The following is a 72089-nucleotide window of genomic DNA, read 5'->3' as shown; positions in this document are numbered from 1 at the left end:
GCTACAGGGAAGTATGCCAGTGGTACAACTCAACGTAGAACATATTTTTCAGTTACTTGTGTCCATATCGTAAAACATAAAATACATGTATTCTCATCCCGAAATATTTAGAGTTTAAAAGTGGGACTATATACTCACTCTTGTCTTGATGATATATATATTTTGACTCGGTCTTCCGGTTGATATCACGAACCTATCCATATATAATATATCAATATGTTTTCATTTTAAAACAAACGTTACATATATATATACTTGTTATACTTTTAATACTTTGAATATTTCCTTAGTCCGAAGTTAGCAGTTCGTTGTTAGTAATTCAATTTTAATGGTTCATTTTTAGATGTTTAATATACCCGCAATGAAATAAATAAAACCCCCAACAAAATAAATAAAACCCCATCGTATATGTATTGGTCGAGATTAATCTTGACCCATGGTACCGGTGTTGTCAAATGACGTGTTGCGTACATAAAGTACCGGTGTTGTCAAATGACCTGTTGCGTACAATCATGGGATCTTATGATTAATCTTCTCGTGTTGTTTACGGGTGATCCTGAACCATATAAAATTGAATTATAAGTACATATATATAAAATATCATGTTATCTTAGAAATATGTGATTTATATCATTTTTTTCCAATTGATCCCGTAGTTGAAATGATCTAGGATAACCAATTTTGTTTCGGTCATAGTTTCTTCGTTACAAATCCGTTTTCGTTGATTCAAATTGCCATCTTCTTGGATCGAGTTCTTCTTTAAGACTATGAACTGTAAATACCTTGGTTTGTATTCAAAATCATACGGCATAAGTAAAACATTAGTGAAACATATGAAATTAAACATTTTTGTTACAACAAAATCATTTAATGACCATTTTTCCAAAAATACTTATACTTTGAAAAACCAAGTTTTACCTTGTTAAATTAACATATAAATAAGTTATGTTACATGTCTTGAAGTATTTTAAAAGTTAAGTTAGAAGGATCTATTTAGTTTGCAAACAAGTTTGAAAACATTCAAACTATGTTCTTGTTGTTAAACTTTTGTACCACAAAATAAGATAGCTATATATATATGAATTGAATAAGGTTATGAACATAAATTCTACCTCAAGTTCCTTGGATAAGTTTGCTGTAAAAGAGGAGTAAGAAGCTAGAATCAAAAGGGTGATAGAAGTGGATGAAAGATTGGAAGTAAGTTGGTGTTCTTGGAGGGTTTTCTTGAAGTGTTTTTGTATGGTTTTCTTATGGTGTTTTAGTATGGTTTTTGAAGCTAGATCTTCAAGGTTTCTTGCTGAATGATTATGGAGGTTAAGAGTGAAGAGAGAGTGTGTGTTTATCTTAAGAAATTTGGAGTTAAAATGGATGAGAATGAGGATACATATATAGCCATCAAAAACGTGGCCTATAGGTGTTTAAGGACAAAATTTCAAGTGATAATTTTATGTATCTAGTCCTAATTGCTTCCAAGTTCAATTACCTAGCCCTCATGGCATGAATAATGGCTGGTTAGGTGGTGATTTTGATGTGTATTTACTATTAGTAAATACGTATAGAAGCTAGGTATGATACGAGTATAAATACTCTAGGTATACGTATAGAAATTTTGTGAAAAATGGAATGAGAATTCAAATATAGCTATCTTTTGTGAATACACTTATATGGTTTTATGTATTTAAGTCTTTAAAAGTGATTAAATACATTACTTATACAATATATGTATAAACATTATATGTCTTAAGTATTTATGTCAAATAACGTTACGTATAGTTATCGTTTTGAAAACTTAAGTTAGTAGTTTCAAAATACACATATAACTTGTTGTTATTAATATAAAATGAGGTATTAAAACATTCTTTAATCATGTTAAATATGTATATATACATATATATACACAAACGTATAATTATCACATATTGTATGGTTCGTGATATCATCGGTCAAACTAGACGGTCAAACGTTGTGTAAAACTCTTTTCGGAAATATAAGTCTCGACAATTTGGATTGCTTATCATGTTGGCAAGGTTTAATTTATGTAAATATTAATCTTATAAGTATAGTATGATCGAAAAAGTGCGGGTCGTTACATTACCTCCCCGTTAAATAAATTTCGTCCCGAAATTTTAAAATTGTACCTATTTTGCGTTATCGAGAAACAAGTGTGGATACTTTCGTTTCATCTGATCCTCGCGTTCCCAAGTAAACTCGGGACCTCTTCTAGCATTCCAACGAACCTTAACAATCGGTATATTACTCTGTTTGAGCTGTTTAACTTCACGGTCCATGATTTCGATTGGTTCTTCGACGAATTGTAGTTTCTCGTCGACATGGATTTCTTCAAGAGGAATGGTGAGGTCTTCCTTTGCAAGACACTTCTTAAGGTTTGAGACGTGAAAGGTATTATGTACTCCGGCGAGTTGTTGCGGTAACTCGAGTCGATAAGCTACCGGTCCAATGCGTTCGATGATCTTGAACGGGCCTACGTACCTTGGGTTCAGTTTACCCCTTTTGCCGAAACGTATTACACCTTTCCAAGGTGACACCTTTAGCATAACCATGTCCCCGACCTGAAACTCTAATGGTTTCCTTCGAACATCGGCGTAGCTCTTTTGGCGACTACGGGCTGTTTTCAATCTCTCCTTGATTTGTACTATCTTCTCGGTCGTTTCATGTATGATCTCGGGACCAGTTAAATGTCGATCTCCTACTTCATTCCAACAGATAGGAGATCTACACTTCCTTCCGTACAATGCTTCGAATGGCGCAGCTCCAATGCTCGCATGATAACTATTATTATACGAGAATTCTGCTAACGGTAGATATTTATCCCATCCGTTTCCAAAATCGATCACACATGCCCTGAGCATGTCTTCGAGAGTCTGAATCGTTCTTTCACTCTGTCCATCGGTTTGTGGATGATATGCGGTACTCATATCCAACCGAGTTCCTAGTGCCTCCTGTAGTGATTGCCAGAATTTTGAGGTAAATCTACTATCACGATCGGATATAATGGAAATAGGTATTCCATGCCTTGAAACAACTTCCTTTATATACAATCGTAATAGTTTCTCCATTCTATCCGTTTCCTTTATAGGTAAGAAATGTGCAGACTTGGTGAGACGATCAACAATCACCCAAATGGTGTCGTATCCCCAGGCAGTCTTTGGTAACTTCGTGATGAAATCCATGGTAATACCGTCCCATTTCCATTCTGGAATTTCTGGTTGTTGAAGTAACCCTGACGGCTTCTGGTGTTCTGCTTTGACTTTGGAACAAGTTAAACATTCCCCAACATATGTTGCAACGTCTGTCTTCAAATTAGGCCACCAATAATGCGTCTTAAGATCTTGGTACATCTTTCCAACTCCAGGATGTATCGAATATCTTGTCTTATGTGCCTCGTTCAATATCAACTTCCTTAATCCACCCAACTTCGGTACCCAAATACGATTTGCAAAATATCGAATTCCATCTTCCCGCATAACGAGTTGCTTCGCATACTTCTTCATTATTTCATTTCCTATATTTTCTTTAGTAAGTGCTTCTCGTTGAACTTCTTTGATTTGTGAGTTGAGATTCATGCGAATTTTTATGTTCATCGCTCGTACTCGAATTGGTTCTCGTTCCTTTCTGCTTAGTGCGTCAGCCACCACATTCGCTTTCCCGGGATGATAACGAATTTCACAATCATAGTCGTTTATTAACTCGACCCACCTACGTTGCCTCATGTTCAATTGTTTCTGATCAAAAATATGTTGAAGGCTTTTATGATCAGTAAACACAGTGAATTTAACCCCATACAAGTAGTGTCTCCACATCTTCAATGCAAACACGACTGCTCCCAATTCTAGATCATGCGTCGTATAATTCCGCTCGTGAATCTTCAATTGTCGGGATGCAAATGCAATTACTTTCTTTCGTTGCATAAGAACACAACCAAAACCTTGTCGCGAAGCGTCACAATATATTTCAAAATCATCGTTCCCTTCAGGTAACGATAAAATAGGCGCCGTAGTTAACTTCTTCTTCAGTAATTGAAATGCGTTCTCCTGCTCCGAGGTCCATTCGTATTTCTTCCCTTTTTGTGTTAACGCTGTCAACGGCTTAGCTATTCGGGAAAAATCTTGAATAAACCTTCTATAATAACCGGCTAAACCCAAAAATTGACGTATCTGCGTTGGTGTCTTAGGAGTCTCCCATTTTTCAATAGCTTCAGTTTTTGCTGGATCAACCTGAATTCCTTCGCTATTAACAACGTGACCAAGAAATTGCACTTCTTTCAACCAGAAAGCACACTTAGAAAATTTAGCATAAAGTTGTTCTTTTCTCAACAACTCCAGTATCAACCTTAAATGCTCTTCATGCTCTTGCTCACTCTTGGAATAGATAAGAATATCATCAATGAAAACGATAACAAACTTATCTAAATACGGACTACAAACTCGATTCATGAGGTCCATGAATACAGCTGGCGCATTCGTCAATCCAAACGGCATAACCAAAAATTCATAATGACCATAACGTGTCCGAAAAGCAGTTTTCGGAATGTCCTCTTCTTTAACACGTAGTTGATGATAGCCCGATCTTAAGTCGATTTTCGAATAAACACATGATCCTTGCAATTGATCAAATAAGTCATCAATTCTCGGTAGTGGATATCGATTCTTGATAGTTAACTTATTTAATTCACGATAGTCTATACACATCCTAAAAGATCCATCTTTCTTCTTAACAAACAAAATTGGAGCTCCCCACGGTGAAGTACTAGGTCGTATGAATCCACGGTCTAGTAATTCTTTTAACTGACTTTGAAGTTCTTTTAATTCGGACGGTGCAAGTCTATATGGCGCACGAGCCACTGGTGCAGCTCCTGGTACTAAATCTATTTGAAATTCTACCGATCTAAATGGAGGTAATCCCGGCAATTCTTCCGGAAAAACTTCAGGAAAATCTCTTGCCACAGGCACGTCATTGATGCACTTTTCTTTCTTTTCGACTTTATTAACATGTGCTAAAATCGCGTAACATCCCTTTTCTAAACACTTCTTGGCTTTCAAACAGCTAATGAGTTTTAGCTTTGAATTACCCTTCTCTCCATAAATCATCACCGGTATTTTATCCTTACCAGGAATACGAATTGCCTTCTTGGCACAAACAACTTCCGCTCCTATTTTGGACATCCAGTCCATGCCGACTATTACATCAAAACCTCCTAATTCTACGGGTATTAAGTCGATTTTAAACGTTTCTCCGGCTAGATTTATTTCACAATCACGACAAATTTTATCGGCTTTGATTAGTTTACCATTAGCTAACTCAATCAAGTACTTAGCATCTAGAGGTAATGATGAACAATTCAATTTAGTGTAAAAATTTATACACACGTAACTTCTATCGGCGCCAGTATCAAATAAAATAGATGCTGATAAGTTATTGATGGTAAACGTACCCGTAACAAGCTCCGGGTCTTCACGTGCCTCTCTAGCATTAATAACAAACGCTCTTCCACGTGCAGGTCCGCCATTCTTTTCTGGATTCGGGCACTGACTCTTATAATGACCTTGTTTTCCACACCCAAAACAAGTAACGTTAGCCAAAGCAGTTCTATTTGCGTTGGTGGCAGGAGTCTTGTTACCATTTGCATTTGTAACGAGAGCCTTACAATCTTCAGCAAGATGTCCCTGTCGATTGCATTTGGTGCACAACACACTACAGTAACCAAAGTGATGTTTGTGACAACGGTTGCATAAAGGACTTTGTCCTTTGTAACCAAAGCCTGAACCGCTACCCGCACCTTTCGTGGTTTCTTGTTTCTTATAAGGTTGTTGTTGGTTACCTCGATCATAACCTCCATTCCACTTTTTCTTGTTCCCCAATACCTTCACCTCAGTATTGAATGCTTTCTTGTCCAAAATGACCTGATCCATTAGCTCGTTCGCCATGGTTATAGCTTCATGAATTGTTTTAGGTTTCGATGCTGTAACGTTTGCCTTGACCTTTTTGGGCAAACCACCTTTGTACATTTCTATCTTCCGTGCTTCGGTTGGAACCAATTCAGGACATAGTAAAACCAATTCCATGAATCGCTGATTGTAGTTGGTGATTTCAGTACCAACCACCTTCAAACTTCGTAACTCATCTTCTAACTTAATAACCTCATTCCTTGGACAATACTCGGTGATTATCATTGTTTTGAATTCTTCCCATGGAGTATCATAAGCTACATCTCCTCCTACCGCCTTCACATAATTCTTCCACCATGTGAGTGCACTATCTTGTAAAGTGCACGATGCGTATTTGGTCATGTCCTTTTCAACACAACCACTGATTTTGAACACAGTTTCCATCTTTTCTATCCACCGGGTTAAACCGATCGGTCCTTCCATTCCACTGAATGATGATGGCTTGCAAGCTTGAAACGTCTTGTAGGAGCATCCTACACGAGGATTTGGATTAACTGCAGCAGCTCTTGCAGCCTCAACCCATAACATTCTGTCGTTCACTCGCTGGTTGATGAGTTCCTCGAGTTCTTGTTCCGTCATTCGATTCAATCGCGCCATTTCCTAATGAAAGAAAATAATTATTCACATGGAATATTATAGATGTAGTGTGTATTTATAGTACATTTATAGCTTGTTAATAATATGAACCAGGTATTATTATAAAAGCCTTTTCTTCTTATTAGCGTTTTATAATTATATCTAGGGTAGTACCTACCCGTCAATGTTCATACTTATTAGCTTAGTACAGAACCAATTACTACAATCTAAATAATACTTAACCATGGAAAATTATTGCATTTCATACTTCGCTATTTTACATATGCTTATCTTACATCGAACATTAAACAAACCACACTAATAATATTATACAAAACATTATTTGATTCCATGGTTTAATACGGCAGTGCATCGTTCGGTCTATTTTCTAGGGCGTTTAGTTCCAATGAATGGCCTAACGCTTATCCTAGCTGTCTGCCTACGTTTTGGCTGAGGAGCCGAAGAACTAGACGCCGGGATAGCACTAATAGGAATAGCGGGAATAGGGTTGGTAGTGTTGAGTGGAATTGGTGCCACGTCATTCTCACTAAGTTCGGGATTTGAATTTTCTAATTCATTCGCTTTTCGTTTCTTTCCTTGATCGAATTTTTCTTTCGTAATTTCTAGTATTTCTTCCTCGGGTTCACTTTCTTCTTCGGGTTCACTTTCCTCTTCGGGTTCACTTTCCTCCTCGGGTTCACTTTCCGATATTTCAATAGTTGGTTCATCCGGAAATTGTGAGTCTTCCCCAAAAATACCACTTTCGTCATCGGATATGTTAATGACTGAAACACAATCTGAAGGTTCTGATTCGGAGTCGCTGAATGTGATAATAAGTTTCGAGCCCGACATCTATCACACAACAACTAACCCATTAGTACTTACATAATATTTACACATAAATTTTAACCAACAGTGATAAGCAATGGTTTTTTTTTTTTTAAAATCAGACCCGGTCAAAGTCCAGACTTTACTAATGTATCCTAACGACTTCTCGGTTAGACACACTAATGCAAACCTGGTTCGCTAAGACCAACGCTCTGATACCACATGTCATAACCCGTCCTTAACCATAAGAACGCGTTAGATAACGTATGATTTCATTGCGAGGTATTGACCTCTATATGAGACATTTTTGAAAGAAAACTGCATATATTATACATTACAAACCATAACCATTATTTTTGTTACAAGCTTAAGACAATAAAAAGAAGATTAACGTTTAGCGATAATCTTCGACTTACAAACTTTACAAATGATGACAACAACACGGTTTCTAGCATATTTTACAATACAACATCTCGGATATGCAGTTTTATTTTTGACACAAACATGCGTACGCAAGATCCTGGTTAGATCCAACATGATGCAGCGGAAGCTTTAGAAATCACCTGAGAATAGACATGTTTTAAAAAGGTCAACATAAAGTTGGTGAGATATAGGTTTAATGCCGGCAGCAATATATATATAGACCACAAGATTTCGTATATAAACAGTTTAATAAAAGTATTCTAAGTGGTTGAGCACTTGGTAACCATACTTAACATTTTCACGTCGCATATTCCCTTTAATATGAAATCTTACTACACCGTACCAAGTGTAGTCACAAAACGAAGTACTGTGCAACCGTTGAATACTGGTCGTCCAGTCCGGTTGGGGTTGTCAGGCCCGATAGATCTATCAACAGGATTCGCGTTTACAATACCGCTGTAAATATTAGTTACCAAGCTACAGGGAAGTATGCCAGTGGTACAACTCAACGTAGAACATATTTTTCAGTTACTTGTGTCCATATCGTAAAACATAAAATACATGTATTCTCATCCCGAAATATTTAGAGTTTAAAAGTGGGACTATATACTCACTCTTGTCTTGATGATATATATATTTTGACTCGGTCTTCCGGTTGATATCACGAACCTATCCATATATAATATATCAATATGTTTTCATTTTAAAACAAACGTTACATATATATATACTTGTTATACTTTTAATACTTTGAATATTTCCTTAGTCCGAAGTTAGCAGTTCGTTGTTAGTAATTCAATTTTAATGGTTCATTTTTAGATGTTTAATATACCCGCAATGAAATAAATAAAACCCCCAACAAAATAAATAAAACCCCATCGTATATGTATTGGTCGAGATTAATCTTGACCCATGGTACCGGTGTTGTCAAATGACGTGTTGCGTACATAAAGTACCGGTGTTGTCAAATGACCTGTTGCGTACAATCATGGGATCTTATGATTAATCTTCTCGTGTTGTTTACGGGTGATCCTGAACCATATAAAATTGAATTATAAGTACATATATATAAAATATCATGTTATCTTAGAAATATGTGATTTATATCATTTTTTTCCAATTGATCCCGTAGTTGAAATGATCTAGGATAACCAATTTTGTTTCGGTCATAGTTTCTTCGTTACAAATCCGTTTTCGTTGATTCAAATTGCCATCTTCTTGGATCGAGTTCTTCTTTAAGACTATGAACTGTAAATACCTTGGTTTGTATTCAAAATCATACGGCATAAGTAAAACATTAGTGAAACATATGAAATTAAACATTTTTGTTACAACAAAATCATTTAATGACCATTTTTCCAAAAATACTTATACTTTGAAAAACCAAGTTTTACCTTGTTAAATTAACATATAAATAAGTTATGTTACATGTCTTGAAGTATTTTAAAAGTTAAGTTAGAAGGATCTATTTAGTTTGCAAACAAGTTTGAAAACATTCAAACTATGTTCTTGTTGTTAAACTTTTGTACCACAAAATAAGATAGCTATATATATATGAATTGAATAAGGTTATGAACATAAATTCTACCTCAAGTTCCTTGGATAAGTTTGCTGTAAAAGAGGAGTAAGAAGCTAGAATCAAAAGGGTGATAGAAGTGGATGAAAGATTGGAAGTAAGTTGGTGTTCTTGGAGGGTTTTCTTGAAGTGTTTTTGTATGGTTTTCTTATGGTGTTTTAGTATGGTTTTTGAAGCTAGATCTTCAAGGTTTCTTGCTGAATGATTATGGAGGTTAAGATTGAAGAGAGAGTGTGTGTTTATCTTAAGAAATTTGGAGTTAAAATGGATGAGAATGAGGATACATATATAGCCATCAAAAACGTGGCCTATAGGTGTTTAAGGACAAAATTTCAAGTGATAATTTTATGTATCTAGTCCTAATTGCTTCCAAGTTCAATTACCTAGCCCTCATGGCATGAATAATGGCTGGTTAGGTGGTGATTTTGATGTGTATTTACTATTAGTAAATACGTATAGAAGCTAGGTATGATACGAGTATAAATACTCTAGGTATACGTATAGAAATTTTGTGAAAAATGGAATGAGAATTCAAATATAGCTATCTTTTGTGAATACACTTATATGGTTTTATGTATTTAAGTCTTTAAAAGTGATTAAATACATTACTTATACAATATATGTATAAACATTATATGTCTTAAGTATTTATGTCAAATAACGTTACGTATAGTTATCGTTTTGAAAACTTAAGTTAGTAGTTTCAAAATACACATATAACTTGTTGTTATTAATATAAAATGAGGTATTAAAACATTCTTTAATCATGTTAAATATGTATATATACATATATATACACAAACGTATAATTATCACATATTGTATGGTTCGTGATATCATCGGTCAAACTAGACGGTCAAACGTTGTGTAAAACTCTTTTCGGAAATATAAGTCTCGACAATTTGGATTGCTTATCATGTTGGCAAGGTTTAATTTATGTAAATATTAATCTTATAAGTATAGTATGATTGAAAAAGTGCGGGTCGTTACAGTATTTATATTACATATATTTGTATATATATCTTATAAATAATATTAAATAATGATAACAAAACAATAGTGATAAAAATGACAATAATAATAATAGTGATAATAATTATTACAAGTAATAACTTTTAATCATAAAAAAAATGATGATATTAATAATCATTATGATAATTAATTTGGATGATAGTTAAAATGATAACAATACTAAAATAAATTTTATGTATCAAATTTTATGTCTATATATCCATTATTGATAACAATAACATTGTTAATACCGATATTATCATTAATTTAAAACAAAATGAAAGTGATAGTATTAATATAGCAATTATGTTTTACTTGTAATTTAATATATTCGTATTACCTATCGTTGATTATGTGTCATTTAGTAATTATATTATGTATATTATATTATATAATAATCTATATTGAGTATTAAATTTTTATGTATTTTAATATGTATTACAATATACATAAGATAATATTTAGATATAGAAAATGTATATGTTTATTTTATTTTTATTTTTTTAAGATTTACACAACAACATTTTTATTTGCATATTATTTTTTTTATACATGATTCTAATGTTTCAGTTAAATCTTATTATTTCTAATTATTATATATATATATACATATACATATTTATTTACAAGCAATTGTTCGTAAATCGTCGGGAATAGTCATAGGGTATTTGATTACTTGAACATAGATTTCAAAATTTCTAGACTCAGCATTACAGTTTTTGCTTATCGTGTCGGAACATATAAAGATTAAGGTTTAAATTTCGCCGGAAATTTCCGGGTCGTTACAGTACCCACCCGTTAAAGAAATTTCGTCCCCGAAATTTAGTAGAGGTTGTCATAAATAACAATAGGAATGTTTTCATGACGAATATGAGATGATAATGGAGTTTTTATCATCATTGAGTAATGTAGGTAAAACGATTCGATCTTGTGAAGCGTATGAGGGAAGCTATCACAAAAGAGTGAAATAAGTAAATATGGAATTGTTTTAACTGATGACGTGATTAGAATTGATTTCCGGAATTCGCGAAATTTAAAGAGAATCTTACGTAATAAGATTTCATTCTTCGGCAATCAAAATCTTCTTTGATTTAATGTGGCAATCTGTTTCGATTTCTTTGTCGGATATTTCATTATAAATTCATCCCTTCGTTTTTCTTATGTTCCACAACTCACATCTTTTACTTTTTCCCCCTTAATCCATATTCGTTAGTATGCTCCATCCCGTTCTGATTGTTGTTATACTTCTAATTTTCATATTTTTTATTCTTCTCTTTCATCTGCCGCCAGAAGATTTTATTTACGTATACTATTCTCTTGTGTTTATAGTGTTTCTAATTCTCCCGTGTCTTCACATTGCAATATGTATTGATATACACGGTTTGTAGTTTCTGGGTGGTTGTTGAGTTTTATATCTTCCCGTCCTCGAGTCAAGCGAGCAATGGTCTGGAATTCGTAGGTATGAAATTTGGAATGAACATAGCTAATGCTCTTAGAAAGAAATGGTAATAGCACGATTTTTTATTTGTCAAACTACCAGAATATCCAGGAAGATAGAACTATCAAGATGATATGTTCTTGATATGTTTGGAGATTGGATAGAATGTAAGAGCCGTGTAACATGGCACATGATGACGGTACTGAGAATTATCATGCTTCATTAGAAACTTAACATGACTTACTGTAATATAATGAAGTTGATCAAGTTTTATTATATTATACTAATTCATGCATCAGTTTCCAACACTACTTCAAAACATTCATATTTTAAAGTTGGAGGTTTTTTTTTTTTTAAAAAATTTAGAAACTGACACAGTTTCTTTTATGTTGTAACGTAGATATTACAGAGTGATATATGATTTCAGATAATGATAGTTGTGAAAATATCTCCAAAAATATGGAGAATATGTATAACGGAAAATATGAATATATCTTATAATATCTAAGATAGGATGTTGATGAAGAATATCATATGGAAAGGTTTAGAATAAGGAGTAGGGTTCTTACAGGCACTGGATCATTTGAATCCTTTGAAGTCGGGTTTAGTTTTTATGATTTGTCCACGGTTTCCTTCATACTTCGCTCAATCCGTTTTCCAGTTTCAACCCTTCTCTTTTTCTGAGCTTTTCCAACATTCTTTACTTCATCGTAAGCTTTTGACTGTTAAAGTCGTTTACGGTTTTTGCTGCTCCATCAGCATTTCAAGAACTACTTCATAGTCCAGGGTGTTTTTCAGAAACTTCACATTCGAAATATGTAATTCTTGGGGATAGACGTTTTCGGTATAACTGGGAGAATTTCTACGAGATTTTCAAAATACTGATTGCGGATTTCGTCAAAGAGATAACGAGTTGCTGGTACATTTGCTGATGATGTTGTGAAATATAAAAGGTTCTCCGGAAACAACGGCGAAAGGACAAGGTATAAATATCGAGATTATAATAGAAGTAGTCTTACTGAGAAGTCGAAGTGGAGCTGTGACAAAATTAGCTTCTTGAAAAGAAATTTTAGGGTTGTTTTTGCTAATAAATGGCAAAGGATTCAACACGGATACGTTTTAACTATAACTTCAGTTTCGAAAGTTTTTCAGGTGCATAACTGTATGCATGACTCTTTCTTCCATAGACGAGGTGCGGCTGGTTCAACTTCTTGATCGAGGTGTTTTCAAGAATCATGAAAAGATTGAACGAGGATTATAACTGTCGAAGTACAAATGAGGTTTAAGATGAAATCAAGTGGCAAACTTGAAGAATTGTTTAATTTCATATGTTATAATCAATATTTTAATTCATTTTACTTGTCCATAGTTAGCAGTCTATTAGTCTGGTTGTCCAATGATCCAATAGTTCAACAGTTCAATATATAATTTAATATACATAATTAATACGTATCGTGACCCGTGTACCGGTCTCGGTGTCGATCACAACTTAAAGTATATATATATTTTGGAATCAACTCCAACCCTGTATAGCCAACTCCCACCTTCACATATAGAGTGTCTACGGTTGTTCCGAAATATATATATAGATGGGTCGATATGATAAGTCGAAACCTTGCATACGTGTCCCGTTATTTAAAGTGCGTAAAAGTAAATAACAGAAATTAAATGACGATAAATAAAATTGCGAGAATGTAAATTGCGATAAATTAAATGTTAATTAGTTAGCTGGGAACAGTTAGCCGGAACAGTTAGCGTGAAATCCTATCACAATTCCAATTAATTAATTCGTTTGTTTCTAACACTTTTTATTTTTGTCCAATGTTTTCTTCGTTATGCCACTTGTTGGATTCTGATAGGTCAAAATCCAAATATGAAATTTGAATAGAAATGGTTATTCTGTGGTGAACGGATACGTATATCGGTAGTTGTAAGTAGGATAGTAAATTATCGTTGAATCAGATTCGAAGAATGTACAGTGTAACTTATTAATGTGGATTCTAAATATTCCTCGGGTACTACCCACCCGTTAAAATATTTTCATCATTAACAGTTTGTACAAAAGAATTTTTAATTACAATCTTTATGAAAATATACTTGCATATATATTTTCATCGGATGTAATCATGGATTTAATGAGTCAAAAACTCATCTGATTTACCGTTAATACTAGATTACATAATCTCTAAAACTTTAGAAATTACATATTCACCATGTCGAACGAGGAAAAATGAGGTAGAATGATACGTAAAGCGAAGATAGCCGATGTAGATCGATGTGTAGAACGAAGTTCATACTCGAAGTACAGATGGTGATATTGAGGCGTGTAATGTTGATATTCGAGATACAGTTTGTGATGTTAAGATTTACGGTGTGGTTGTGGTTTGGGGGTGATAAGAGTACTGTCGACGTTGATGATGGTAATACAGATTATGCTGCTGGTGCTGCTGCTGGTGTTCGTATCCTTCACTCCAGGTTCTCCAAAGTCGTCACACGAGCGCGTAGTTTGTTAACTTCTTCTAGTACTACAGGATGATTGACGGTTAAAGCGAGTGAATGAATAAGATTCGAGATATGGAATAGTATGTAATCGTGATGAGATACTCGGAAAAAGGAGAGAGAAAATGGTTTCTCGAACAGGTTCGCCGGTAAGCGCTTCAGGTTCATCGTCAAAAGAGCAATTCGGGGGGTGGAAAGGATCTTCGTCGTGAAATGATTTTCGAATATAGGATGATATTCTAACTTCATAGAATATCTATGTACATAGTACTAAAGATTTTGTAGGCTACGGAGGAATTTACGGCATATGTCAGGCAAATCTACAGATGCGCTAAGATAGGAATTTTTATCTACACACTATCGATGCACTAAATGCAGAAAGACGTGTCTAGACTTAAGAATGATGAGCAGGTAATTCCTAAGGATGATAAGCAGATGGTTTCCGACAAGATATGATAAGCAAAACTTTTTGACATGTAGACACGGTCAAAGTCCAGACTTACTAATGTATTCTAACGACTACCAGTTAGACACACTAATGCAAGGCCTGGTTCGCTAAGACCAACGCTCTGATACCACCTGTAAAGACCTCGACCTTATCCTCCCGGACGAAGTCTTCAACAGTTGGTCCCATCGCGATGATCGAATCCAAGTAAGGTCCTTAACATGAGCTTATGCACAGCGGAAGACTTAATTCGTACCTGAGAATAACATGTTTTAAAAATGTCAACATAAAGTTGGTGAGATATATAGGTTTGATGCTAGCAGCGTTATAACTATGGACCACAAGATTTCAAGTAAACATTTTAATAAAAATATTCTAAGTGGTTGAGCACTTGGTAACCATACTTAACATTTAATCACGTCGCATATTCCCTTTATTATGAAATCTTACTACACTGTACCAAGTGTAGTCACGAAACGAAGTACTGTGCAACCGTTGAATACTGGTCGTCCAGTCCGGTTGGGGTTGTCAGGCCCGATAGATCTATCAACAGGATTCGCGTTTATAATACCGCTGTAAATAGTAGTTACCAAGCTACAGGGAAGTATGCCAGTGGTACAACTCAACGTAGAATATATTTTTCAGTTACTTGTGTCCATAACGTAAAACATAAAATACATGTATTCTCATCCCGAAATACTTAGAGTTTAAAAGTGGGACTATATACTCACCATACTGTATTTTGTAGTAAAATACATATAACATCATTGATCAAGTACAAGGTTGGCCTCGGATTCACGAACCTATATTAAGTGTATATATTAATACCAAATAATAATCGAACAAATTTATATATATTATATCTTCAACTATATATCTATTATATTTAGTTTGTATATTTATTTAAAATAATTAATATTTATATAGTTTTATATATATATATATATATATATATATATATATATATATATATATATATATATATAATTAATATTATATTGAAAAACCAATAATTTATTATATGTAAATATTTATATAAATATTGTTAATATGTTTACTTTATAGTCTTTATGTAATACTAATGTTTTATATATATATATATCAAGTATATTTTATGTATCTAAAATTTATTTGATAATATAATGTTAATAATAATAATAAAAACCATGATAATGATAATAATAATAATATTAATAACAATAATAATAATAATAATAATAATAATAATAATAATAATAATAATAATAATAATAACAACAATGAAACTATAAATAAAAAGGCTACCTTGATTATAATGAGTAAAAAGAAAGTAACTGTCCAAGTCGGGACTCGAACCCGCGACCCCTCGATAACCCATACACCCCCTAGACCACTCCTCCAATTCTTTATATCTGTTTAGATACGGTTTTAATTTCTTTTAGGCCCTAAACTGTCGTCATCTTCATCATTCAATATCTTAAACAGATCCTATGTAAATTAGTAGAGTTTAGTATGTGTCTTTGGGTTTGAGATTAAAACATAAATGCTTATGATTGTTTACAGATTAACAGACAAAAGAGAAAAAAAAGAAAAAAAAAATAAAAAAAATCAAACAGCATCGCTGCTGCTGTACGACTTTAATAAGGAAAAAAAAAATTAAACTTCGATTTGTTGGACGTTTTACACAAAGATTATAACACGAAAAAGGTTTTAAATCTAACATAAAATCTTTATGCGTCTTCAATTTAATCCAAAGCATCCAATATTTTACGAATTTCACTATGAACACGAACCTTGACTTTCTTGAAATTTATCTTTGACTAAAAAATTGGAATTCGATAATACAAATTAGAATTTGAAACTTTACAGGTAGTTTAAATGAAAGCTTTAGAAGAGAATTGCATTTTTACATTTTAAAAATTTGATTAAAATCGATTTATGGTGAGAAGGTGGAGGATACAGAGGGATATATATGTCGTGTTTTATATATATCTTTTTTTTTTTTCAGTTTTCCTTTTAACAACACAAAGTAAGATATATAGAAGTTAAGGTTGCTGTTTTTGATAGTGATTGAGAGGAACACGTAACAGATTGGGGACAGCCAGATTCCTTCCACCAAGAAACAGATAAAAAAAATAATAAAAGAATACAAAGGGAATGGTGACTCATCTGAAATGGAATTCTTAATTTTTTTGATAAAACTAATCTGATAGTGAAAGGAATTACGATATATAACAGTTTCATCTATTTGTATTTATATTACATATATTTGTATATATATCTTATAAATAATATTAAATAATGATAACAAAACAATAGTGATAAAAATGACAATAATAATAATAGTGATAATAATTATTACAAGTAATAACTTTTAATCATAAAAAAAATGATGATATTAATAATCATTATGATAATTAATTTGGATGATAGTTAAAATGATAACAATACTAAAATAAATTTTATGTATCAAATTTTATGTCTATATATCCATTATTGATAACAATAACATTGTTAGTACCGATATTATCATTAATTTAAAACAAAATGAAAGTGATAGTATTAATATAGCAATTATGTTTTACTTGTAATTTAATATATTCGTATTACCTATCGTTGATTATGTGTCATTTAGTAATTATATTATGTATATTATATTATATAATAATCTATATTGAGTATTAAATTTTTATGTATTTTAATATGTATTACAATATACATAAGATAATATTTAGATATAGAAAATGTATATGTTTATTTTATTTTTATTTTTTTAAGATTTACACAACAACATTTTTATTTGCATATTATTTTTTTTATACATGATTCTAATGTTTCAGTTAAATCTTATTATTTCTAATTATTATATATATATATATACATATACATATTTATTTACAAGCAATTGTTCGTGAATCGTCGGGAATAGTCATAGGGTATTTGATTACTTGAACATAGATTTCAAAATTTCTAGACTCAGCATTACAGTTTTTGCTTATCGTGTCGGAACATATAAAGATTAAGGTTTAAATTTCGCCGGAAATTTCCGGGTCGTTACATCGTGTCCCATACAGACTCGTATCCAGCGAAATGAAGGAACTTTAGAACCAATTACAATAACTTTTAGAGCGTGGTTTCATTCGACCAAGTACATCACCATGGGGAGCTCCTGTTTTGTTTGTGAAGAAAAAGGATGGTACATTTAGGTTATGTATCGACTACCGAGAGTTGAATAAACTTACTATCAAGAACTGCTACCCACTACCGAGAATCGACGACTTATTTGATCAACTACAAGGCTCGTCAGTTTATTCGAAGATTGATTTACGTTCTGGGTATCATCAAATGAGGGTAAAGGAGGATGATATTCCAAAGACTGCTTTTAGGACGCGTTACGGTCATTACGAGTTTATGGTTATGCCGTTTGGGTTGACTAACGCACTAGCTGTGTTCATGGACCTCATGAACCGAGTGTGTGGACCATACCTTGACTAGTTTGTCATTGTTTTCATCGATGACATACTTATTTACTCAAAAAATGACCAAGAGCACGAAGAACATTTGAGAAAAGTGCTAGAGTTGTTAAGGAAAGAAAAACTATACGCTAAGTTTTCAAAGTGTGCATTTTGGTTGGAAGAAGTTCAATTCTTCGGACACATAGTGAACAAAGAAGGTATTCAGGTGGACCCAGCAAAGATTGAAACTGTTGAAAAGTGGGAAACCCCGAAAACTCCGAAGCATATACGCCAATTTTTAGGCCTGGCTGGTTACTACAGAAGGTTCATCCAAGATTTTTCCAAAATAGCAAAACCTTTGACTGCATTAACGCATAAAGGGAAGAAATTTGAATGGAAGGATGAGCAGGAGAAAGCGTTTCAATTGTTGAAGAAAAAGTTAACTACAGCACCTACATTGTCATTGAATGAAGGGAATGATGATTTTGTGATATATTGTGATGCCTCAAAGCAAGGTCTCGGTTGTGTATTAATGCAATGAACGAAGGTAATTGCTTATGCGTCTAGATAACTGAAGATTCACGAGCAGAATTATACGACGCATGATTTGAAATTAGGCGCGCTTGTTTTTGCATTAAAGACTTGGAGACACTACTTATATGGGGTCAAAAGTATTATATATACCGACCACAAAAGTCTTCAACACATATTTAATCAGAAACAACTGAACATGAGGCAGCGCAGGTGGATTGAATTGTTGAATGATTACGACTTTGAGATTCCTTACCACCCGGGGAAGGCAAATGTGGTAGCTGATGTGCAGCGGGGTAGTATATAAAATAGTTTATATTTTACTAGGAAAAACTATTAAATACGATACAATTTTACACAAGATATTTATTTATTTATAGAATGGATATACTTAAACCTTGCTACAACACTTATAGGCAGTGTACCTAATCGTACAGTAGTGTAGTTTTTAGTAAGTCCGGTTCGTTCCACAGGGAAATCTTTAAACAAAGCTCAACGCTATATTAGTTTACTTTTATAAAAATACAAATATATATATAAGTAATATTATTATTATAAAGGGGGGTTTTTACCGTTTAATGACCGGTTTGTCGATTTTAAGATTTTAGTCGCAGTTAAAACCTAATGTAAAATATAAAATAAATACAAGACTTAAATTAAAGCGTAAAGTAAATAACGATAATGAAATTGCGAATAATAAAAATGCGATAAAATAAAATTGCGATAATTAAAAAGTACGATAATTAAAAATGCGATTAAATAACAATAAATAAAAGTGCGATAATTAGAAGTGCAATTAAATATAAAATAAAGGAAATTAAATATGAAATAAAAGAATTATGCTTATTTAAACTTCCGTAATCATGATGTTTGACGTGTTGATTTTAGTTTTATGCCCATGGGTTAATTGTCCTTTGTCCTGGATTATTCAATATGTCCGTCTGGTTTTTGTCCATAACAGTCCATCAGTCATAAATATAAAGTGCGAGTGTCCTCGTCAAATTATTATTATACCCGAAGTTAAATATTCCAACTAATTGGGGATTCGAATTGTAACAAGGTTTTAATACTTTGTTTAATGAATACACCAGGTTATCGACTGCGTGTAAACCAAGGTTTTACTACTTTGTTAACAATTACACCAATTACCCTTGAATGTAATTTCACCCATGTTTTAATTATTCTAGTGGCTATTAATCCATTCCCGTGTCCAGTTAAATGAACGATTATTCGTACATATAAATACCCCGCCCATCGTGTCCGATCGAGTGTATATGGTAATTTATAGGGACGCCCAATTGTAAATCTTTATATTAACATTAACAAACTTTCATTTAGTTAAATAAATATAAAGCCCATTAATAGCCCATAGTCTAATTTCCACAAGTGTCGTTATTTTATCCAAACCCCAATTATGGTACAAAGCCCAATTACCCAATTTTAGTAATTAGCCCAACATCATGATTACTTCGTTTTAAACAAGCATAATAATAACTTAGCTACGAGACATTAATATAAAAAGGTTGAACATAACTTACAATGATTAAAAATAGCGTAGCGTTACACGGACAGAATTTCGACTTACACCCTTACAACATTCGCTAACATACCCTTATTATTAGGATTTAAAATTAAAATTAAAATTAAAATATAAATTATATATATATATTACGTATATATTGAAAGAGAGATAGATATTATGTTTAAAACTCGGCAGAAAACTGGCTTTATATAGGACCTGACCAGCATTTTCACACCATGCGACTCGCATGGATTTTGTGCCTCTGGCCATGCGAGTCGCATGGCCACCCTGGATCCAGCCAAATTGGTTTGTTTTCTTCTTGCCGACGTAATATAATAATAATATATAATATAATATATAATTATATATAATTATATATATATATTATATTATATTCTTGTGCATAGTAGACTAGATATTTTTGGTCCGTTGCGTCGGGCGTTTCTTCTTGGCTTAGGTCCCGGTTTCGGATTTTCGGACGTCTTCGCGTATTATTTTATATCGTGTACTTTGCGTCTTGTAACTTGTACTCTTGTCATTTTGAGACGTTCCTCATCAATATTTTGAACCTTTTTAATTGTATCTTGTACTTTTTAGCTCTTTGGACCTTTTTGTCTTCAATTTGTCGAATCTGCCTTTTATCTTCTCTTTTTAAAATTTAAACGAATATCGCTTGTAAATCGAACAATACCAACTAAAATCTTGTCTTTCTTGAGGAATAATGCTATGAAATATATGTTCGTTTTTAGCATTATCAAATATTCCCACACTTGAGCGTTGCTTGTCCTCAAGCAATATCGTCTTGAAATACTTGAATCACTTCTTTATTCTTCACACTTTGTACATCAGTGATTTCTATACGGTGGTATAAACAATGGTAGTAACGATATGGTTTACAGTCCCACATGACTATAAAAATTTAGATCCTTTAGGAAATTGGATCTTTATGAAAACATTTGATCTTTTGAAAATTCAAGCTAGATTTTACCCTAGACAAGTTTTCTGATTTGATCCATCATCGGTGTTGCAAAATATATTTGTGGATCAATATTTTGGCTGAAAACTTTTAGGCTCGTGTAATCCACTGCTATCCCGGCATCGAATAGCACACATCCAGTTTACTTGTTCCGTATATTACCTTTCGGTAAACTACCGTTCGGTTGTAAAGGAAAGCGATGAACAAGAAACTGTTAAGGCAATGTTTTGTGACATGCAGATGATTATGGTCTTTTTAAACGTGTCAGATGCTAGAACTATCCTTGGTAGGAGCGATAGTAAAGATCATCCTATGATTTTTCGGTTTGGCACAAGGTCCTGTCTCTGACCATGCTATGCAACCACTGTTCTTACGGTTGACACCCGATTTGGTTCAGGTGACCTAATGAATTCCAGGTGAATTCCTAGGATTTAACGTTCAATGGTAATGAACGCATTGAAAATGGATTTTCAGAAAACAAATCGGTTTGTATTTTTGATCAAAATATTTTCTCGTTCAAGCTCGAGTTTAGATATCATTGAATTCCATGAGTTTGAATTCTCAATCTTTAAGGTCAATCTCAAGGATTGAGTAATATCAGTCTTAAAAGCTGATTTTTAATCTTTAAGGAGATTATCCTTTCTGGGGATCTGATTCATTAGTCTTATCAAGCTAATTTGCACGGTGTCCCCCCATTGTACGAGATAAATCCTTCTCATGGTTAGGATAAATCTGACCACTTGGCGACCCTGTTTGATGCTGAGGTCCGTGGATTTCCAGCCGATTTTAGTGATGACTTTTCTAGATTTTTCGTCAACCTACAGCTGGTCTGGACGACAACTTCATGACCTAAATCAAGAAGCGCGTGTCTTTTTCGGAAGACTTTACTTCCTTTTAATGATGGAATTGATTCATCGTGTAGATCCATCTCTTCTTTTCTTTCATTGGGTAAAACAGTTTAGTTTAGTCCAAAGCAAAAGTATTTTCAGTTATTTGTTACAGATATATGTTTAAAATAATTTGGTAAATTTTCCCACACTTGGCTTTTATTTTCCTTTTTATCGTCCTCTATTCCATTTTAAATGAATTTTAACATTTTAGTTTGTTTCTCAATTTATGTCCTTTCCGAGGTAACAATAATTTCGGTGTTAAAACCTAGTTTTATCGTTCATAAATATGTATAAACATGATTTTGAATTCATTTAATTGAAAATTTTGAAAAATTTTACTAGAATTGGGTAGTCAGTATATAAGACTAGGGCTGTTCTTTTTTATCAGAGAGCACTAGATTCTAATACAACTACTGCTTTACTAGTATTTTTAATGGTAACCAAGTGTATAAAGTAAAAAATGTTAAAATCCGAAAGAATTTAACCCCTTCCCACACTTAAGATCTTGCAATGCCCTCATTTGCAAGAAATCAGTAACAATTTAAATTATTGAGGGTGATTTGTGTGAAAATGATTAAATTTTTACCAAAGTTTCCAAATATATTGGCGTTTGTTTGCTGAATGATAAATGGTGCACGTCATTTGTTCATTCCGTCTTGTTGTTATTTCACATATATTTTGCATCATTGTCGTCAAAATTACTTGCTTTTGCTGAACTTAATGCCAGTCTTTGAAAACGCGTTGTTTTACCCTGTTTTGTGCATAAAATAGAATACATACAATACAAATATAATCATACATGTAATTTGAAATGGAACTTTGGCATCCCACTTTCAAACTATAAGAAAAATATTAGTACACAATAATAATAGAAATATCAAACATTACATAAATGTAATTAAAATGTTAAGTGTTTAAAATAATAAAAATATAAATTACCAACTTATCTCTACTGATCAGGAGGTGGGTTAGGAGGATAATTAGGATATGGATCCCAATTCATGTTCGCGTCCGGGTTCCATGGCTGATTATAGGTGAACTGGTATGCTGCGTCATAATCATATAAATCATAGGGTGGTCTCATTTCTGGCTGATGTGCGGGATAGTATGCGGGTCGGGTCGGATAATACATCTCGCCAGGCTGCAACTGGCTTATAATTTGGCGCTGATGATAATCCCATCGGCCATGCTCTCGTTGCCGGGAATGCTCGTAGTCATTCCGACGTTGCCATGCCTCGTACTGCATATGCCTATCATAGTTCGTCATGTATTCATCCTCCATACGAACGCCTAAATCAAGAGCAGTCTCCCGAACAACTCCTATAATGTTGTTCGCCTCTTCCATTTCGTCATCCGAACCTCTCTCTGAAATGTCCCGTTCTTATTGATTAAAAACGTTTCATATTAATTGATTTCGTTGCGAGGTTTTGACCTCTATATGAGACGTTTTTCAAAGACTGCATTCATTTTTAAACAAACCATAACCTTTATTTCATCAATAAAGGTTTAAAAAGCTTTACGTAGATTATCAAATAATGATAATCTAAAATATCCTGTTTACACACGACCATTACATAATGGTTTACAATACAAATATGTTACAACAAAATAAGTTTCTTGAATGCAGTTTTTACACAATATCATACAAGCATGGACTCCAAATCTTGTCCTTATTTAAGTATGCGACAGCGGAAGCTCTTAATAATCACCTGAGAATAAACATGCTTAAAACGTCAACAAAAATGTTGGTGAGTTATAGGTTTAACCTATATATATCAAATCGTAACAATAGACCACAAGATTTCATATTTCAATACATATCCCATACATAGAGATAAAAATCATTCATATGGTGAACACCTGGTAACCGACAATAACAAGATGCATATATAAGAATATCCCCATCATTCCGGGACACCCTTCGGATATGATATAAATTTCGAAGTACTAAAGCATCCGGTACTTTGGATGGGGTTTGTTAGGCCCAATAGATCTATCTTTAGGATTCGCGTCAATTAGGGTGTCTGTTCCCTAATTCTTAGATTACCAGACTTAATAAAAAGGGGCATATTCGATTTCGATAATTCAACCATAGAATGTAGTTTCACGTACTTGTGTCTATTTTGTAAATCATTTATAAAACCTACATGTATTCTCATCCCAAAAATATTAGATTTTAAAAGTGGGACTATAACTCACCTTCACAGATTTTTACTTCGTCGGGAAGTAAGACTTGGCCACTGGTTGATTCACGAACCTATAACAATATATACATATATATCAAAGTATGTTCAAAATATATTTACAACACTTTTAATATTTTTTGATGTTTTAAGTTTATTAAGTCAGCTGTCCTCGTTAGTAACCTACAACTAGTTGTCCACAGTTAGATGTACAGAAATAAATCAATAAATATTATCTTGAATCAATCCACGACCCAGTGTATACGTATCTCAGTATTGATCACAACTCAAACTATATATATTTTGGAATCAACCTCAACCCTGTATAGCTAACTCCAACATTCACATATAGAGTGTCTATGGTTGTTCCGAAATATATATAGATGTGTCGACATGATAGGTCGAAACATTGTATACGTGTCTATGGTATCTCAAGATTACATAATATATAATACAAGTTGATTAAGTTATGGTTGGAATAGATTTGTTACCAATTTTCACGTAGCTAAAATGAGAAAAATTATCCAATCTTGTTTTACCCATAACTTCTTCATTTTAAATCCGTTTTGAGTGAATCAAATTGCTATGGTTTCATATTGAACTCTATTTTATGAATCTAAAAAAAAAAACAGTATAGGTTTCTAGTCGGAAAAATAAGTTACAAGTCGTTTTTGTAAAGGTAGTCATTTCAGTCGAAAGAACGACGTCTAGATGACCATTTTAGAAAACATACTTCCACTTTGAGTTTAACCATAATTTTTGGATATAGTTTCATGTTCATAATAAAAATCATTTTCTCAGAATAACAACTTTTAAATCAAAGTTTATCATAGTTTTTAATTAACTAACCCAAAACAGCCCGCGGTGTTACTACGACGGCGTAAATCCGGTTTTACGGTGTTTTTCGTGTTTCCAGGTTTTAAATCATTAAGTTAGCATATCATATAGATATAGAACATGTGTTTAGTTGATTTTAAAATTCAAGTTAGAAGGATTAACTTTTGTTTGCGAACAAGTTTAGAATTAACTAAACTATGTTCTAGTGATTACAAGTTTAAACCTTCGAATAAGATAGCTTTATATGTATGAATCGAATGATGTTATGAACATCATTACTACCTTAATTTCCTTGGATAAACCTACTGGAAAAGAGAAAAATGGATCTAGCTTCAATGGATCCTTGGATGGCTCGAAGTTCTTGAAGCAGAATCATGACACGAAAACAAGTTCAAGTAAGATCATCACTTGAAATAAGATTGTTATAGTTATAGAAATTGAACCAAAGTTTGAATATGATTATTACCTTGTATTAGAATGATAACCTACTGTAAGAAACAAAGATTTCTTGAGGTTGGATGATCACCTTACAAGATTGGAAGTGAGCTAGCAAACTTGAAAGTATTCTTGATTTTATGAAACTAGAACTTTTGGAATTTATGAAGAACACTTAGAACTTGAAGATAGAACTTGAGAGAGATCAATTAGATGAAGAAAATTGAAGAATGAAAGTGTTTGTAGGTGTTTTTGGTCGTTGGTGTATGGATTAGATATAAAGGATATGTAATTTTGTTTTCATGTAAATAAGTCATGAATGATTACTCATATTTTTGTAATCTTATGAGATATTTCATGCTAGTTGCCAAATGATGGTTCCCACATGTGTTAGGTGACTCACATGGGCTGCTAAGAGCTGATCATTGGAGTGTATATACCAATAGTACATACATCTAAAAGCTGTGTATTGTACGATTACGAATACGGGTGCATACGAGTAGAATTGTTGATGAAACTGAACGAGGATGTAATTGTAAGCATTTTTGTTAAGTAGAAGTATTTTGATAAGTGTATTGAAGTCTTTCAAAAGTGTATAAATACATATTAAAACACTACATGTATATACATTTTAACTGAGTCGTTAAGTCATCGTTAGTCGTTACATGTAAATGTTGTTTTGAAACCTTTAGGTTAACGATCTTGTTGAATGTTGTTAATCCATTGTTTATTATAACAAATGAGATGTTAAATTATTATATTATCATGATATTATGATATATAATATATCTTAGTATGATGTATATACAGTTAAATGTCGTTACAACGATAATCGTTACATATATGTCTCGTTTCGAAATCATTAAGTTAGTAGTCTTATTTTTACATATGTATTTCATTGTTAATACACTTAATAATATATTTACTTATCATTTAACATAATTAACCAAGTGTATCAATATCTTAATATGATTCATATGTACCTAGTAAGACGTTGTTATAACGATAATCGTTATATATATGTTTTCGAGTTTCTTAAATTAATAGTCTCATTTTTATGTATATAACTCATTGTTAAAATACCTAATGAGATACATACTTATAATAAAAACATGTTAACTATATATATAACCGTATATATGTCATTGTATAGTTTTTACAAGTTTTAATGTTCGTGAATCACCGGTCAACTTGGGTGGTCAATTGTCTATATGAAACATATTTCAATTAATCAAGTCTTACAAGTTTGATTGCTTAACATGTTGGAAACATTTAATCATGTAAATATCAATCTCAATTAATATATATAAACATGGAAAAGTTCGGGTCACTACACTCTCTACCTGTCGCTGAGGTCCCTCGTATCGATATACCCGACCACGTCTCATCAATAATACCCTTGCACCGTGATAAAGGTTTGAACTTATAGTTTCACCTTCGTCCTCTATTTCGTTCATTGGACCCCCTTGGTGCTTATCCACACCTAAATACTCTCCAATGAGAGTAATGAAAATACCACCACCTATAATACTCCCCGATTTCATCCGCGAAACTACATTAGCGAGATAATAACCAACACAATAGGGAATGTTAACGAAACTCCTCGGGTCTCTAATACACTTGAGGTAGAACAAATCGTTTACGGTCAATTTCTCTTTATTCTTACCCCTTTGTGTAATTGTGTTTGCTAAGAATCTATGAATCACCCGGAGTTCAGCTCTATCTATATCTAAGTATGTATGATTTCCACTGGCGTGAAATTCATTAAAGTGGGACATACGCCTCCAGACGGCGTTAATATCAAATTCCCTATCTATCCTTTCTCCTTGGGCAATCAGGCTATTACAGTCGGGGCTCAAAAGTTCAGCAGGGGTGTAAATCTGTAAGGCCCTGGCTAAATCTATCATGGACATTCTGTACATGCGTCCACCTAACAGAAATCTAATAAAGCTTCTATCATCTATCCTCCTAACATCACTGTTTAACTTAATAGTACTAAGTAATTCTATACACCATTCCCTATATATGGTTCTACGAATTGAAAATAGGCGCATCCAATCGTTAAACTGAGAATTACCATACCTTTGCACCAATAATTCCCGAATCGGTTCGGCAAGGTCAACTGTTTCCAAAGGTACCCAGTCAATTGCCCTTGGCATTTCAACAACCTTAAAGTAGAGAATGTGCATGTTCTTTTGATAATCTGGATACTCTATCCAACATCGATCAAATCTCAGATTTGGGTGTAACTGATCTTCATTAATGTCTAAGCTCAGAATCATTTGATGTGGAGCGAATTGACGAAACTGATTCATGAATAATTGATCTTGATCGTGATAAGGAATATGTTGCTCCTCATGTTCTTCTTCTTCTTGTTGCATATGTTGTTCTTGTTCATAAAACATTTCCGGTTCGGGCTCTGGTTGTCTGGACGATGATGCACCGTCCGTATCTGTATTTCTCTGCAAAACACATTAAACACAAAATTTGTGCATCCAAATATGCATTAGTGTTAGCAAAATAATAACTTGAAACAATTATGATGACATGTTCAATTCATAACACATTTTATACACATTTTCTTAACAATAACAATTCTACACTTTTACATACGAAAATGTGTACAATGTTTTATCACATTTAAACTCTTAACCATGTCAACAATAATCATTATAGCAATTAAACACTTGTTACATGGCATTCAAATCAAACTAGTGCTCATTTTCATATTTTTGTCAAGTCTACACTTTGTCAAATAAGCATATACGAAAAATGTACATCAAGTTCATAAGCTTTTATCTCAAATAACATGCCAAAATAATCACTACTAGCAATGAAACAAGTTTCACATGGCCTTTATATCAAATTATCCAAGTTCATGAATTTTTAGACTTAAAAAGTCCACTTTAATTCTCAAAAACATGTTTAGGCTCAAATTTTGGATCAATTAACTACCTAAACATGTTACACTACTTAATTTAGCAACAATTCATGACAAAAATCGGCCATAACCTGTTTATATCAAAAAGCCCCAAATTGCTCAAGAACACAAACCCTAGATTCTTAAAAATTTGAAGTTTTTAGCTTCAATTCATGTTAAATAGCTTCTATCTAGGATATACATGCATAATATAACAACAATTTAGCTCTAATTACACCTAAATTTAACAAAATCAAAATATAAAATTTCTAGCTCAAGAACACAAAAATTCGAATTTAAAGAGATTAGGGGTGAAATCTTTACCTTTCTCCTGAAGAGGTTGAGACTACTGAATCTAGGCATGATTGTTGTGAAGTCTTGCAAGAAATTTGGTGAAAAATGGCGGATTTTTGAGAGTATTTGGGTGCAAGTTCGTGTATATGTGTGTGTATTGTGAGAAAGAAACAGATCGACTGAGATTTTGATCCTGGCCAGTTTTTATTAACCATGCGAGTCGCATGGTTTCCTGCCCATCCCCATGCGAGTCGCATGGGGGTATTTTCCAGGTATTTTTATTTTATTTTTATTTTATTTTTTTTTTTATTAAAACCTTAAACTTTTAAAACATAAAATTTAATAAAATTTTAAAAATTTTGTTTCTTTTTAAGACGAGGTCATTTCGGGTGGTAACGAATCTCAAAGTCGTAATCATTCAACAATTCAATCCACCTACGCTGCCTCATATTCAGTTGTTTCTGATTAAATATGTGTTGAAGACTTTTGTGGTCGGTATATATAATACTTTTGACCCCGTATAAGTAGTGCCTCCAAGTCTTTAATGCAAAAACAACCGCACCTAATTCCAAATCATGCGTCGTATAATTTTGTTCGTGAATCTTCAATTGTCTAGACGCATAAGCAATCACCTTCATTCGTTGCATTAATACACAACCGAGACCTTGCTTTGATGCGTCACAATAAATCACAAAATCATCATTCCCTTCAGGCAATGACAATATAGGTGTCGTAGTTAGCTTTTTCTTCAATAACTGAAACGCTTTCTCTTGTTCATCATTCCATTCAAATTTCTTCCCTTTATGCGTTAATGCAGTCAAGGGTTTTGCTATTCTGGAAAAGTCTTGGATGAACCTTCTGTAGTAACCAGCTAGTCCTAAAAACTGGCGTATGTGTTTCGGAGTTTTCGGGGTTTCCCACTTTTCAACAGTTTCTATCTTTGCCGGATCCACCTTAATACCTTCTTTGTTCACTATGTGACCGAGGAATTGAACTTCTTCCAACCAAAATGCACACTTTGAAAACTTAGCGTACAATTCTTCCTTCCTCAATACTTCTAACACCTTTCTCAAATGTTCACCGTGTTCTTGGTCATTCTTTGAGTAAATAAGTATGTCATCAATGAAAACAATGACAAACTTATCAAGGTATGGTCCACACACTCGGTTCATAAGGTCCATGAACACAGCTGGTGCATTAGTTAAACCAAACGGCATGACCATAAACTCGTAATGACCGTAACGTGTTCTGAAAGCAGTCTTTGGAATATCATCTTCTTTCACCCGCATTTGATGATACCCGGAACGTAAGTCAATCTTTGAATAAACAGACGAGCCTTGTAGTTGATCAAATAAGTCGTCGATTCTCGGTAGTGGGTAGCGGTTCTTGATGGTAAGTTTGTTCAACTCTCGGTAGTCGATACACAACCTGAATGTACCATCTTTCTTCTTGACAAACAAAACAGGAGCTCCCCACGGTGATGTGCTTGGTCGAATGAAACCACGCTCTAAAAGTTCTTGTAATTGGCTTTGCAGTTCTTTCATCTCGCTGGGTGCGAGTCTGTAAGGAGCACGAGCTATTGGTGCAGCTCCTGGTACAAGATCTATTTGAAATTCAACGGATCGATGTGGGGGTAATCCCGGTAATTCTTTCGAAAATACATCGGGAAATTCTTTTGCAATGGGAACATCATTGATGCTCTTTTCTTCAGTTTGTACTTTCTCGACGTGTGCTAGAACAGCATAGCAACCTTTTCTTATTAGTTTTTGTGCCTTCAAATTACTAATAAGATGTAGCTTCGTGTTGCCCTTTTCTCCGTACACCATTAAGGGTTTTCCTTTTTCTCGTATAATGCGAATTGCATTTTTGTAACAAACGATCTCCGCTTTCACTTCTTTCAACCAGTCCATACCGATTATCACATCAAAACTCCCTAACTCTACTGGTATCAAATCAATCTTAAATGTTTCGCTAACCAGTTTAATTTCTCGATTCCGACATATATTATCTGCTGAAATTAATTTACCATTTGCTAATTCGAGTAAAAATTTACTATCCAAAGGCGTCAATGGACAACTTAATTTAGCACAAAAATCTCTACTCATATAGCTTCTATCCGCACCCGAATCAAATAAAACGTAAGCAGATTTATTGTCAATAAGAAACGTACCCGTAACAAGCTCCGGGTCTTCCTGTGCCTCTACCGCATTAATATTGAAAACTCTTCCACGGCCTTGTCCATTCGTGTTCTCCTGGTTCGGGCAATTTCTAATAATGTGGCCTGGTTTTCCACATTTATAACAAACTACATTGGCATAACTTGCTCCGACACTACTTGCTCCGCCATTACTCGTTCCGACACCATTTGTTCCTTTCGTTCTATTAACCCCTGGTCCGTAGACCTCACACTTCGCCGCGCTATGACCATTTCTTTTACACTTGTTGCAAAATTTGGTGCAGAACCCCGAGTGATTCTTTTCACACCTTTGGCATAGTTGCTTCTGATTGTTGTTGTTGTTGCGGTTATTATTGTTGTTGGGATGATTGTTGTAGTTGCTGTTGTTGTTGTTGTTGTTGTTGTTGTTGTTGTTAGGCCGTTTGTTGTAGTTGCGATTGATGTTGCGATTGTTGGGATAATTGTTGCGATTATTGTTGTAATTGCTGTTGTTGTTGTATTGGTGATTCTTATCACCGTTTTCCTCCCACTTTCTTTTGACTTGCTTCACATTGGCCTCTTCAGCAGTCTGTTCTTTAATTCTTTCTTCAATCTGGTTCACTAGTTTGTGAGCCATTCTACATGCCTGTTGTATGGAGGCGGGCTCGTGTGAACTTATATCTTCTTGGATTCTTTCCGGTAATCCTTTCACAAACGCGTCGATCTTCTCTTCCTCATCTTCGAATGCTCCCGGACACAATAGGCACAAATCTGTGAATCGTCTTTCGTACGTGGTAATATCAAATCCTTGGGTTCGTAACCCTCTAAGTTCTGTCTTGAGCTTATTGACCTCGGTTCTGGGACGGTACTTCTCGTTCATCAAGTGCTTGAATGCTGACCACGGTAGTGCGTACGCATCATCTTGTCCCACTTGCTCTAGATAGGTATTCCACCATGTTAACGCAGAACCTGTGAAGGTATGCGTAGCGTACTTCACTTTGTCCTCTTCAGTACACTTACTTATGGCAAACACCGATTCAACCTTCTCGGTCCACCGTTTCAATCCGATCGGTCCTTCGGTTCCATCAAATTCCAAAGGTTTGCAGGCAGTGAATTCTTTGTAGGTGCATCCTACACGATTTCCTGTACTGCTAGATCCAAGGTTATTGTTGGTATGTAGCGCAGCCTGTACTGCGGCTATGTTTGAAGCTAGAAAAGTACGGAATTCCTCTTCATTCATATTCACGGTGTGTCGAGTAGTCGGTGCCATTTCCTTCAAAATAGTTAAATGGAACAAGTTAATCATACAGAATATTAAGAGTAGTTAATAGTATTTCGTAGCATAATATGAACTCATTTATAAAAGCTTTTTCTTCATATTAGCGTTTTATAAGTTTAAATTCGGGTAGTACCTACCCGTTAAGTTCATACTTAGTAGCTAATATACAATTCAACTACTACAATTCTATATGAAAAACTGATTATAATAATATTTCGCGTTCAAACTTTTATACAATATTTTACAAACTTAAAATACCGCTTATTTTACATAAAGCATGAAATATAGCACACAATAACTTTGATACAAGATAGTTGTGAAGACAATTCTAGCTAGTACACAAGTTGTTCAGCAAAGGCAATAAAGACACGTAATTCATACGTCCAGAAACAAGTCATGCATTCTGGTTTTACTAGGACTACTTCCCATCCTTGGTCTTGTGCAACATAACCGTTATGGCCGTTGATAAGACAGCATGTTGTAACGTCATCAAAGGGACGAGGGTTACGTAATGTCCAACAGTCCCGTAATAATCTAAAAACCTCATTTCTTACCCCAATTACAGACTCCGTCACTTGTGGAAACGTTTTGTTTAATAGTTGTAGCCCGATGTTCTTGTTCTCACTTTGGTGAGAAGCGAACATTACTAATCCGTAAGCATAACATGCTTCTTTATGTTGCATGTTAGCCGCTTTTTCTAAATCACGAAGTCCAATATTAGGATATATTGAGTCAAAATAATTTCTTAACCCGTTGCGTAAAATAGCATTTGGGTTCCCCGCAATATATGCGTCAAAGTAAACACATCGTAACTTATGGGTTTCCCAATGTGATATCCCCCATCTTTCAAACGAAAGTCTTTTATAAACCAAGACATTCTTGGAACGTTCTTCGAATGTCTTACAAACTGATCTCGCCTTAAATAGTTGTGCCGAAGAATTCTGGCCGACTCTAGACAAGATTTCATCAATCATGTCTCCGGGTAGGTCTCTTAAAATATTGGGTTGTCTATCTATTTTGTGTTTTTAAACTGTAAAATAGACAAAAGTTAGATTCATAAAAAAAAAATACTTATTAATACAAGCAATTTTTACATATATCATAAAGCATAAGAACACTATATTCCATATATTACACCACACGAATACAACTATCTTATTCCGACTCGCTCGTTTCTTCTTCTTCGGTTTTGGTTCGTTTTGCCAAGTTTCTAGGGATATATGATGTTCCCCTAATACGAGCCGTCGTTGTCCACATTGGTTTAGAAAAACCTGGTGGTTTAGAGGTTCCCGGGTCATTGTTACAACTTAAGGACTTCGGGGGTTGACGATACATATAAAGTTCATCAGGGTTGGAATTAGATTTCTCTATTTTTATGCCCTTTCCCTTATTATTTTCTTTTGCCTTTTTAAATTCAGTTGGGGTAATTTCTATAACATCATCGGAATTCTCGTCGGAATCCGATTCATCGGAGAATTGGTAATCCTCCCAATATTTTGCTTCCTTGGCGGAAACACCATTGACCATAATTAACCTTGGTCGGTTGGTTGAGGATTTTCTTTTACTTAACCGTTTTATTATTTCCCCCACCGGTTCTATTTCTTCATCCGGTTCCGATTCTTCTTCCGGTTCCGATTCTTCTTCCGGTTCCGACTCTTCTTCCGGTTCCTCTTCGGGAACTTGTGAATCAGTCCACAAATCATTCCAATTTACATTTGACACTTCATTATTATTAGGTGAGTCAATGGGACTTGTTCTAGAGGTAGACATCTATCACATAATATCAAACACGTTAAGAGATTAATATATCACATAATATTCATATGTTAAAAATATATAGTTTCCAACAAAAATGTTAAGCAATCATTTTTAAAGAAAACACGGTCGAAGTCCAGACTCACTAATGCATCCTAACAAACTCGATAAGACACACTAATGCAAATTTTCTGGTTCTCTAAGACCAACGCTCGGATACCAACTGAAATGTCCCGTTCTTATTGATTAAAAACGTTTCATATTAATTGATTTCGTTGCGAGGTTTTGACCTCTATATGAGACGTTTTTCAAAGACTGCATTCATTTTTAAACAAACCATAACCTTTATTTCATCAATAAAGGTTTAAAAAGCTTTACGTAGATTATCAAATAATGATAATCTAAAATATCCTGTTTACACACGACCATTACATAATGGTTTACAATACAAATATGTTACAACAAAATAAGTTTCTTGAATGCAGTTTTTACACAATATCATACAAGCATGGACTCCAAATCTTGTCCTTATTTAAGTATGCGACAGCGGAAGCTCTTAATAATCACCTGAGAATAAACATGCTTAAAACGTCAACAAAAATGTTGGTGAGTTATAGGTTTAACCTATATATATCAAATCGTAACAATAGACCACAAGATTTCATATTTCAATACATATCCCATACATAGAGATAAAAATCATTCATATGGTGAACACCTGGTAACCGACAATAACAAGATGCATATATAAGAATATCCCCATCATTCCGGGACACCCTTCGGATATGATATAAATTTCGAAGTACTAAAGCATCCGGTACTTTGGATGGGGTTTGTTAGGCCCAATAGATCTATCTTTAGGATTCGCGTCAATTAGGGTGTCTGTTCCCTAATTCTTAGATTACCAGACTTAATAAAAAGGGGCATATTCGATTTCGATAATTCAACCATAGAATGTAGTTTCACGTACTTGTGTCTATTTTGTAAATCATTTATAAAACCTACATGTATTCTCATCCCAAAAATATTAGATTTTAAAAGTGGGACTATAACTCACCTTCACAGATTTTTACTTCGTCGGGAAGTAAGACTTGGCCACTGGTTGATTCACGAACCTATAACAATATATACATATATATCAAAGTATGTTCAAAATATATTTACAACACTTTTAATATTTTTTGATGTTTTAAGTTTATTAAGTCAGCTGTCCTCGTTAGTAACCTACAACTAGTTGTCCACAGTTAGATGTACAGAAATAAATCAATAAATATTATCTTGAATCAATCCACGACCCAGTGTATACGTATCTCAGTATTGATCACAACTCAAACTATATATATTTTGGAATCAACCTCAACCCTGTATAGCTAACTCCAACATTCACATATAGAGTGTCTATGGTTGTTCCGAAATATATATAGATGTGTCGACATGATAGGTCGAAACATTGTATACGTGTCTATGGTATCTCAAGATTACATAATATATAATACAAGTTGATTAAGTTATGGTTGGAATAGATTTGTTACCAATTTTCACGTAGCTAAAATGAGAAAAATTATCCAATCTTGTTTTACCCATAACTTCTTCATTTTAAATCCGTTTTGAGTGAATCAAATTGCTATGGTTTCATATTGAACTCTATTTTATGAATCTAAACAAAAAACAGTATAGGTTTCTAGTCGGAAAAATAAGTTACAAGTCGTTTTTGTAAAGGTAGTCATTTCAGTCGAAAGAACGACGTCTAGATGACCATTTTAGAAAACATACTTCCACTTTGAGTTTAACCATAATTTTTGGATATAGTTTCATGTTCATAATAAAAATCATTTTCTCAGAATAACAACTTTTAAATCAAAGTTTATCATAGTTTTTAATTAACTAACCCAAAACAGCCCGCGGTGTTACTACGACGGCGTAAATCCGGTTTTACGGTGTTTTTCGTGTTTCCAGGTTTTAAATCATTAAGTTAGCATATCATATAGATATAGAACATGTGTTTAGTTGATTTTAAAAGTCAAGTTAGAAGGATTAACTTTTGTTTGCGAACAAGTTTAGAATTAACTAAACTATGTTCTAGTGATTACAAGTTTAAACCTTCGAATAAGATAGCTTTATATGTATGAATCGAATGATGTTATGAACATCATTACTACCTTAAGTTCCTTGGATGAACCTACTGGAAAAGAGAAAAATGGATCTAGCTTCAATGGATCCTTGGATGGCTCAAAGTTCTTGAAGCAAAATCATGACACGAAAACAAGTTCAAGTAAGATCATCACTTGAAATAAGATTGTTATAGTTATAGAAATTGAACCAAAGTTTGAATATGATTATTACCTTGTATTAGAATGATAACCTACTGTAAGAAACAAAGATTTCTTGAGGTTGGATGATCACCTTACAAGATTGGAAGTGAGCTAGCAAACTTGAAAGTATTCTTGATTTTATGAAACTAGAACTTTTGGAATTTATGAAGAACACTTAGAACTTGAAGATAGAACTTGAGAGAGTTCAATTAGATGAAGAAAATTGAAGAATGAAAGTGTTTGTAGGTGTTTTTGGTCGTTGGTGTATGGATTAGATATAAAGGATATGTAATTTTGTTTTCATGTAAATAAGTCATGAATGATTACTCATATTTTTGTAATCTTATGAGATATTTCATGCTAGTTGCCAAATGATGGTTCCCACATGTGTTAGGTGACTCACATGGGCTGCTAAGAGCTGATCATTGGAGTGTATATACCAATAGTACATACATCTAAAAGCTGTGTATTGTACGATTACGAATACGGGTGCATACGAGTAGAATTGTTGATGAAACTGAACGAGGATGTAATTGTAAGCATTTTTGTTAAGTAGAAGTATTTTGATAAGTGTATTGAAGTCTTTCAAAAGTGTATAAATACATATTAAAACACTACATGTATATACATTTTAACTGAGTCGTTAAGTCATCGTTAGTCGTTACATGTAAATGTTGTTTTGAAACCTTTAGGTTAACGATCTTGTTGAATGTTGTTAATCCATTGTTTATTATAACAAATGAGATGTTAAATTATTATATTATCATGATATTATGATATATAATATATCTTAGTATGATGTATATACAGTTAAATGTCGTTACAACGATAATCGTTACATATATGTCTCGTTTCGAAATCATTAAGTTAGTAGTCTTATTTTTACATATGTATTTCATTGTTAATACACTTAATAATATATTTACTTATCATTTAACATAATTAACCAAGTGTATCAATATCTTAATATGATTCATATGTACCTAGTAAGACGTTGTTATAACGATAATCGTTATATATATGTTTTCGAGTTTCTTAAATTAATAGTCTCATTTTTATGTATATAACTCATTGTTAAAATACCTAATGAGATACATACTTATAATAAAAACATGTTAACTATATATATAACCGTATATATGTCATTGTATACTTTTTACAAGTTTTAACGTTCGTGAATCACCGGTCAACTTGGGTGGTCAATTGTCTATATGAAACATATTTCAATTAATCAAGTCTTAACAAGTTTGATTGCTTAACATGTTGGAAACATTTAATCATGTAAATATCAATCTCAATTAATATATATAAACATGGAAAAGTTCGGGTCACTACACTCTCTACCTGTCGCTGAGGTCCCTCGTATCGATATACCCGACCACGTCTCATCAATAATACCCTTGCACCGTGATAAAGGTTTGAACTTATAGTTTCACCTTCGTCCTCTATTTCGTTCATTGGACCCCCTTGGTGCTTATCCACACCTAAATACTCTCCAATGAGAGTAATGAAAATACCACCACCTATAATACTCCCCGATTTCATCCCCGAAACTACATTAGCGAGATAATAACCAACACAATAGGGAATGTTAACGAAACTCCTCGGGTCTCTAATACACTTGAGGTAGAACAAATCGTTTACGGTCAATTTCTCTTTATTCTTACCCCTTTGTGTAATTGTGTTTGCTAAGAATCTATGAATCACCCGGAGTTCAGCTCTATCTATATCTAAGTATGTATGATTTCCACTGGCGTGAAATTCATTAAAGTGGGACATACGCCTCCAGACGGCGTTAATATCAAATTCCCTATCTATCCTTTCTCCTTGGGCAATCAGGCTATTACAGTCGGGGCTCAAAAGTTCAGCAGGGGTGTAAATCTGTAAGGCCCTGGCTAAATCTATCATGGACATTCTGTACATGCGTCCACCTAACAGAAATCTAATAAAGCTTCTATCATCTATCCTCCTAACATCACTGTTTAACTTAATAGTACTAAGTAATTCTATACACCATTCCCTATATATGGTTCTACGAATTGAAAATAGGCGCATCCAATCGTTAAACTGAGAATTACCATACCTTTGCACCAATAATTCCCGAATCGGTTCGGCAAGGTCAACTGTTTCCAAAGGTACCCAGTCAATTGCCCTTGGCATTTCAACAACCTTAAAGTAGAGAATGTGCATGTTCTTTTGATAATCTGGATACTCTATCCAACATCGATCAAATCTCAGATTTGGGTGTAACTGATCTTCATTAATGTCTAAGCTCAGAATCATTTGATGTGGAGCGAATTGACGAAACTGATTCATGAATAATTGATCTTGATCGTGATAAGGAATATGTTGCTCCTCATGTTCTTCTTCTTCTTGTTGCATATGTTGTTCTTGTTCATAAAACATTTCCGGTTCGGGCTCTGGTTGTCTGGACGATGATGCACCGTCCGTATCTGTATTTCTCTGCAAAACACATTAAACACAAAATTTGTGCATCAAAATATGCATTAGTGTTAGCAAAATAATAACTTGAAACAATTATGATGACATGTTCAATTCATAACACATTTTATACACATTTTCTTAATAATAACAATTCTACACTTTTACATACGAAAATGTGTACAATGTTTTATCACATTTAAACTCTTAACCATGTCAACAATAATCATTATAGCAATTAAACACTTGTTACATGGCATTCAAATCAAACTAGTGCTCATTTTCATATTTTTGTCAAGTCTACACTTTGTCAAATAAGCATATACGAAAAATGTACATCAAGTTCATAAGCTTTTATCTCAAATAACATGCCAAAATAATCACTACTAGCAATGAAACAAGTTTCACATGGCCTTTATATCAAATTATCCAAGTTCATGAATTTTTAGACTTAAAAAGTCCACTTTAATTCTCAAAAACATGTTTAGGCTCAAAGTTTGGATCAATTAACTACCTAAACATGTTACACTACTTAATTTAGCAACAATTCATGACAAAAATCGGCCATAACCTGTTTATATCAAAAAGCCCCAAATTGCTCAAGAACACAAACCCTAGATTCTTAAAAATTTGAAGTTTTTAGCTTCAATTCATGTTAAATAGCTTCTATCTAGGATATACATGCATAATATAACAACAATTTAGCTCTAATTACACCTAAATTTAACAAAATCAAAATATAAAATTTCTAGCTCAAGAACACAAAAATTCGAATTTAAAGAGATTAGGGGTGAAATCTTTACCTTTCTCCTGAAGGGGTTGAGACTACTGAATCTAGGCATGATTGTTGTGAAGTCTTGCAAGAAATTTGGTGAAAAATGGCGGATTTTTGAGAGTATTTGGGTGCAAGTTCGTGTATATGTGTGTGTATTGTGAGAAAGAAACAGATCGACTGAGATTTTGATCCTGGCCAGTTTTTATTAGCCATGCGAGTCGCATGGTTTCCTGCCCATCCCCATGCGAGTCGCATGGGGGTATTTTCCAGGTATTTTTATTTTATTTTATTTTTTTTTTTTTTTATTAAAACCTTAAACTTTTAAAACATAAAATTTAATAAAATTTTAAAAATTTTGTTTCTTTTTAAGACGAGGTCGTTTCGGGACGATGCCCTAGTCCGTCCCTCGACAAAATTTTAAAATTTGTCAATTTCAAGCAATTGTTTTAAAAGCTTAGATTTTTGGATTTTTTAATTTTTTTGGCATACTTTAAATCAATAAGATTAAAAATAATGATAATAAAAGTTCTCGTCCCTCCCTCGGGTAAAGCAATTTCGGTTCAAAGACCTAGTCTTCAACTTACGACGAATTTTAAAAATCATATTCTTAACTTAATGAGATAAAGTAAATTTTTGTTTTTAAATTCACACAACTTAAATATAAAATTCAAAATTAAAAATTAAAAATTCACACCAAACTTAAAATTTGAAATGCATAAAATTAAAAATTCATATTTTAAAAATTAAAAATTCACACCAAACTTAATTTTAAAAATTCATAAATTCATATCAAACTTATATTAATTTTTCAAATATTTACAATTTTAAATATATTGTTTTTACAAAGTTTACAATATTAATTTAAGATTTATATTAATTTTAAAAACATGGTAAAAATAAAATTAAAAATCTTTTTGTCTTTTTATCCCACTTTAATCAATCAAATATTATCAAAAATATGCGCCCCTCTTTTCGGTAAAGTAATTTCGGTTCCAAGACCTAATTTGACTCATGACGAATTTTTGAAATATTTTGGGTTGATTGATTAAAGATATTTATACCTTAAGAATAAACGTTAAATTTCGCAGTGATGTAATAAATTTTTGAATGATATCAATAATTTCGGTCGCCAAACCTAATTTTATTCAATACCAATTTAATACTTTTTAGCGAACAAATTAGCGTTTATTATCAAAAGGTTAAAAATAAAAATAAAAACTAAAAACTGTACAGACATACCTGTGAAATAGATTTCTTAGTTATATGATCTATTCCATTCATAAGATAGTCGGTTTAATTGATTTTCCATGGCTGCATAGGCGTAACCTCGAGCATTCAGTGTCTTTTCTTCTAAACATATGAACGGTCCGTCTCTGCATAAAGTAACAAATTCGGTATTTGAATAGGTTTGATTATTTGAACATTTACCTCCATGTGACCATTTTCCGCATTTGTGACATCTTTCTAGGTGTCGTGCTCTTCTTTTCGCTGCGGATTTGGATTTTCCTTTACCAAATTGTAACTTATTATCTTCGCATCTGGATCCTTTTCTAACTCCGTCCATTCTTTCTCTGATTACTGATACTAATTCACTCGGTAGTATGTCATTATTTCTTTTAGTGATCAAAGCGTGTAGCATTAGACCATGGTTTAGTTCACAGGCAGTCTTCATTTTGTAAAAACCTAAAAAAAAATAAAAATTCAGAATGGGGGAAGAAGACTAGTTCTTTAGGGTCTGCTAGGGAAAGACCATACGTGTTCCATTTTTGAGAACTACACGAAAACAGACAATCTAACTCTAACATAAATACATATTATCCTTTAAAGACTTTATTCTCCCCACACTTAGTTAGCTGTGGTGTCGAAATTGTGATTAACTTCGTTGTCGACTTCCATCGGACCATGTATGTAATGTTTAACTCTGTGACCATTAACTTTAAATTCAATCCCATTTGAATTTATTAATTCTATCGTTCCGTATGGGAAAACTCTTTTGACTATGAATGGTCCAGACCATCTTGATTTCAATTTTCCAGGAAATAGCTTGAATCGTGAATTGAAAAGAAGAACTCTGTCTCCTTCTTTAAATTCTTTTGAACTTTTGATTCTTTTATCATGCCATTTCTTCGTTCTTTCTTTATAGATTAACGAATTTTCGTATGCTTCATGTCTTAATTCTTCTAATTCGTTTAGTTGACTTAATCGTAGACGTCCGGCTTCATGTAAATCAAGATTACATGTCTTCAAAGCCCAAAATGCTTTGTGTTCAATTTCTACGGGAATATGACATGCTTTTCCATAAACAAGTCTAAAAGGTGTGGTTCCAATTGGAGTTTTGTAGGCTGTTCTAAAAGCCCAGAGTGCATCCTCCAATTTAATGGACCATTCCTTCGGATTTGATCTTACGGTTTTCTTTAGAATACGTTTTAAAGCTCGGTTGGTATTTTCAACTTGTCCACTTGTTTGTGGATGATATGCGGTGGAGATTTTATGAGTTACTCCATATCTTTTAAGAACTTTCTCAAGTTGATTATTACAAAAATGAGTACCCCGATCACTTATTAAAGCTTTCGGTGTTCCAAACCTTGCAAAAAGACGTTTTAAAAAGTTGACTACAACTCGTGCATCGTTAGTTGGGAGAGCTTGTGCTTCCGCCCATTTAGATACATAATCAATGGCTACGAGTATATATAAATTATTATGAGATTTTGGAAATGGACCCATAAAGTCAATACCCCAAATGTCAAATACTTCACATACTTGGATGACATTTTGTGGCATTTCATCACGTTGACTTATTTTTCCGGCCCTTTGACATGCATCACAGGATTTGCAAAGAAGGTGTGCGTCTTTGTAAATTGTAGGCCAATAGAATCCAGCTTCATAAACTTTTCTTGCTGTTAGTTGAGGCCCATAATGCCCTCCTGTTGGTCCTGTGTGACAATGGTTTAATATTTTACTAGCTTCATCTCCAAATACACATCGGCGTATTATTCCATCAGGACAACTTTTAAACAGATGTGGATCTTCCCAGAAATAGTGTTTTATATCACTGAAGAATTTCTTTCGTCTTTGGTACGATAATCCTTTTTCAAGGAATCCACAAACTAAGTAGTTTGCATAGTCTGCAAACCATGGGATTTCTTTATAATCTATCTTCAATAGATATTCATCAGGAAAGTTGTCTTGTATGGCCGATTCATTTAGAACTTCTAACTCAGGATTTTCAAGACGAGAAAGATGATCAGCGGCGAGATTTTCTGCTCCTCTTTTATCTCGGATTTCAATATCAAACTCTTGTAAGAGTAAGATCCAACGGATTAATCTTGGTTTAGCATCTTGTTTTGAAAATAGGTATCTAAGAGCAGAATGGTCGGTATAGACCACCGTTTTTGCTAGAACGAGATATGATCGAAATTTGTCAAAAGCAAAGACAATAGCAAGGAGTTCTTTTTCAGTAGTTGTATAGTTCGTTTGTGCTCCTTGTAATGTCTTACTAGCATAATATATAGGTTGAAATCGTTTTTCAATCCTTTGTCCTAAAACGGCTCCCATTGCAAAATCACTTGCATCGCACATTAGTTCAAATGGTAGATTCCAATTTGGTGTTATCATGATCGGCGCATTAGTGAGTTTCTCTTTAAGAATATTAAAAGATTTGATACACTCATCTGAAAAGATGAATGGCGCATCCTTTTCTAGGAGTTTATTCATAGGAGTGGCAATTTTAGAAAAATCTTTTATGAAACGTCGGTAAAAATCGGCATGCCCTAGAAAACTCCTAACTCCTCTAACATTGGTGGGATGTGGAAGTTTAGCAATTACATCTACTTTAGCTCTATCCACTTCAATTCCTTCTTTCGAAATTTTATGTCCAAGAACGATGCCTTCTTTAACCATGAAATGGCATTTCTCCCAATTAAGTACTAGATTTGATTTTTCGCATCTAATTAGCATTCGTTCCAGATTAACTAGACATGATTTAAATGTATCACCAAAGACTGAAAAGTCATCCATGAATACTTCCATGCATTCTTCTATCATGTCGTGAAAAATTGCCATCATACACCTTTGAAAGGTTGCAGGGGCGTTACAAAGTCCAAATGGCATTCTTTTGTAAGCAAAAGTACCATAAGGGCACGTGAATGTGGTTTTCTCTTGGTCCTCGGGTGCTATTGGAATTTGAAAATATCCGGAAAATCCATCTAGAAAACAATAGTAACTATTTCCGGCTAATCTTTCCAACATTTGATCTATGAAAGGTAAGGGAAAGTGATCTTTTCTGGTGGCGTCATTTAATTTTCTATAATCAATACATACACGCCATCCTGTTACAGTCCTAGTAGGAATAAGCTCATTTTTCTCATTTGTAATGACAGTCATGCCACCCTTCTTAGGCACGCATTGAACTGGGCTTACCCATGGACTATCAGAGATTGGATATATCAAACCTGCATCTAGCAGTTTAATAATCTCTTTCTTAACTACATCTTGCATATTAGGATTTAGTCTTCGTTGGCGTTGCACATACGTTTTATGACCTTCTTCCATAAGGATTTTATGTGTGCAATACGAAGGACTTATTCCTTTAATATCATGAATCTTCCATGCAATGGCTGGTTTATGAGCTTTCAACACAGAAATGAGTTGTGATTTCTCATTTTCAGTAAGAGAAGACGATATTATTACAGGTAATTCAGATTCACCATGTAAATAAGCGTATTCCAAATGGTTTGGAAGTGGCTTTAACTCTAATTTCGGAGGTTCTTCTATCGATGATTTATATCGATATCTGTCTTCTTCTTTTAGCATTTGAATTTCTTCTGTTGTTGGTTCATATCCATTAGCTATAAGTGTAGCTAACATTTCAGCTTCATCAATTGGTTCATTACCTTCTCCTAAAGAACATTCTCCTGTTCCTTGTAATTCTGGAAATTCTTCTAATAATTCTGCATGTGCATCTATAGTTTGAATATAATAACATGTATCATCTGCAGATTGTGGTTGTTGCATTGCTCTATCAACTGAAAAGGTAACACTCTCATCCTCTATACTTAGGGTCAGTTTCTTACCGAACACGTCTATCATTGCTTTAGCCGTGTTTAAGAATGGTCTTCCTAATATGAGAGGAACTTGAGAATCTTCTTCCATGTCCAAAACAACAAAATCTACTGGAAATACTAAAGTACCAACTTTAACAAGCATGTTCTCCATTATCCCTCTAGGATATTTTACTGATCGGTCGGCTAGTTGTATGCTTATTCTGGTTGGTTTCAATTCTCCAAGGTCTAGTTTAGCGTATAGTGAATACGGCATTAGATTTATACTAGCACCTAAGTCTGCCAATGCTTCTATTGAACTAAGACTACCCAGAAAACATGGAATTGTGAAACTTCCTGGATCAGATAGTTTTTCTGGTATCTTATTCAACAGCACTGCTGAACAATTAGCATTCATAGTAACAGCCGAGAGTTCTTCCATTTTCTTTCTATTTGAGATTAGATCTTTCAAGAATTTAGCATATCTTGGCATTCCTGAAATCACATCAATGAAAGGAAGATTTACATTTATCTGTTTAAACATATCCAAGAATTTGGATTGCTCGGCTTCAAGTTTTTCTTTCTTCATTTTACTCGGGTAAGGAAGTGGTGGTTGGTATGGTTTAACATAAGGTTTATCCTTAACTGTGTTATCTTCATTAACCTTTTCAACTACCGGTTCTTTTTCCTTATCTTGATCAGGTTGAGGTTCTTGTGGAGTAGGAATAGTTTCATCAGAAGTTACAGGTATTTCAGGTGGTTTAAGTGTTGTACCACTTCTTGTGGTAATGGCTTTAGCTGTTTCATTCCGGGGGTTAGCATTTGTATCACTAGGTAGACTTCCCGGTTTTCTTTCACCTATTAACCTTGCTAGGTTACTCACTTCTTGTTCCAGATTTTGAATAGAAGCTTGTTGATTTCTAAATGCTTGAGCATTTTGTTCATTGGTTTGTTTTTGAGATGTGAAAAACTGTGTTTGAGTTTCAACTAGCTTCGTCATCATATCTTCTAAATTCGGCTTTTTATCATCGGTTTGTTGTGGTGGTTTGTTTTGAAAATTCGGTCTTTGCTGATTGTAAGTATTATTGGATACTTGTTGATTGCTAGGACCTTGTTGGTTATTGTATGGAATATTTCGGTTATAATTCTGGTTTTGATTGTAAATCGGTCTTGGCGGTTGATAATTATTCTGATAATTATTTCCAGGCCTTTGGTTTATGTATGAAATATTCTCTCTTTGTTCCATTGTTAATTCAATACTGAGACAATCTTTTGTCAAATGTGGTCCTCCACACTGCTCACAACTAATTCGTATTGAGTGAATATCTTTAGTCATCTTTTCCATTCGTCTCTCGAAAGCATCTATCTTTGCGGAAATGGAATCTAAGTCATGGCTAGAATCGGCTCTAGCTGCTTTAGATGATCTAATGATATCTTTTTCTTGGTGCCACTCATGTGAGTGGGAAGCAGTATTATCAATAATTTTGTAAGCATCAGTTTCGGTTTTCTTCATAATAGAACCACCAGCTGCTATATCTATGTCTTTTCTTGTAGTGATGTCGCATCCTCGGTAGAATATTTGTACTATTTGACAGGTGTCTAAACCATGTTGCGGACATCCTCTTAATAACTTTCCATATCTTGTCCACGCCTCATATAGAGTTTCATTCGGCTTCTGTGTGAACGTAACAATTTCTGCTTGAAGTCTTACGGCTTTAGATGCAGGAAAGAATTGTTTAAGAAATTTGTCAATTAAAACATCCCATGTATCGATCGCCCCTTCAGGTAACGATTCCAACCAATCTTTGGCTTCTCCCTTTAAAGTCCAGGGAAATAACATGAGATATATCTGTTCATCCTCCACTTCTCGGATTTTAAATAGTGTGCAGATCCTATTAAAGGTACGTAGATGTTCATTTGGATCTTCCTTCGGCGCACCACTAAATTGGCATTGATTAGTCACCATGTGTAGAATTTGTTCTTTGATTTCATAATCTGGCGCATTAATGTCTGGATGAGTAATTGCGTGACCTTGGCCAGTGCGTTTAGCTCTCATTCGGTCTTCCATACTTAAAGGTTCCAGATTCTCCATAATTGAATTTGTTGAATCGGTATCACTAGATGATTCTGATTTAATAGTTCGTTCCTCAACAATCTCTGTTTGAATAATTGGTGGCTCCGGAGGAAAGTTTAATGGTTCGGGATCTACAAACCGTTCCTGAATATTCTCCGGATTCTCAATTGTGAGGTCGGGTTCAAAAAATGGATTATCGAAAATTTGAACTGAAGTACTTGGTTGTCTAGATGACGATTCTAAAGAAAAATCAACGGCGGTTATATTTGTTAAACGATGTCTTGATCGAGTTACAGGTGGTGAACGTACAAAAGGTGATGAACGTCTTGCTCGGTGCATTCACAGAATATCCTATTAGTTTTTAAAAGGAAAGAAAAATTATAATAAGTTATCCAATCAATAGACTTTTCTGATTTTGCCCACGTTTCGAATAGCCAAAAGATGCAGCAGAGGGGCAGGATTCGTTTGGTCTCAATATAATTGAGGACTGTTTGGCTCCAATAACCCGGTCCACGTACAAATCCAACTATTACTACGAACCAGAAAATTTTGATGTCTATCAATTTAACCACTCAAAATAAATTTTCGTAATTTTAAGAAATTTAGATAAGAAGTAGAAAAAAAATTCTAAGTCCTAAAAACTAGAATGGCGAGAAATAAGAGAGAAAAAGAGTTCGTCGAAAAAGGTCGAAAAAGAAAAAATTGGTTGAAAAATAAAAAGGTGACGGAAAAATAAAAGAAACTTATAAAAACTTAAAAAATACTTTACTAACCTAACCTTATTACTACAACTAACTTAAAATTATAATCGCAAATTGAAATTACTAATTGGAATGATAATTGATACATAGTAAAAGGTCTAAAAATATTAAAGCTTACAGGAGAAACTAAATCCCAAATGGAAATAACTTAAAAAGAAACTAAAACTTAAAAAGGCGTCGCAAAATTCTAAAGCACCTAAATCTTAGTCTAAAGAAAAAGTACTTAAGGAATTTTACGGCAAAGCCTAAAAATCTAGGAGTAAAAATCACTATAGCAAAAACTAAGTTTAAAATTAAATATGAGCTAAAAGATACAAATATTACGCTACAACGATTAAAAAGGAACAAAATATAAAAGTTATAAAAAGTTATAAAAATATTAGATTTTATAAAAATATTATTTTTATATTTTTTTTATATTATAGTATTAAGTAAATAAATAATAAAACTAAACAAAAGTAAAAATAACTAAATAAATTAAAAACTTAATTATAATAATAATAATAGTTTTAGGGTTTAAGTAATAATAATTAAATAATATCCGTAATAAATGCGTGATTAGGGTTTGGATGTGGCCTGGTCAACCCCTTCATGCGAGTCGCATGGAATAAGGGGGTGGGTCATGCGAGTCGCATGACCTGCCTTGCAGGTTCAAACCAGGGGGTTCAATGACAGGTTCAAACGTAATATTTATTATTTATTTATATTTTTCTGTTTTATATTTAAAAGATAAATATATATATAATTAAAATAAAACTTAATTTTAAAAACTAAAAATAAACTTAAAATACTTTATAATTTTGTAAAAATAAAAGAAAAACTTAAAAATATATTTAAAATACTTTTTTTTTTCGGTTTTAAAAGATTTTTTTATTTTTTTATATCTTTTTAAATTTTTATAATTTTTAAACAAAAATATATATATAACAAAAACTAATTAAAACTTAAAAATTAAAAATATGGCGATTCGCTTCGGCGAAGTTCCCCGGCAGCGGCGCCAAAAATACTTGATGTGCAGCGGGGTAGTATATAAAATAGTTTATATTTTACTAGGAAAAACTATTAAATACGATACAATTTTACACAAGATATTTATTTATTTATAGAATGGATATACTTAAACCTTGCTACAACACTTATAGGCAGTGTACCTAATCGTACAGTAGTGTAGTTTTTAGTAAGTCCGGTTCGTTCCACAGGGAAATCTTTAAACAAAGCTCAACGCTATATTAGTTTACTTTTATAAAAATACAAATATATATATAAGTAATATTATTATTATAAAGGGGGGTTTTTACCGTTTAATGACCGGTTTGTCGATTTTAAGATTTTAGTCGCAGTTAAAACCTAATGTAAAATATAAAATAAATACAAGACTTAAATTAAAGCGTAAAGTAAATAACGATAATGAAATTGCGAATAATAAAAATGCGATAAAATAAAATTGCGATAATTAAAAAGTACGATAATTAAAAATGCGATTAAATAACAATAAATAAAAGTGCGATAATTAGAAGTGCAATTAAATATAAAATAAAGGAAATTAAATATGAAATAAAAGAATTATGCTTATTTAAACTTCCGTAATCATGATGTTTGACGTGTTGATTTTAGTTTTATGCCCATGGGTTAATTGTCCTTTGTCCTGGATTATTCAATATGTCCGTCTGGTTTTTGTCCATAACAGTCCATCAGTCATAAATATAAAGTGCGAGTGTCCTCGTCAAATTATTATTATACCCGAAGTTAAATATTCCAACTAATTGGGGATTCGAATTGTAACAAGGTTTTAATACTTTGTTTAATGAATACACCAGGTTATCGACTGCGTGTAAACCAAGGTTTTACTACTTTGTTAACAATTACACCAATTACCCTTGAATGTAATTTCACCCCTGTTTTAATTATTCTAGTGGCTATTAATCCATTCCCGTGTCCGGTTAAATGAACGATTATTCGTACATATAAATACCCCGCCCATCGTGTCCGATCGAGTGTATATGGTAATTTATAGGGACGCCCAATTGTAAATCTTTATATTAACATTAACAAACTTTCATTTAGTTAAATAAATATAAAGCCCATTAATAGCCCATAGTCTAATTTCCACAAGTGTCGTTCTTTTATCCAAACCCCAATTATGGTACAAAGCCCAATTACCCAATTTTAGTAATTAGCCCAACATCATGATTACTTCGTTTTAAACAAGCATAATAATAACTTAGCTACGAGACATTAATATAAAAAGGTTGAACATAACTTACAATGATTAAAAATAGCGTAGCGTTACACGGACAGAATTTTGACTTACACCCTTACAACATTCGCTAACATACCCTTATTATTAGGATTTAAAATTAAAATTAAAATTAAAATATAAATTATATATATATATTACGTATATATTGAGAGAGAGATAGATATTATGTTTAAAACTCGGCAGAAAACTGGCTTTATATAGGACCTGACCAGCATTTTCACACCATGCGACTCGCATGGATTTTGTGCCTCTGGCCATGCGAGTCGCATGGCCACCCTGGATCCAGCCAAATTGGTTTGTTTTCTTCTTGCCGACGTAATATAATAATAATATATAATATAATATATAATTATATATAATTATATATATATTATATTATATTCTTGTGCATAGTAGACTAGATATTTTTGGTCCGTTGCGTCGGGCGTTTCTTCTTGGCTTAGGTCCCGGTTCCGGATTTTCGGACGTCTTCGCGTATTATTTTATATCGTGTACTTTGCGTCTTGTAACTTGTACTCTTGTCATTTTGAGACGTTCCTCATCAATATTTTGAACCTTTTTAATTGTATCTTGTACTTTTTAGCTCTTTGGACCTTTTTGTCTTCAATTTGTCGAATCTGCCTTTTATCTTCTCTTTTTAAAATTTAAACGAATATCGCTTGTAAATCGAACAATACCAACTAAAATCTTGTCTTTCTTGAGGAATAATGCTATGAAATATATGTTCGTTTTTAGCATTATCAGTAGCCGACGCCTTGAGCAGAAAGGACAGAGAACCCATTCGAGTAAAAGCTATGAATATAATGATTCACACTAACCTTACTATTCAAATAAAGGAGGCGCAACAAGGAGTTTTAAAAGAGGGAAATTTAAAGGATGAAATACCCAAAGGATCGGAGAAGCATCTTAATATTCGGGAAGACGGAACCTGGTATAGGGCTAAAAGAATTTGGGTACCAAAATTTGGAGATATGAGAGAAATGGTACTTAGAGAAGCTCATAAAACCAGATACTCAATACATCCTGGAACGGGGAAGATGTACAAGGATCTCAAGAAACATTTTTGGTGGCCGGGTATGAAAGCCGATGTTGCTAAATACGTAGGGGAATGTTTGATGTGTTCTAAGGTCAAAGCGGAGCATCAGAAACCATCAGGTCTACTTCAACAACCCGAAATCCCGGAATAAAAATGGGAAAACATTACCATGGATTTCATTACTAAATTGCCAAGGACTGCAAGTGGTTTTGATACTATTTGGGTAATAGTTGATCGTCTCACCAAATCAGCACACTTCCTGTCAATAAGAGAAGATGACAAGATGGAGAAGTTAGCACGACTGTATTTGAAGGAAGTCGTCTCCAGACATGGAATACCAATCTCTATTATCTCTGATAGGGATGGCAGATTTATTTCAAGATTCTGACAGACATTACAGCAAGCATTAGGAACTCGTCTAGACATGAGTACTGCCTATCATCCACAAACTGATGGGCAGAGTGAAAGGATGATACAAACGCTTGAAGACATGCTACGAGCATGTGTTATTGATTTCGGAAACAGTTGGGATCGACACCTTCCGTTAGCAGAATTTTCCTACAACAACAGCTACCATTCGAGCATTGAGATGGCGCCGTTTGAAGCACTTTATGGTAGAAAGTGCAGGTGTCCGATTTATTGGAGTGAAGTGGGGGACAGACAGATTACGGGTCCGAAGATAATACAAGAAACTACCGAGAAGATCATCCAAATTCAACAACGGTTGAAAACCGCCCAAAGTCGACAAAAGAGCTACGCTGACATTAAAAGAAAAAGATATAAAATTTGAAATTGGAGAGATGGTCATGCTTAAAGTTGCACCTTGGAAAGGCGTTGTTCGATTTGGTAAACGAGGAAAATTAAATCCAAGGTATATTGGACCATTCAAGATTATTGATCGTGTCGGACCAGTAGCTTACCGACTAGAGTTACCTCAACAACTCGCGGCTGTACATAACACTTTCCACGTCTTGAATTTGAAGAAATGTTTTGCTAAAAAAGATCTCACTATTCCATTAGACGAAATCCAAATCAACAAAAAACTTCAATTCATCGAAGAACCCATCGAAATAATGGATCGTGAAGTTAAAAGACTAAAGCAAAACAAGATACCAATTGTTAAGGTTCGATGGAATGCTCGTAGAGGACCCAAGTTCACCTGGGAATGAGAAGATCAGATGAAGAAGAAATACCCGCACTTATTTACAGAAGATACGTCAACACCTCCAACAGCTTAAAATTTCGGGACGAAATTTATTTAACGGGTAGGTACTGTAGTGATCCGAACTTTTTCATGTTTATATATATTAAATGAAATTAATATTTACATGATTAAGTGTTCCAACATGTTAAGCAATCAAACTTGTAAAGACGTGATTAATTGAAATAAGTTTCATATAGATAATTGACCACCCAAGTTGACCGGTGATTCACGAACGTTAAAACTTGTAAAAAATATATGATGACATATATATGGATATATATATATAATTAACATGATATTATGATAAGTAAGTATCTCATTAGGTATTTTAATAATGAGTTATATACATAAAAATGAGACTATTGAATTAAGAAACTCGAAAATGATATATATAACGATTATCGTTATAACAACGTCTTACTAAATACATATGAATTATTATAAGATATTGTTACACTATATATAAACATGATAAATGATAAGTAAACATATCATTAAGTATATTAACAATGAACTACATATGTAAAAACAAGACTACTAACTTAAGGATTTCGAAACGAGACATATATGTAACGATTATCGTTGTAACGACATTTAAATATATATATATATATATATATATATATATATATATATATATATATATATATATATATATATCATATTAAGATATATTAATACATCATGATATCATGATAATGTAATAATTTAACATCTCATTAGACATAATAAACAATGAGTTAATAATATTTAACAAGATCGTTAACCTAAAGGTTTCAAAATAACCCTTACATGTAACGACTAACGATGACTTAACGACTCAGTTAAAATGTATATACATGTAGTGTTTTAATATGTATTCATATACATTTGAAAGACTTCAAGACACTTATCAAAGTACTTCTACTTAACAAAAATGCTTACAATTACATCCTCATTCATTTTTCATCAACAATTCTACTCGTATGCACTCGTATTTGTACTCGTACAATACACAGCTTCTAAATGTATTTACTATTGGTATATACACTCCAATGATCAGCTATTAGCAGCCCATGTGAGTCACCTAACCATGTGGGAACCATCATTTAACATCTAGCATGAAATATCTCATAAGATTACAAACTAATGAAGACTATATTGCCATCCTAATTCACGTGAACTAGCATCACCATAAACACATTCATTTTTCAATTTTCTTGAATCAAACTACTCTCTCTCAAGTGTTCTTCCATTGTTCTAAGTGTTCTTCATCATCTTCATCAAAATCTAATTCAATCTAGTTCATAAATCCATACATAAACCAAGTTATAAAACAACTACTCAAGAACACACCAACAACACTTCCAAGTTTGCTAGCTTACTTCCAATCTTGCAAATCCACTTTGAGTGATCATCCAACCTCAAGAAATCTTTCTTATTTACAGTAAGGTATCTTTCTAATATAAGGTAATACTCATATTCAAACTTTGATTCAATTTGTATAACTTTAACAATCTTATTTCGAGTGGAAATCTTACTTGAACTTGTTTTCATGTCATGATTCTACTTCAAGAACTTTCAAGCCATCCAAGTATCCTTTGAATCTAGATCTATTTTTCTCATTTCCAGTAGGTTTACCCACAAAACCTGAGGTAGTAATGATGTTCATAACATCATTCGATTCATATATATAAAACTACCTTATTCGAAGGTTTAAACTTGTAATCACTAGAACATAGTTAGTTAATTCTAAACTTGTTCGCAAATAAAAGTTAATCCTTCTAACTTGACTTTTATAATCAACTAGACACATGTTCTATATCTATATGATATGCTAACTTAATGATTTAAAACCTGAAAATACGAAAAACACCGTAAAATCGGATATACGCCGTCGTAGTAACACCGCGGGCTGGTTTGGGTTAGTTAATTAAAAACTATGATAAACTTTGATTTAAAAGTTGTTCTTCTGGGAAAATGATTTTTCCTATGAACATGACACTATATCCAAAAATCATGGTTAAACTCAAAGTGGAAGTATGTTTTCCAAAAATGGTCATCTAGACGTCGTTCTTTCGACTGAAATGACTACCTTTACAAAAACGACTTTTAACCTGTATTTTTGACTATAAAATTATATTTTTTCTATTTAGATTCATAAACTTAAGTTCAATATGAAACCATAGCAACTTGAATCACTCAAAACGGATTTAAAACGAATAAGTTATGGGTAAAACAAGATTGGATAATTTTGTTTGTTGTAGCTACGTGAAAATTGGTAACAAATCTATATTAATCATATCCTAGCTAACTTATTGTATTATACATGTATTCTAATATATTATGTAATCTTGGGATACCATAGACACGTATGCAAATGTTTTGACATATCATATCGACCCATGTATATATATTATTTGGAACAACCATAGACACTATATATGCAGTAATGTTTGAGTTAGCTATACAGGGTTGAGGTTGATTCCAAAAATATATATACTTTAAGTTGTGATCTAGCATGAGATGTGTATACACTGGGTCGTAGATTGATTCAAGATAATATATATTGATTTATTTCTGTACATCTAACTGTGGACAACTAGTTGTAGGTTAGTAACGAGGACAGCTGACTTAATAAACTCAAATCATCCACGTAATAAAAAATGTTGTAAATATATTTTGAACATAATTTGATATATATGTGAAATGTCCCGTTCTTATTGATTAAAAACGTTCCATATTAATTGATTTCGTTGCGAGGTTTTGACCTCTATATGAGACGTTTTTCAAAGACTGCATTCATTTTAAAACAAACCATAACCTTTATTTCATCAATAAAGGTTTAAAAAGCTTTACGTAGATTATCAAATAATGATAATCTAAAATATCCTGTTTACACACGACCATTACATAATGATTTACAATACAAATATGTTACAACAAAATAAGTTTCTTGAATGCAGTTTTTACACAATATCATACAAGCATGGACTCCAAATCTCGTCCTTATTTAAGTATGCGACAGCGGAAGCTCTTAATAATCACCTGAGAATAAACACGCTTAAAACGTCAACAAAAATATTGGTGAGCTATAGGTTTAACCTATATATTATCAAATCATAATAATAGACCACAAGATTTCATATTTCAATATACATCACATACATAGAGATAAAAATTATTCATATGGTGAACACCTGGTAATCGACATTAACAAGATGCATATATAAGAATATCCCCATCATTCCGGGACACCCTTCGGATATGATATAAATTTCGAAGTACTAAATCATCCGGTACTTTGGATGGGGCTTGTATGGCCCGATAGATCTATCTTTAGGATTCGCGTCAATTAGGGTGTCTGTTCCCTAATTCTTAGATTACCAGACTTAATAAAAAGGGGCATATTCGATTTCGATAATTCAACCATAGAATGTAGTTTCACGTACTTGTGTCTATTTTGTAAATCATTTATAAAACCTCCATGTATTCTCATCCCAAAAATATTAGATTTTAAAAGTGAGACTATAACTCACTTTCACAAATTTTTACTTCGTCGGGAAGTAAGACTTGGCCACTGGTCGATTCACGAACCTATAACAAATATGTACATATATATCAAAGTATGTTCAAAATATATTTACAACACTTTAATACATTTTGATGTTTTAAGTTTATTAAGTCAGCTGTCCTCGTTAGTAACCTACAACTAGTTGTCCACAGTTAGATGTACAGAAATAAATTGATATATATTATCTTGAATCAATCCACGACCCAGTGTATACATATCTCAGTATTGATCACAACTCAAACTATATATATTTTGGAATCAACCTCAACCCTGTATAGCTAACTCCAACATTCACATATAGAGTGTCTATGGTTGTTCCGAAATATATATAGATGTGTCGACATGATAGGTCGAAACATTGTATACGTGTCTATAGTATCTCAAGATTACATAATATACGATACAAGTTGATTAAGTTATGGTTGGAATAGATTTGTTACCAATTTTCACGTAGCTAAAATGAGAAAAATTATCCAATCTTGTTTTACCCATAACTTCTTCATTTTAAATCCATTTTGAGTGAATCAAATTGTTATGGTTTCATATTGAACTCTATTTTATGAATCTAAATAGAAAAAGTATAGGTTTATAGTCGGAAATATAAGTTACAAGTCGTTTTTGTAAAGGTAGTCATTTCAGTCGAAAGAACGACGTCTAGATGACCATTTTAGAAAACATACTTACACTTTGAGTTTAACCATGATTTTTGGATATAGTTTCATTTTCATAAGAAAAATCATTTTCCTAGAAGAACAACTTTTAAATTAAAGTTTATCATAGTTTTTAATTAACTAACCCAAAACAGCCCGTGGTGTTACTACGACGGCGTAAATTCGGTTTTACAGTATTTTTCGTGTTTCCAGGTTTTAAATCATTAAGTTAGCATATCATATAGATATAGAACATGTGTTTAGTTGATTTTAAAAGTCAAGTTAGAAGGATTAACTTTTGTTTGCGAACAAGTTTAGAATTAACTAAACTATGTTCTAGTGATTACAAGTTTAAACCTTCGAATAAGATAGCTTTATATGTATAAATTGAATGATGTTATGAACATCATTACTACCTTAATTTCCTTGGATAAACCTACTGGAAAAGGGAAAAATGGATCTAGCTTCAACGGATCCTTGGATGGCTCAAAGTTCTTGAAGCAGAATCATGACACGAAAACAAGTTCAAGTAAGATCATCACTTGAAATAAGATTGTTATAGTTATAGAAATTGAACCAAAGTTTGAATATGATTATTACCTTGTATTAGAATGATAACCTACTGTAAGAAACAAAGATTTCTTGAGGTTGGATGATCACCTTACAAGATTGGAAGTGAGCTAGCAAACTTGAAAGTATTCTTGATTTTATGTAACTAGAACTTGTAGAATTTATGAAGAACACTTAGAACTTGAAGATAGAACTTTAGAGAGATCAATTAGATGAAGAAAATTGAAGAATGAAAGTGTTTGTAGGTGTTTTTGGTCGTTGGTGTATGGATTAGATATAAAGGATATGTAATTTTGTTTTCATGTAAATAAGTCATGAATGATTACTCATATTTTTGTAATTTTATGAGATATTTCATGCTAGTTGCCAAATGATGGTTCTCACATGTGTTAGGTGACTCACATGGGCTGCTAAGAGCTAATCATTAGAGTGTATATACCAATAGTACATACATCTAAGAGCTGTGTATTGTACGAGTACGAATACGGGTGCATACGAGTAGAATTGTTGATGAAACTGAACGAGGATGTAATTGTAAGCATTTTTGTTAAGTAAAAGTATTTTGATAAGTGTATGGAAGTCTTTCAAAAGTGTATAAATACATATTAAAACACTACATGTATATACATTTTAACTGAGTCGTTAAGTCATCGTTAGTCGTTACATGTAAGTGTTGTTTTGAAACCTTTAGGTTAACGATCTTGTTAAATGTTGTTAACCCAATGTTTATAATATCAAATGAGATTTTAAATTATTATATTATCATGATATTATCATGTATGAATATCTCTTAATATGATATATATACATTAAATGTCTTTACAACGATAATCGTTATATATATGTCTCGTTTAAAAATCATTAAGTTAGTAGTCTTGTTTTTACATATGTAGTTCATTGTTAATATACTTAATGATATGTTTACTTATCATAATATCATGTTAACTATATATATATATATATATCCATATATATGTCATCATATAGTTTTTACAAGTTTTAACGTTCGTGAATCACCGGTCAACTTGGGTGGTCAATTGTCTATATAAAACCTATTTCAATTAATCAAGTCTTAACAATTTTGATTGCTTAATATGTTGGAAACATTTAATCATGTAAATATCAATCTCAATTAATATATATAAACATGGAAAAGTTCGGGTCACTACAGTACCTACCCGTTAAATAAATTTCGTCCCGAAATTTTAAGCTGTTGAAGGTGTTGACGAATCTTCTGGAAATAGATGCGGGTATTTCTTCTTCATCTGATCTTCACGCTCCCAGGTGAACTCGGGTCCTCTATGAGCATTCCATCGAACCTTAACAATTGGTATCTTGTTTTGCTTAAGTCTTTTAACCTCACGATCCATTATTTCGACGGGTTCTTCGATGAATTGAAGTTTTTCATTGATTTGGATTTCATCTAACAGAATAGTGAGATCTTCTTTAGCAAAACATTTCTTCGAATTCGAGACGTGGAAAGTGTTATGTACAGCCGCGAGTTGTTGAGGTAACTCAAGTCGGTAAGCTACTGGTCTGACACGATCAATAATCTTGAATGGTCCAATATACCTTGGATTTAATTTCCCTCGTTTACCAAATCAAACAACGCCTTTCCAAGGTGCAACTTTAAGCATGACCATCTCTCCAATTTCAAATTCTATATCTTTTCTTTTAATGTCAGCGTAGCTCTTTTGTCGACTTTGGGCGGTTTTCAACCGTTGTTGAATTTGGATGATCTTCTCGGTAGTTTCTTGTATTATCTCCGGACCTGTAATCTGTCTATCCCCCACTTCACTCCAACAAATCGGAGACCTGCACTTTCTACCATAAAGTGCTTCAAACGGCGCCATCTCAACGCTTGAATGGTAGCTGTTGTTGTAGGAAAATTCTGCTAACGGTAGATGTCGATCCCAACTGTTTCCGAAATCAATAACACATGCTCGTAGCATGTCTTCAAGCGTTTGTATTGTCCTTTCGCTCTGCCCATCAGTTTGTGGATGATAGGCAGTACTCATGTCTAGACGAGTTCCTAATGCTTGCTGTAATGTCTGCCAGAATCTTGAAATAAATCTGCCATCCCTATCAGAGATAATAGAGATTGGTATTCCATGTCTGGAGACGACTTCCTTCAAATACAGTCGTGCTAACTTCTCCATCTTGTCATCTTCTCTTATTGGCAGGAAGTGTGCTGATTTGGTGAGACGATCAACTATTACCCAAATAGTATCAAAACCACTTGCAGTCCTTGGCAATTTAGTGATGAAATCCATGGTAATGTTTTCCCATTTCCATTCCGGGATTTTGGGTTGTTGAAGTAGACCTGATGGTTTCTGATGCTCAGCTTTGACCTTAGAACACGTCAAACATTCTCCTACGTATTTAGCAACATCGGCTTTCATACCCGGCCACCAAAAATGTTTTTTGAGATCCTTGTACATCTTCCTCGTTCCAGGATGTATTGAATATCTGGTTTTATGAGCTTCTCTAAGTACCATTTCTCTCATATCTCCAAATTTTGGTACCCAAATCCTTTCAGCCCTATACCGGGTTCCGTCTTCTCGAATATTAAGATGCTTCTCCGATCCTTTGGGTATTTCATCCTTTAAATTTCCCTCTTTTAAAACTCCTTGTTGCACCTCCTTTATTTGAGTAGTAAGGTTATTATGAATCATTATATTCATAGATTTTACTCGAATGGGTTCTCTGTCCTTCCTGCTCAAGGCATCGGCTACCACATTTGCCTTTCCCGGGTGGTAACGAATCTCAAAGTCGTAATCATTCAACAATTCAATCCACCTACGCTGCCTCATATTCAGTTATTTCTGATTAAATATGTGTTGAAGACTTTTGTGGTCGGTATATATAATACTTTTGACCCCATATAAGTAGTGCCTCCAAGTCTTTAATGCAAAAACAACCGCGCCTAATTCCAAATCATGCGTCGTATAATTTTGTTCGTGAATCTTCAATTGTCTAGACGCATAAGCAAATACCTTTGTTCGTTGCATTAATACACAACCGAGACCTTGCTTTGATGCATCAAAATAAATCACAAAATCATCATTCCCTTCAGGCAATGACAATATAAGTGCCGTATGTAGTGACCCGAACTTTTCCATGTTTATATATATTAATTGAGATTGATATTTACATGATTAAATGTTTCCAACATGTTAAGCAATCAAACTTGTTAAGACTTGATTAATTGAAATATGTTTCATATAGACAATTGACCACCCAAGTTGACCGGTGATTCACGAACGTTAAAACTTGTAAAAAACTATATGATGACATATATATGGTTATATATATAGTTAACATGATATTATGATAAGTAAACATATCATTAATTATATTAACAATGAACTACATATGTAAAAACAAGACTACTAACTTAATGATTTTGAAACGAGACATATATGTAACGTTTATCGTTGTAACGACATTTAATGTATATATATCATATTAAGAGATATTCGTACATCATAATATCATGATAATATAATAATTTAAAATCTCTTTTGATATTATAAACATTGGGTTAACAACATTTAACAAGATCGTTAACCTAAAGGTTTCAAAACAACATTTACATGTAACGACTAACGATGACTTAACGACTCAGTTAAAATGTATATACATGTAGTGTTTTAATATGTATTCATATACTTTTGAAAGACTTCAAGAAACTTATCAAAATACTTCTACTTAACAAAAATGCTTACAATTAGATCCTCGTTCAGTTTCATCAACAATTCTACTCGTATGCACCCGTATTCGTACTCGTACAATACACAGCTTTTAGATGTATGTACTATTGGTATATACACTCCAATGATCAGCTCTTAGCAGCCCATGTGAGTCACCTAACACATGTGGGAACCATCATTTGGCAACTAGCATGAAATATCTCATAAAATTACAAAAATATGAGTAATCATTCATGACTTATTTACATGAAAACAAAATAACATATCCTTTATATCTAATCCATACACCAATGACCAAAAACACCTAAAAACACTTTCATTCTTCAATTTTATTCATCTAATTGATCTCTCTCAAGTTCTATCTTCAAGTTCTAAGTGTTCTTCATAAATTCTAAAAATTCTAGTTTCATAAAATCAAGAATACTTTCAAGTTTGCTAGCTCACTTCCAATCTTGTAAGGTGATCATCCAACCTCAAGAAATCTTTGTTTCTTACAGTAGGTTATCATTCTAATACAAGGTAATAATCATATTCAAACTTTGGTTCAATTTCTATAACTATAACAATCTTATTTCAAGTGATGATCTTACTTGAACTTGTTTTCGTGTCATGATTCTGCTTCAAGAACTTCGAGCCATCCAAGGATCCATTGAAGCTAGATCCATATTTCTCCTTTCCAGTAGGTTTATCCAAGGAACTTAAGGTAGTAATGATGTTCATAACATCATTCGATTCATACATATAAAGCTATCTTATTCGAAGGTTTAAACTTGTAATCACTAGAACATAGTTTAGTTAATTCTAAACTTGTTCGCAAACAAAAGTTAATCCTTCTAACTTGACTTTTAAAATCAACTAAACACATGTTCTATATCTATATGATATGCTAACTTAATGATTTAAAACCTGGAAACACGAAAAACACCGTAAAACCGGATTTACGCCGTCGTAGTAACACCGCGGGCTGTTTTGGGTTAGTTAATTAAAAACTATGATAAACTTTGATTTAAAAGTTGTTATTCTGATAAAATGATTTTTATTATGAACATGAAACTATATCCAAAAATTATGGTTAAACTCAAAGTGGAAGTATGTTTTCTAAAATGGTCATCTAGACGTCGTTCTTTCGACTGAAATGACTACCTTTAAAAAAACGACTTGTAACTTATTTTTCTGACTAGAAACCTATACTTTTTTTGTTTAGATTCATAAAATAGAGTTCAATATGAAACCATAGCAATTTGATTCACTCAAAACGGATTTAAAATGAAGAAGTTATGGGTAAAACAAGATTGGATAATTTTTCTCATTTTAGCTACGTGAAAATTGGTAACAAATCTATTCCAACCATAACTTAATCAACTTGTATTATATATTATGTAATCTTGAGATACCATAGACACGTATACAATGTTTCGACCTATCATGTCGACACATCTATATATATTTCGGAACAACCATAGACACTCTATATGTGAATGTTGGAGTTAGCTATACAGGGTTGAGGTTGATTCCAAAATATATATAGTTTGAGTTGTGATCAATACTGAGATACGTATACACTGGGTCGTGGATTGATTCAAGATAATATTTATCGATTTATTTCTGTACATCTAACTGTGGACAACTAGTTGTAGGTTACTAACGAGGACAGCTGACTTAATAAACTTAAAACATCAAAATATATTAAAAGTGTTGTAAATATATTTTGAACATACTTTGATATATATGTATATATTGTTATAGGTTCGTGAATCAACTAGTGGCCAAGTCTTACTTCCCGACGAAGTAAAAATCTGTGAAAGTGAGTTATAGTCCCACTTTTAAAATCTAATATTTTTGGGATGAGAATAATGCAGGTTTTATAAATGATTTACAAAATAGACACAAGTACGTGAAACTACATTCTATGGTTGAATTATCGAAATCGAATATGCCCCTTTTTATTAAGTCTGGTAATCTAAGAATTAGGGAACAGACACCCTAATTGACGCGAATCCTAAAGATAGATCTATTGGGCCTAACAAACCCCATCCAAAGTACCGGATGCTTTAGTACTTCGAAATTTATATCATATCCGAAGGGTGTCCCGGAATGATGGGGATATTCTTATATATGCATCTTGTCATTATCGGTTACCAGGTGTTCACCATATGAATGATTTTTATCTCTATGTATGGGATGTGTATTGAAATATGAAATCTTGTGGTCTATTATTATGATTTGATATATATAGGTTAAACCTATAACTCACCAACATTTTTGTTGACCTTTTAAGCATGTTTATTCTCAGGTGATTATTAAGAGCTTCCGCTGTCGCATACTTAAATAAGGACGAGAATTGGAGTCCATGCTTGTATGATATTGTGTAAAAACTGCATTCAAGAAACTTATTTTGTTGTAACATATTTGTATTGTAAACCATTATGTAATGGTCGTGTGTAAACAGGATATTTTAGATTATCATTATTTGATAATCTACGTAAAGCTTTTTAAACCTTTATTGATGAAATAAAGGTTATGGTTTGTTTTAAAATGAATGCAGTCTTTGAAAAACGTCTCATATAGAGGTCAAAACCTCGCAACGAAATCAATTAATATGGAACGTTTTTAATCAATAAGAACGGGACATTTCAGTTGGTATCAGAGCGTTGGTCTTAGAGAACCAGAAAATTTGTATTAGTGTGTCTTATCGAGTTTGTTAGGATGCATTAGTGAGTCTGGACTTCGACCGTGTTTTCTTTAAAAATGATTGCTTAACATTTTTGTTGGAAACTATATATTTTTAACATATGAATATTATGTGATATATTAATCTCTTATCGTGTTTGATATTATGTGATAGATGTCTACCTCTAGAACAAGTCCCATTGACTCACCTAATAATAATGAAGAGTTAAATGTAAATTGGAATGATTCGTGGACTGATTCACAAGTTCCCGAAGAGGAACCGGAAGAAGAGTCGGAACCGGAAGAAGAATCGGAACCGGAAGAAGAATCGAAACCGGAAGAAGAAATAGAATCGGTGGGGGAAATAATAAAACGGTTAAGTAAAAGAGAATCCTCAACCAACCGACCAAGGTTAATCATGGTCAATGGTGTTTCCGCCAAGGAAGCAAAATATTGGGAGGATTACCAATTCTCCGATGAATCGGATTCCGACGAGAATTCCGATGATGTTATAGAAATTACCCCAACTGAATTTAAAAAGGCAAAAGAAAATAATAAGGGAAAGGGCATAAAAATAGAGAAATCTAATTCCAACCCCGATGAACTTTATATGTATCGTCAACCCCCGAAGTCCTTAAGTTGTAACAATGACCCGGGAACCTCTAAACCACCAGGTTTTTCTAAACCAATGTGGATAACGACGGCTCGTATTAGGGGAACATCATATATCCCTAGAAACTTGGCAAAACGAACCAAAACCGAAGAAGAAGAAACAAGCGAGTCGGAATAAGATAGTTGTATTCGTGTGGTGTAATATATGTAATATAGTGTGCTTATGCTTTATGATATATGTAAAAATTGCTTGTATTAATAAGTATTTTTTTTATGAATCTAACTCTTGTCTATTTTACAGTATAAAAACACAAAATGGATAGACAACCCAATATTTTAAGAGACCTACCCGGAGACATGATTGATGAAATCTTGTCTAGAGTCGGTCAGAATTCTTCGGCACAACTATTTAAGGCGAGATCAGTTTGTAAGACATTCGAAGAACGTTCCAAGAATGCCTTGGTTTATAAAAGGCTTTTGTTTGGAAGATGGGGAATATCACATTGGGAAATCCATAAGTTACGAGGTGTTTACTTTGACGCATATATTGCGGGGAACCCAAATGCTATTTTACGCAACGGGTTAAGAAATTATTTTGACTCAGTATATCCGAATATAGGACTTCGTGATTTAGAAAAAGCGGCTAACATGCAACATAAAGAAGCATGTTATGCTTACGGGTTAGTAATGTTCGCTTCTCACCAAAGTGAGAACAAGAACATCGGGCTACAACTATTAAACAAAACGTTCCCACAAGTGACGGAGTCGGTAATTGGGGTAAGAAATGAGGTTTTTAGGTTATTACGAGACTGTTGGTCATTACGTAACCCTCGTCCCTTTGATGATGTTACAACACGCTATCTTATCAATGGCCATAACGGTTATGTTCCACAAGACCAAGGATGGGAAGTAGTCCTAGTAAAACCAGAATGCATGACTTGTTTCTGGACGTATGAATTACGTGTCTTTATTGCCTTTGCTGAACGACTTGTGTACTAGCTAGAATTATCTTCACAACTATCTTGTATCGAAGTTATTGCGTGCTATATTTCATGCTTTATGTAAAATAAGCGGTATTGTAAGTTTGTAAAATATTGTATAAAAGTTTGAACGCGAAATATTATTATAATCAGTTTTTCATATAGAATTGTAGTAGTTGAATTGTATATTAGCTACTAAGTATGAACTTAACGGGTAGGTACTACCCGAATTTAAACTTATAAAACGCTAATATGAAGAAAAAGCTTTTATAAATGAGTTCATATTATGCTACGAAATACTATTAACTACTCTTAATATTCTGTATGATTAACTTGTTCCATTTAACTATTTTGAAGGAAATGGCACCGACTACTCGACACACCGTGAATATGAATGAAGAGGAATTCCGTACTTTTCTAGCTTCAAACATAGCCGCAGTACAGGCTGCGCTACATACCAATAATAACCTTGGATCTAGCAGTACAGGAAATCGTGTAGGATGCACCTACAAAGAATTCACTGCCTGCAAACCTTTGGAATTTGATGGAACCGAAGGACCGATCGGATTGAAACGGTGGACCGAGAAGGTCGAATCGGTGTTTGCCATAAGTAAGTGTACTGAAGAGGACAAAGTAAAGTACGCTACGCATACCTTCACAGGTTCTGCGTTAACATGGTGGAATACCTATCTAGAGCAAGTGGGACAAGACGATGCGTACGCACTACCGTGGTCAGCATTCAAGCACTTGATGAACGAGAAGTACCGTCCCAGAACCGAGGTCAATAAGCTCAAGACAGAACTTAGAGGGTTACGAACCCAAGGATTTGATATTACCACGTACGAAAGACGATTCACAGAATTGTGCCTATTGTGTCCGGGAGCATTCGAAGATGAGAAAGAGAAGATCGACGCGTTTGTGAAAGGATTACCGGAAAGAATCCAAGAAGATATAAGTTCACACGAGCCCGCCTCCATACAACAGGCATGTAGAATGGCTTACAAACTCGTGAACCAGATTGAAGAAAGAATTAAAGAACAGACTGCTGAAGAGGCCAATGTGAAGCAAGTCAAAAGAAAGTGGGAGGAAAATGGTGATAAGAATCACCAATACAACAACAACAGCAATTACAACAATAATCGCAAAAATTATCCCAACAATCGCAACATCAATTGCAACTACAACAAACGGCCCAACAACAACAACAACAACAACAACAACAACAGCAACTACAACAATCATCCCAACAACAATAATAACCGCAACAACAACAACAACAATCAGAAGCAGCTATGCCAAAGGTGTGAAAAGAATCACTCGGGGTTCTGCACCAAATTTTGCAACAAGTGTAAAAGAAACGGTCATAGCGCGGTGAAGTGTGAGGTCTACGGACCAGGGGTTAATAGAACGAAAGGAACAAATGGTGTCGGAACGAGTAATGGCGGAGCAAGTAGTGTCGGAGCAAGTTATGCCAATGTAGTTTGTTATAAATGTGGAAAACCGGGCCACATTATTAGAAATTGCCCGAACCAGGAGAACACGAATGGACAAGGCCGTGGAAGAGTTTTCAATATTAATGCGGCAGAGGCACAGGAAGACCCGGAGCTTGTTACGGGTACGTTTCTTATTGACAATAAATCTGCTTACGTTTTATTTGATTCGGGTGCGGATAGAAGCTATATGAGTAGAGATTTTTGTGCTAAATTAAGTTGTCCATTGACGCCTTTGGATAGTAAATTTTTACTCGAATTAGCAAATGGTAAATTAATTTCAGCAGATAATATATGTCGGAATCGAGAAATTAAACTGGTTAGCGAAACATTTAAGATTGATTTGATACCAGTAGAGTTAGGGAGTTTTGATGTGATAATCGGTATGGACTGGTTGAAAGAAGTGAAAGCGGAGATCGTTTGTTACAAAAATGCAATTCGCATTATACGAGAAAAAGGAAAACCCTTAATGGTGTACGGAGAAAAGGGCAACACGAAGCTACATCTTATTAGTAATTTGAAGGCACAAAAACTAATAAGAAAAGGTTGCTATGCTGTTCTAGCACACGTCGAGAAAGTACAAACTGAAGAAAAGAGCATCAATGATGTTCCCATTGCAAAAGAATTTCCCGATGTATTTCCGAAAGAATTACCGGGATTACCCCCACATCGATCCGTTGAATTTCAAATAGATCTTGTACCAGGAGCTGCACCAATAGCTCGTGCTCCTTACAGACTCGCACCCAGCGAGATGAAAGAACTGCAAAGCCAATTACAAGAACTTTTAGAGCGTGGTTTCATTCGACCAAGCACATCACCGTGGGGAGCTCCTGTTTTGTTTGTCAAGAAGAAAGATGGTACATTCAGGTTGTGTATCGACTACCGAGAGTTGAACAAACTTACCATCAAGAACCGCTACCCACTACCGAGAATCGACGACTTATTTGATCAACTACATGGCTCGTCTATTTATTCAAAGATTGACTTACGTTCCGGGTATCATCAAATGCGGGTGAAAGAAGATGATATTCCAAAGACTGCTTTCAGAACACGTTACGGTCATTATGAGTTTATGGTCATGCCGTTTGGTTTAACTAATGCACCAGCTGTGTTCATGGACCTTATGAACCGAGTGTGTGGACCATACCTTGACAAGTTTGTCATTATTTTCATTGATGACATACTTATTTACTCAAAGAATGACCAAGAACACGGTGAACATTTGAGAAAGGTGTTAGAAGTATTGAGGAAGGAAAAATTGTACGCTAAGTTTTCAAAGTGTGCATTTTGGTTGGAAGAAGTTCAATTCCTCGGTCACATAGTGAACAAAGAAGGTATTAAGGTGGATCCGGCAAAGATAGAAACTGTTGAAAAGTGGGAAACCCCGAAAACTCCGAAACACATACGCCAGTTTTTAGGACTAGCTGGTTACTACAGAAGGTTCATCCAAGACTTTTCCAGAATAGCAAAACCCTTGACTGCATTAACGCATAAAGGGAAGAAATTTGAATGGAATGATGAACAAGAGAAAGCATTTCAGTTATTGAAGAAAAAGCTAACTACGGCACCTATATTGTCATTGCCTGAAGGGAATGATGATTTTGTGATTTATTGTGACGCATCAAAGCAAGGTCTCGGTTGTGTATTAATGCAACGAACGAAGGTGATTGCTTATGCGTCTAGACAATTGAAGATTCACGAACAAAATTATACGACGCATGATTATGAATTAGGCGCGGTTGTTTTTGCATTAAAGACTTGGAGGCACTACTTATATGGGGTCAAAAGTATTATCTATACCGACCACAAAAGTCTTCAACACATATTTAATCAGAAACAACTGAATATGAGGCAGCGTAGGTGGATTGAATTGTTGAATGATTATGACTTTGAGATTCGTTACCACCCGGGGAAGGCAAATGTGGTAGCCGATGCCTTGAGCAGGAAGGACAGAGAACCCATTCGAGTAAAATCTATGAATATAATGATTCATAATAACCTTACTACTCAAATAAAGGAGGCATAACAAGGAGTTTTAAAAGAGGGAAATTTAAAGGATGAAATACCCAAAGGATCGGAGAAGCATCTTAATATTCGGGAAGACGGAACCCGGTATAGGGCTGAAAGGATTTGGGTACCAAAATTTGGAGATATGAGAGAAATGGTACTTAGAGAAGCTCATAAAACCAGATACTCAATACATCCTGGAACGGGGAAGATGTACAAGGATCTCAAGAAACATTTTTGGTGGCCGGGTATGAAAGCCGATGTTGCTAAATACGTAGGAGAATGTTTGACGTGTTCTAAGGTCAAAGCTGAGCATCAGAAACCATCAGGTCTACTTCAACAACCCGAAATCCCGGAATGGAAATGGAAAAACATTACCATGGATTTCATCACTAAATTGCCAAGGACTGCAAGTGGTTTTGATACTATTTGGGTAATAGTTGATCGTCTCACCAAATCAGCACACTTCCTGCCAATAAGAGAAGATGACAAGATGGAGAAGTTAGCACGACTGTATTTGAAGGAAGTCATCTCCAGACATGGAATACCAATCTCTATTATCTCTGATAGGGATGGCAGATTTATTTCAAGATTCTGGCAGACATTACAGCAAGCATTAGGAACTCGTCTAGACATGAGTACTGCCTATCATCCACAAACTGATGGGCAGAGCGAAAGGACGATACAAATGCTTGAAGACATGCTACGAGCATGTGTTATTGATTTCGGAAACAGTTGGGATCGACATCTACCATTAGCAGAATTTTCCTACAATAACAGCTACCATTCAAGCATTGAGATGGCGCCGTTTGAAGCACTTTATGGTAGAAAGTGCAGGTGTCCGATTTTTTGGAGTGAAGTGGGGGATAGACAGATTACGGGTCCGGAGATTATACAAGAAACTACCGAGAAGATTATCCAAATTCAACAACGGTTGAAAACCGCCCAAAGTCGACAAAAGAGCTACGCTGACATTAAAAGAAAAGATATAGAATTTGAAATTGGAGAGATGGTCATGCTTAAAGTTGCACCTTGGAAAGGCGTTGTTCTATTTGGTAAATGAGGGAAATTAAATCCAAGGTATATTGGACCATTCAAGATTATTGATCGTGTCGGACCAGTAGCTTACCGACTAGAGTTACCTCAACAACTCGCGGCTGTACATAACACTTTCCACGTTTCGAATTTGAAGAAATGTTTTGCTAAAGTAGATCTCACTATTCCGTTAGATGAAATCCAAATCAACGAAAAACTTCAATTCATCGAAGAACCCGTCGAAATAATGGATCGTGAGGTTAAAAGACTTAAGCAAAACAAGATACCAATTGTTAAGGTTCGATGGAATGCTCGTAGAGGACCCGAGTTCACCTGGGAGCGTGAAGATCAGATGAAGAAGAAATACCCGCATCTATTTCCAGAAGATTCGTCAACACCTTCAACAGCTTAAAATTTCGGGACGAAATTTATTTAACGGGTAGGTACTGTAGTGACCCGAAATTTTCCATGTTTATATATATTAATTGAGATTGATATTTACATGATTAAATGTTTCCAACATGTTAAGCAATCAAACTTGTTAAGACTTGATTAATTGAAATATGTTTCATATAGACAATTGACCACCCAAGTTGACCGGTGATTCACGAACGTTAAAACTTGTAAAAAACTATATGATGACATATATATGGTTATATATATAGTTAACATGATATTATGATAGGTAAACATATCATTAATTATATTAACAATGAACTACATATGTAAAAACAAGACTACTAACTTAATGATTTTGAAACGAGACATATATGTAACGTTTATCGTTGTAACGACATTTAATGTATATTTATCATATTAAGAGATATTCGTACATCATAATATCATCATAATATAATAATTTAAAATCTCTTTTGATATTATAAACATTGGGTTAACAACATTTAACAAGATCGTTAACCTAAAGGTTTCAAAACAACATTTACATGTAACGACTAACGATGACTTAACGACTCGGTTAAAATGTATATACATGTAGTGTTTTAATATGTATTCATACACTTTTGAAAGACTTCAAGACACTTATCAAAATACTTCTACTTAACAAAAATGCTTACAATTAGATCCTCGTTCAGTTTCATCAACAATTCTACTCGTATGCACCCGTATTCGTACTCGTACAATACACAGCTTTTAGATGTATGTACTATTGGTATATACACTCCAATGATCAGCTCTTAGCAGCCCATGTGAGTCACCTAACACATGTGGGAACCATCATTTGGCAACTAGCATGAAATATCTCATAAAATTACAAAAATATGAGTAATCATTCATGACTTATTTACATGAAAACAAAATAACATATCCTTTATATCTAATCCATACACCAACGACCAAAAACACCTACAAACACTTTCATTCTTCAATTTTCTTCATCTAATTGATCTCTCTCAAGTTCTATCTTCAAGTTCTAAGTGTTCTTCATAAATTCTAAAAGTTTTAGTTTCATAAAATCAAGAATACTTTCAAGTTTGCTAGCTCACTTCCAATCTTGTAAGGTGATCATCCAACCTCAAGAAATCTTTGTTTCTTACAGTAGGTTATCATTCTAATACAAGGTAATAATCATATTCAAACTTTGGTTCAATTTCTATAACTATAACAATCTTATTTCAAGTGATGATCTTACTTGAACTTGTTTTCGTGTCATGATTCTGCTTCAAGAACTTCGAGCCATCCAAGGATCCATTGAAGCTAGATCCATTTTTCTCTTTTCCAGTAGGTTTATCCAAGGAACTTAAGGTAGTAATGATGTTCATAACATCATTCGATTCATACATATAAAGCTATCTTATTCGAAGGTTTAAACTTGTAATCACTAGAACATAGTTTAGTTAATTCTAAACTTGTTCGCAAACAAAAGTTAATCCTTCTAACTTGACTTTTAAAATCAACTAAACACATGTTCTATATCTATATGATATGCTAACTTAATGATTTAAAACCTGGAAACACGAAAAACACCGTAAAACCGGATTTACGCCGTCGTAGTAACACCGCGGGCTGTTTTGGGTTAGTTAATTAAAAACTATGATAAACTTTGATTTAAAAGTTGTTATTCTGAGAAAATGATTTTTATTATGAACATGAAACTATATCCAAAAATTATGGTTAAACTCAAAGTGGAAGTATGTTTTCTAAAATGGTCATCTAGACGTCGTTCTTTCGACTGAAATCACTACCTTTACAAAAACGACTTGTAACTTATTTTTCTGACTAGAAACCTATACTTTTTTTGTTTAGATTCATAAAATAGAGTTCAATATGAAACCATAGCAATTTGATTCACTCAAAACGGATTTAAAATGAAGAAGTTATGGGTAAAACAAGATTGGATAATTTTTCTCATTTTAGCTACGTGAAAATTGGTAACAAATCTATTCCAACCATAACTTAATCAACTTGTATTATATATTATGTAATCTTGAGATACCATAGACACATATACAATGTTTCGACCTATCATGTCGACACATCTATATATATTTCGGAACAACCATAGACACTCTATATGTGAATGTTGGAGTTAGCTATACAGGGTTGAGGTTGATTCCAAAATATATATAGTTTGAGTTGTGATCAATACTGAGATACGTATACACTGGGTAGTGGATTGATTCAAGATAATATTTATCGATTTATTTCTGTACATCTAACTGTGAACAACTAGTTGTAGGTTACTAACGAGGACAGCTGACTTAATAAACTTAAAACATCAAAATATATTACAAGTGTTGTAAATATATTTTGAACATACTTTGATATATATGTATATATTGTTATAGGTTCGTGAATCAACCAGTGGCCAAGTCTTACTTCCCGATGAAGTAAAAATCTGTGAAAGTGAGTTATAGTCCCACTTTTAAAATCTAATATTTTTGGGATGAGAATAATGCAGGTTTTATAAATGA

Source organism: Rutidosis leptorrhynchoides, chromosome 3, assembly GCF_046630445.1.
Source record: "Rutidosis leptorrhynchoides isolate AG116_Rl617_1_P2 chromosome 3, CSIRO_AGI_Rlap_v1, whole genome shotgun sequence".
NCBI classification, from domain to species: domain Eukaryota; kingdom Viridiplantae; phylum Streptophyta; class Magnoliopsida; order Asterales; family Asteraceae; genus Rutidosis; species Rutidosis leptorrhynchoides.
The sequence above is the reverse complement of the archived record's forward strand: the minus strand, read 5'-3'. Positions refer to the sequence as shown.